The 72,089-nt window shown below is 38.9% G+C and overlaps 1 protein-coding gene across 2 annotated transcripts; it reads right to left on the bottom strand.

Annotated features, from left to right (window-relative positions):
- Positions 1-26,657: 26,657 nt before the first annotated feature.
- Positions 26,658-60,394, bottom strand: LOC150076924 (uncharacterized). Of its 2 annotated transcripts, none has more exons than XM_090386925.1 (6): positions 60,083-60,394; positions 47,649-48,521; positions 44,228-44,436; positions 32,182-32,307; positions 30,986-31,115; positions 26,658-27,107 (listed from the first exon to the last, which is right to left on the bottom strand). In XM_090386925.1, exons 2-6 carry the CDS (start codon positions 48,409-48,411, stop codon positions 26,797-26,799), a joined length of 1,539 nt encoding a protein of 512 aa, XP_090243051.1. In that variant the 5' UTR covers positions 48,412-48,521; positions 60,083-60,394; the 3' UTR covers positions 26,658-26,796. The 2 variants fall into 2 exon arrangements, with proteins under 2 accessions (XP_090243051.1, XP_090243052.1); XM_090386926.1 differs by having other exon boundaries at positions 44,255-44,436.
- Between the last annotated feature and the right edge of the window lie 11,695 nt (positions 60,395-72,089).

Raw genomic sequence — 72,089 nt, 5'->3', positions numbered from 1 at the left:
CTCGTGGCCAGGACAACTAACGCTAACATAATAGGGTAAGAGAAACGTGACCACCCGGAAATTGGGGATGACGACTTCCGCTATGGTATGTAGAGTGTATTTAGGAAAGATAGGGAAGGCAGAAGGGCTGATGGGGTCATGCTTCTTATCAAAAGCAGCCTAAGCGTCATAAGAGCTTTTGCTGAGTCAGAAGTTTCTTCTGCTAGCATAGAATCTGTGTGGTTTGAGTCAGATGGAAGCAAAAGAACAATGAGAGTAGGAGTAATCTACAGACCAGAAGATTGTGAAGAGTATGGTTATAGATTAAGATTATGGAACACTGCAGATTAAATGGGCAAGCAAGTGTGAATGTCTTATGGGTGACTTCAATCTGCCCTAACTGATTGGAATAAGTGGAAAGGAAAGTTGCTATGGGGAAGCAAATCGTTAAATCAACCAGATTTGTACCAGCATATTAGAGAAAATACTAGGGGTAAGAATATTCTTGACCTGAGTCAGTTGGAAGTTGGAGAACGATGTTGCAGTAGTTAAAGGTAAAGACACGGGTTTTAACTTCAGAAGAGGGGACTTTGACAGAAAGAGGCCGAATACATTAGAATTATGGAATACTTTCAAAGCAATAATCACGCAAACCATGAACGCGTACCATAAGAAAATAGAGCACGAGAAAGTATTAAAGCCTACAAATTGATCTGTAATAGTACCACAGATGAGGTTAAGGAGGCTAAGGTTGAGTATCAGAAAGCACTAACTAAGAGAGCAAAGAATGAGGTAAGGAATTTTTCATGTATGTGAATACAAAAAAGAAGAAAACGAATCGGTTCGGACTTGTGCACTGGATGTCCAAATACGGAGGTGCGAAAAAGTCAGGAAATGACCACCGCATATCCCCCGAGAAATATGGCCTTAGTTGCTAATGCTCCTAAAAACTAAATAACAACAACAACAACAACAACAACAACAACAGCACTGGATGTGAGAGAGGCCGCCAGAAAGTGTATTGAGCCTCTGATGTTAATTATGAGGACATCTTTGGACTCGGGAGAGGTTTCTTTGGATTGGAGAAGTGCCAATTTATCGCCAATAGATAAAAGCGGTTCTAAGAGTGAAGTTGATAACTATAGACCGGTAGTTTGACTTCAGTGGTAGGGAAAATCTTAGAAACAATGATTACGACTGCAATCCAGGGATATTTAGATAGATATGGCATTCTGAATAACACACAACATGGTTTTGTTAAGGGATGATCCTGTTTAACTAACTTAGTAAGCTATTTTAAGCAAAGTATTTGACTTGGTCCCTCACGAGACGTTACTGTATCAGCTTGAACAGGTTGGGATTACTGGTAAGATTCTAAGATGGACTGATGGGTGACTGCGCGGCAGAAGGCAGAGGGTTGTGATTAATGGTGTTCATCAGAATAGTATAACGTCAGAAGTGGGTCCTCCACGGATCGGTTCTTGGAACTCTTTTGTTTTATTATTATCATCTGTTTATTTCCATAAGGAAACCACCCCGGGACGACAAAGTGCCAGGAGGTTTTTGACTTTCATAAACGATATCGACGAAGGATTAAAGAGCGTGATGTCAAAATTTGCAGAAAATGTAAAGATTGGGAGAGTCGTTAATGATCAGTGCCAAGCATCGCTCATTTAGGATGAGTTGAACAGGCTCGAAGAATGGTCGGGAAAGTGGCAGCTATGCTTTAATGCAGCAAAATGCAAAGTAGAGGTGAATAGCAACCCCAAAATAACTTATAGATATGGTGGGGTCGAATTTAAAACAGCAGAGGAACGAAGGAATCTGGGAGTTACGATACGAGCAGATATGTTCACTTTTCTGAACAGTGTAAACAGGTGGCGAGGAATGCCCATGATGTTCTAGGGATGATTTATCGAACGATATTCTGTGGAGATAGAGAGCTCTTAATTGCACTGTACAAATCAATGGTAAGTACCGTGTTTGGAACACTATATCCAAGTATAGACCACATCAGAAAAAAAAAGACATTGAGCTTCTTGAAAGGGTCCAAAATGCAAACAACTCGCATAGTGAGACTGGCAAAAGGGTGATTGTACGAAGGAAGACTGATTATATGGGCTTGGCAGTCAGACACCTTAGAGGTGACTGATTGAGGTTTATAAAGCTCTGAGAGAGTTACTAAAATGAAGGTGGACTTTTCAGTAATAAAGAATTCCAGAATTAGGGTTACAGGTAAAGAGGTTTAAAGTAGATTATAGGAACTTTTCTTCTAGTCAGCGAGTTTTTGACTACTCCAACAAGTTGCCTCTGCAAGTAGTTGAAGCTGGCAATTTGAAGAAGTTCAAAGGTGAACCGGATTGTTACCTACGTGAGGAAGGAAGCGCGTAATTTATATTTTCCTATCTATTTTTTTGGTAAACGCAGCAAAAGCCTGTGGCTTCCTTGTGCTATATGGCTGATAATACTACTACTGGAGTTCCCTTACTATTAGTGGAGTCCCCCAGGGTTCAGTGTTGGGCCCATCGTTGTTTTCTGTATTTATCAATGATATCGATGAAAGTATATTAGGGTTAATGTCCAAGTTTGCGGAAGATGCGGAGGTTGGCAGGGTTCCTAATGACAGTAATGACAGTACACTACTGCAACAGGATCTAGAAACGTTCAGCAGACGGGCTGAGAGGTGACAACTGAAGTTGAACATTGACAAATGTAAAGTACTGCATATGGGAAGCAGTAACCCCAGAGTAACGTATCAACTGTGTGGTACTATACTCAGGGTAGTGGAGAATCAAAAGGACTTGGGGGTAATTGTGCAGGCAGATATGAAGTTTTCTGAGCAGTGCAGACGGGCAGCAAGAGTAGCTCATGGTGTCTTGTCAATGATATACAGGAATTTTTCTAGCAGGGATAAGGAGGTGATTATGCCCTTGTATAATGCAATGGTCAGGCCACACCTAGAGTACTGCGTACAGGTCTGGAGGCCTCATTTCAAGAAGGATGTAGAGCTGCTGGAACGAGTACAGAGAAGGGCAACAAGATTAGTGAATGGAACAAAGGGGTGCTCTTACGAAGAAAGGCTTAAGTTTTGCAAATTACAGAGTCTGGAGACTAGGCACCAGCGAGGTGATCTGATCGAGGTGTACAAAGCCTTGAATGGTTTAAGCATGCTTAATGCTGATGGAATTCTTCCTCTTGCTCAGAATAATCACCTGAGAGGGCACAAATTCAAATTGAGGAAAGACAGATGTAGGATAGATGTACGGACGTTTGCCTTTAGCCAGCGGGTGGTTAATTGCTGGAACAAACTTCCATCTGTCGTAGCGGAGGTCGACACCTTAAGTTCAAAGCAGAACTGGACAAGCATTTGGAGTGATCGACGGGTGAAATGGGAAGGTTGTTTTTTTTTAATTTTTTTTTTGGTTGATGCTATATAAGCTTTCTTTCTGCATCACATGCCTCTACTAATGCTAATACCAACATAAGTAAAAACTGCAGCCATTATCAACCCACTGCAGGATGGAAGCCTCCTCAACAATTCATGCTGAGGGAAATGGACCTTAATCAGCCACGCCGGTCTAATGCGGGTTGGCAGATTGACCGTATTTAGCAGTCAGGGGCTTGAACCCCGGTCTACTCAAAGAGCGTGTGCTACTGCACTCCCGCTCCTGACCACTCGGCTACGGAGGCGGTGCTAAGGATGTGCCTTTAAATCAAGCTTCGGATTTTGTACCCAGCATAAGGGTTGATCTTTTAAAACTTTTAACCAACTGGCTCCTAAATTTTTCAGAGCTCTAAGTGATTAAGGGATTCGAAAGCAAAGGGTAGTCATTGATATTCTAGTATTACTTTAGCAAAAATTGCTAGAGTAGAGACTAGAGCATGACGAGGCACCAAAAGAAGTTAAGTAATACTTCGCAACTGGGTTGTCATCATTGCAACACCAGGGTACCAGCCCACCCACTGATGAGGAGCCAATAAGCTCCGAAACGGTGCCGTATGGGTGATGGTATCCGCTGAGAATATGGTGAAGCATTACTTATTCGAGGTAGTGCAATACCATGGCAACTTGTTGTGAAGGTATTCACAATATGAGATATACTTAATGATGCCAATTTATGACCTTATGTAGTTGGCTATGTACAGAAATTATGCAAATGCACTAACTTGTACATTAGTAATACTGTATATATTTCAAAAAAAAGTTCAGGTGCGTTAGATTTTTTATCTCTTAAATGAATTGAATTTTTTCTTTTCTATGATTAATAGTAAAAAAAAAAATAAAAAACGAAAACTAAAAACTAAAAGCCAAAAGTGGTAATATCAGCCGAGAATAAGTAACATTAGTCTTCATCAGGTATGAAATATTTCATACCCTTGGGTCACTTTCCCTTCTAAGAAGTTCTAAACCTCCAGTCCCTTGAAAAACTTCTTATCCCGGTTCTACTGTATATAAAAGGGTTTCACTTCATTGCACATATCTTCCAACGCATTATTCACTCTACGTTTTGTAAAACTCTATAATTAACAGCGCGTGAAGTGCAAAACATATCCAGGCTCTGTGATTTAATAAATTAAACAATCATATCAATGCCCCAGTACTGCAATTTTATTTAATTTTTATGGGGTTTAATAACAATTTAAAATATAATCAGTATTTAGCCATTCTGAGATCATTAATGGTAATAAATCATGATTTATGTATGTGGAAAACTGATAAACTATACTCCCGACACCACACATATTTCATGCAGCAAATTGAATCCCTGCAGATGAAATTCATTCACTCTCTTTCCAGATGTGATATGTACGAAAAAAGAAAATAATAATTGCCGGATTTCTGTTGGTCCGCTTTTAATGAAATTTGGGACAACTCCACAAATCTTATTAACTCAAGTTAAATAATCAGGAAACAAACCCAGACAATAAACTAGTAATCTGTGGCATTCTTCATGTCGCTACTACATTTATTTCCTTCCAGACTACCTCAAGAAGTTCCTCACAAGATAGCCAAGACGATGAATACATCTCCCAGACTTCCACACCAGATTTCGGAACTTGTAACATCTCAAATTTGGCTTTGAGTTATGGTAAATCTTGTGAACCGACTCCTCATGGAACGTTGGCAACCAATACACAAATACGTCCTACGTCTCATGGAATTACAAAACACGCAGGCTTCCCAATTGTGTTGCCTTTATCATTTTAATTTCATCTTAAGAAATGTATTTAGTTGAAACTGTCAGAGATGCTTCTTTAAATTCCTTCGGTGGATTAAAATGCAACTTATTCGAGTATCTTGTGATGGAATGATAAATGTAACAGAAGTGATCAACTATATTTGGACAGGAGTACACTTCTATGACTCACGAGAATGTAGGATTTTCATCTGGCCTGCAGTTGAACAAAGATAAGTTGCCTCTCCTTTATCGGCTAAAGTTTATCTTTAATAATGGTAGTTGTTAAAAACTTTAATGATGAAATCATCTCCTTATTATTTGGCAGTGTTATATCCATGCATTCCGTGTGGTAGTCCTCCTTGGCATCTTTGTTGGCACGATACATCGCCGGCTGGCATTCGTTTCGAGAGATATAAGTTTGATTTCTGTTGAAGGTTGGTGGAATTTTAAAAATCCTCTTCAGTCTAAGACAGAGGGAATAGGGCTTTAATTTTTCAGGGTTGAAACAGCCCTTGAATGAACCCCATTGTTTGAAAAGGCCAGTGATACAAAATGCGTGTGTAGCAGGGGACTCTATGGCCGACCAAATCCTAACAGTAAATCGAACTTCTAGAAATCTAAATGAATTCTTTGAACAACCGTTCTCGGTTCAAAATCGAATCAAATCCCAAAAGCTTTGCGGGGGCCTAGAAAAAGTCGTACTCCACGCCCACCTAAGATCGTCTCACTACAACCCCGAATGAAGCGGCTAAGATTTCTACTCTCCCACAGAATTCCAACCCAAAACTCCCCACGTTCTGGGTTGGAATATTTAGGAAGTGTAAATATGAAGCCCAGGTGACAGGTATTCATTAAAATGAGCACAGTATGGTTGTTGAAGAGTATCGGAAACATCCAGAATTCTTCGGGGCGGCCAGAATTTGCAGTTACGCCTTTCAACTAGATGAAGATAAATGGCAGAAGATAACTACTGTACCCTGGAGGAGGAGGATGATAAACAATTATCATAAAAACTTGGACATTCGATGACTGGAATCGGTGATTCGGATGAACAGTTCCTAAGCTGAATGGTGATTCACTTAGTCATTCAATGAATAGAATCCTTTTTTTGTAATGACTCGATTGACAATGAGTCGAATCCAAATGATTCATTTCGCCCGTGATTAATGTCTAATACAGGGCAGTGGCCTGAGGTAAAAACTGGCAAGAGTTATTAAGTTAATTGATCATTAGTCGTATTGTAGACTGCAATAACTACATTTAATACAATGACTATATTCGTACGGGTTACAGAACCAGGGTAATTACATTTGCTTAAGGGAATTCATTCGAAGGGTGAAGAAAAAGTTCCAGCAGTGACTTGAAGACATTGAAGGAAAAGGATCCGATGTCTCTTTTGCTGTTAATAATTTGGAACCTTGAAAAATATACCATATTTCAGGTGATTATTATTTTTCCTGTTAAATATGGACTGGGTTTTCTTGTTTTTGGACAACCCCCAGATTTTATTGCCCACCTGTGGAGAAGGTTTCAAAATAATGAAGGAATGATATCGTTCACGAATGTACGAAGTCCCTCTGTGACCAGCAACGTGCAGTTTACGAGCATACAGAGAGACCCGATAAAGTTGCGTCATTAATATCTACCGGGTAAGTACACAGATGAGACTATTTTTATCTCATTATGGGTTTTAAAAATAGCGTGTGGCCACGATGAGGTCTCCATAGATTACAACGTGTCGTGAGTTTGTTTTAAGTTTTTCACGTGCTTGTATCGCACCCCACTTTCATCACAAGGAGTAAATTTTAATTTTAATCACAGATATTAATGGAGGAAACGCGTGGAAAGAATTTAAGGGAGTTAACGGATTGTTTTATTGCTCAAAGTATGTACCATACTCCAGCTTTAACAGAAAATTGCTCTTCTTGGCTGGATACCGATCTAATGGATTTAAATGATGTTGAACATTATAAACAGGTTGGGTTAAAAGTCATGTAATGGAAAAAGCCTGGGTTCGACTCTCTTCTCGAGTTGAGACACTTTTATGGGCTGTTTTAATACCGTGGTCGACTAATTTACTTTGGCGGATCAATTGAACAAGGCATTGCAACAAATTTCTTAAAGAATTGAAATCTCTTCTAATCTTTCAAGAAGAAGAATTAAAGAAGACTGTTTTGTCTCGGATCACTTCTAACTCCACTCCCTTCGGTTTGTAACTCCTGGATTTCTGTTCTTTAGTTGCAAAACCTTATGTTTAGAAGCCTTAATCTTTTAGACAGTCCAATGAAGGATCTTGTCTTTAATCCTGCTTTGCTCCAGTCTTTCACAAAGAACCGTATCAGAAACCTTAATGAAGTCAAGGTAAATAATGTCAAAGTTGTATCTTGCATTCAACTGCTTTATGACTTTGTCATAATACTTAACTAGACTGGCCAGACAAGATTTCCCCTTCATGAACCAGTACTGCGATCCTTTAAGGATACGATCCTATTGAGATGGTCATGTATCGTATCTTTAACCACAGACTTCATGATGTAATCCACTACTGGAATCAAACTCGATGGTCTGTAGTTGCCCTGCATGTCTTTCGCATCTCCTTTGTGGATTGGGGAACGATTCACAAAGGAAAAAAACACTTCTGCTGGCTCTCTATGACTTATGCACTTAGATTAGAGATTCTGTTTGAAGAAAAGATCTTCAACCAAATGACTGGATTCTGGATTCTGAATGGATTCTTCATTATTACAAGGGACCAGCTCACAACGTCCTTCGTGTACGATTTTTTATGTCCAAAAAATTGGACCAAACACTTTGATAATATTTCCTCAATAGACTCCTTTTCAGAGATTTCAAACTCCTAATAAAATTATTTTCCGCCTTTGACATTAAAAGTGAAGCGATAGATCAACAACATGCGCAACTGGTTCCGGTTAAGTCATCATTGAGCTTAGAAGCGACAGTATCCAGGTGCCATCTCTCAGGGGGGTGAACAAATTGACGATACCGCCCTCCACCACATGAAAAGGTCATCTTTCCATGCAGTGGAGGCGAAGGCAAAATGAACCCAGATTCTGTAACTGTGGTCAGTTGGATTTTTATCATCTGAATCTATGAATGGTAACTGTGTCTTAAATATGCGAAACTTATCTAGAAAAAGAAAGACAGAAATAGATAAGATAAGGGACAGTCTACACATGCATAAAAAAAGATAGATAATCACATACCTGCACCAAGATGGTGAGCCATGGCATCAGTTCCGTAGCCAGGATGCTGCACAGCTGATATGGCGGTGTCGTAGAAGCCCCAACTGGACATGTCGCGTCGTAGATAGGTGTGGGGACTAAACGAAGAGAAGCCGGTTGTGTGTCTCTGTAAATCAGCTGGGTCAACTGCGGAGGGTGTTGGCAGCGTGTTCATATTCATCGTCGCCTGGTTCACAGCGAGGCTGGGGGTCATGCTGGCCGGCGAAAGTCCGTAAGACGTAACGGGGGAGTGATGGTGGTGATGATCGGGCGCTGCGGACTGGCTGACGGCGTTCCACGCGGTCTGGTTGCCGTGCTGACCCGTGGTCGAATTCGGCGGAGGGCCGGACACGTACTGGAGCATGCTGAGGCCGCCGGCCGGAGGGTACACGGCGGTCGGCATCACGCTCGGGTGAGGAGGCGTCGGCGAATGTGTCACGGCGTCCACATGGTTATAGTTCGGACTGAGATTCGGCCCGTGTTTGCCGGCCACTGGAAATAATTCCCGGGTTGGATACGAATTCGGATTGCCGTAACTTGTGGCAACGCTATAGGCCACTGGAGCCATACTCGCGTATGTACTGACCATAGTGATTCCACTGGAACTATTGGCAACTATCCTGTATAGTGGATCGCGATCTTCGCCGCTAGATGGCGGTTCTACCTTGATGGTGCTGATGACTGATGCATGGGCGGAGAGTTCACCCTGAACTGGGCTGTCGTCCGTATAGCTGCGCTCCGACATGTGATTCTCGGTGGTGATGTCGGCGGAACTGGCAGGGGAGATGGATTCTAATTGGCTGGGAGGAGTAGGGGTGGGCTCGCTGTTTCTGATGCCCGTAATGATGGGCATCGTGCATGGGTGGTGCCTTTCTCTCCACGCTGCTGTGTAGTGCTCCTCCATCGACCTCTGAATCTATCAATCATAGGAAGAAAGAAAATTAGTCCACATTATTGGGCGGCATCTTTCAGAAGGGACACACAAACACTACAGCCAAAATTAAAGCTACGAGTTAGTATTAAAGGTTCCATTGAAAAGTATGGGGAACCATCACCAGTGAGTATCTTAATACAATTATTTAAGATGGAAGAGTAATTATATCGTATTAAAAGAAACGGCAACATAATTTTAATTTGCTATAATAATTTATCGAGGTTTAGAACCGAATCTCTTAAAGAACTGAACTTGGAAAGTAAAATAATTTTATTTTACACTGACAGCCGAATATTTCACTTATTCATAATCTGATAACACTTGAACCGAAATTATATATTCCAGCGCATAAAATAACAATAATTGTACTTCTCAAATAGCCACTTACCTGTACACGTAGTTTCAAAGCCCTAAGATCCATTCCTATCATCAAAACTAACGCGAAATGATTTTATTTTGCTATTTTGAACAGCTTCAGTATTTCACGAAATCATTTAACAACACTTATATGCATCTGCGCAGTCTCCTTGAGCATCGTCTGTTAAATAAACATTACTTCTCTCGAGATGCGAATTGTACATAAAAGCGCGTGTCGCGAGATACTTCGCAGAAGTCAAGTAGAATCCGTTATGCTTGTCTTCTGCTAAAAATGAATTAGCAGAAGACGAGCATTATTATTATTTTTTTTTTTTGCATTTCAGTCGATCTTATTGATTAATATTTTAAATATAATCTGTTTAAAATGAAAATAAACCATATTACTATTACTCTTATTTGAAGTGCTCAATCTTATTACAAATCTCACTACAAACGTAACCCACTGAGAGATTAGTTTGAAGTTCTTTTGGTAGAAGAGATAAGAAGTTGATAAATTTATCTCTTCAGTTAAACTGCTCAGAGTTATCTACATATTTAGTTCCTGCAGATAAATGAAAGATAGGGCCCCTTATCTGTAGCAGACAAATGTCAACTTTCACGCATTTTACCACAGACAGTATTCCTTCCAGTAATATTTGATAAACAAGGAGAAAACCTAACTAGAAGAACTATTATTATTGTTAATCTGCTGATTGAGAATTCTGCTTCTGTAGTCTGGTGGATTGGAGGGTTAAATAAAAGAATTTTGGCAAAATGTTTCTGACAAATTCAGAAATACAGTTCCAATGAACAGCGCCAATTTCAGCCTAGTGTCAATATTTGGAACTAAGGTTTATTATTGTATTTTTAATTATTTAAATTCCTCGCGGTATTGATATTGTCCATTCTAATTAGTTCTTTTTGATTAACCATTTTTTTTCCATCTTCAGGGCTCTTCCCAAGTGAAGTAGTTTAATTTTAATTACCACGTCTGCTCCATACTAAATTACTTTTGGATTATGGATTCATCAGTGTTAATCCACTATTGATCTCTTATTTTATGTAACTCATCATCGAACAAATTTGATGGATGATGGAAAAGTTTGGAACTCAAGAAGTTGTCCTCGACATTTCCAAGGCTTTTTTCGAGCTTCTAAACAACGTAACCGGCATCAAATGACACATATCAGATGGAATATATCTTGTACCATTTAAGACGGTGACTCAGCCCTCAACTTCCTTAGGATTTGTTAGGTCCTGCGTTACGATGGCACTATGGCACATACAAGACACAACTCTGTCGAAATCTGAAAAGGTCAGTACGTCATTTCACAAGAGCTACATGGTATGAAATTTAAAAATACAAAGGGCCGATATGTGTGGCTGTAATTTAAAGCATATCTCTCCATGGTAGTTTATATCTTAAATTAGAAGAGGTGGGGGACAGCTGCCCCTTTCAGGCGAAGGCCCATGGCTGTTATTAGATGTCAAGATAAAACAACGAACCTATCTATCTCATTCCGGTAATGAACTAAGAATTTAAATTAATATCACTAAGGATTGACAACACCGTGAAGACAGTTCCCCACTTAATGGGGACCTACATAGGGGGGGATGAATGGGCGAGATTACAGGGTCAACGGTTGACTTTAAATGACTTCTTAAAAGCGGAAAACGAACTGTCCAAAGAGTACGTGTGTTGAACGCTGACCAGAGCAATTTATCCACCCAACACCCATGCTACAAGCAATTTACCTTTGACCTGGAAACACCGCTAACATCAGACGGTGAACTGTGACCTTCTGCATGTCAGCTGTCACCGACGGAGTAGTATGAGTCATTAGCCCTAAATAATACAACTCTGTTTGGGGCGCTGTATGACGAAGTGGTTACTCATGTTCGTGAAGTTTGATGTAAGGGAAAGGGGTGGAGAAGGGGGTGGACAAGAAAAATTTCGAAAACATAATTTTACCTTAAACTTTGATAAGAAATAATTTAGAGCCAAAGTGCCAGTTCTTGTTCAACAAGAACTACGTAGGTGTTCTACTTAGAACTGCACGCGTTCGATTTGGGCAGGGGGTGGGGGGATTATAGAGCAAAATTTGAGAAGAATCAAACTTCTTCTATCAAACGTGAGAAAAGAAATTGTTTGACAAGTTCCAAAACTACAAATTCAGAAGCTGAAGAAGTTTTAGAGACAAAATTGCTGCCAAGTCCCAAACAAATATTGATTTATTGCGGTGGTTAGATGACGTCATTAGATTCCCTCTAAAAGATCAAACAAAATTTATCTTTCCAGATAAGCATACAAACTCTGACAACCCGCCAGGACAAAAATATGTACATTTTTATCTCTAGACAGGGTAGGGTTAAACAAGGGTGATTTAAAAGGAGGACACGAAAAGCGAAAATGGAATTAAACTGAGGCCATCACAAGAAAATGTGGATATAAGACGTTCAATTTATTACAGTAAACTTCAAGAAATGAATGATGAACTTGGTGAAATTACGCCTCAGAAGCCTGTTCAAGTAAACCATCATATTTTCCTAATCAAAAAGGATTGGATGACGTACTGAAAGATTTGGGTTTAATCAAATCAAGTACAAATCTCCTGACATCTAGCTTAAAAGAGTGGATGTCGGCTGCTTCACTCCACATACAGAAAAGGACCTTTTTTTTGTTGCAAAATCATAAACTTAATTGGTCTCTTCATGAAGAAATTGTATTAGGGACAATCCAGAAGGGTGGCATCTTATCATGGACAGGTCAAGTAAAAATTTGAAAGGTGTGTGGCTTTCTGATAAATGAAAATATACACACATCTATTTTTCTTGCCCATTCCGCTCTCATTAAAGAAGAAAATGTGAAGCATGTGCTAGAGAAGATCAATTATCACCACTATAAATGGGATGTCTGTGGGAACTACATGAAGATGGGAATCCTTCTGGTGTCCTAAATGTTCTACTACACTGTTGTATGCCTCGAACAACAGTGTAGTAGATTAGCACTATAAAAAATGGAACGATATACCTACCAGAAATGAGTCCCGTGGTTCCAAGTAACAAAGTCTTGTTTCCATATCAAGCTGGGACTGTCAAACAGTAAGTTCAAGCGTAGGACACACCTTGAAGCATGTACAATCTGTTCCTAAAATTGACTGAAGCAAAAGCGAAAGGCATGAATAAAACAGATGGCTTTACAAGAACTGGAAGACAAAATGTCTGATGCTGAGCAAAATGCCTGGCGGTCTTTCCACCTTGTAGTGAATGGCTTTCTTGATAACATTAAGAGTGAAAATTACAAAGAACTAGTTGACAAGTTGATTGAAAGTTACGACAAAACCAGATGCAGAATGTCAATCAAACTCCATTATATGCACTGCCACCTGTATTCCTTCAGACCAAATTTGGGCAATGGTAGCGAAGATCATGAGGAGAGATTCCACCAGGACATACATTCAATGGAATAGGGTTACCAAGGAAAGCGGGATGAAGCTACGATGGGTAACTATATCTGCTTCTTGGTTCTGGATGATCACAATGACCACAAAAGACTAACACTTCCATATGTACATTTTTACAAATTTTTCTTTATCAGCCCGAGGACGGTTTGTACTTTATAACTTTTTGCGATTTTTTAAAGGTTGATCATTACTTGCAAATCTATACTCTGTTGTGTACGGAAGATAAACATTGTTAATAAATCTGATATGGTATTATTGCATATTTACTTTTCTTTCATTTCTGGACAAATCATTGATGTTATGCAAAAACTAACGTCCTGTTCTGAATCGGCATGCCCAAATTCACAAAGAAACACCACAATTGTCGGTCCAGTCCTCACAACATCACAATTTTCACACAGTAAGCAAACATCCTGAACTAGCAGGATCCGTGTAATGTTGGTGGGAATTAGTAGAATCTCACCATCGCACATTATCGTGAATATTTAATACAAATACATTCATTGATTGAGAAGCGTAAAGGAAATTAATATTCAGTTGGAAGAAAGCGAAAAACAGGAAAATAGCAATACCTAAAATGCTTGCCGGATAGAGAACATCATGGGAACAAGGATTTTGTTCTTTTGCCGGATGTCAGTCATCCTTCGGTTGACTGACATCCGGCGAATCTGAGGAGCCGACTTAGCCTGAGGGTTAACCTTACCTCTCACTGTTTGATTTCATTATGCGTACATACCAAGATAGAACGTTTGAGGATCTGTTTTGTTGATGTTTCTTTTAATATCGGTGGATAAATCTCATCAGATCCCTTTCCAACTGTAGCATGAAGATTCCACTACCAATCTATTTGCAGTTATCGCAAAGTAGTCTAGTTCCCGATACCTGTTGTCTAAAGGATGACAAAAACATAGGCCCGACGTAGCCCAGTGGTCAGGAGCGAGAGTGCATAGCACACGTTCCTTGAGTGGACCGGGGTTCAAGCCCGTGATTACTAAATACGATAAATATTTTTGTATTGACGATTTATTGTAAACTCTACTGACTTGGTTGTCGTGCCGGAGTATAAACAGAAAATTTATTTTTATTTTATTTTGGATCACTACAAGTCTTGAAAAAATGGTTGGAAACAAATACACTTAATAATATTGGTATATTCAAATTCTAAGAACTGCGTTTGCCGTTTTTTCATGTTGATTATTTTCAATACAACAGACCTTTGTTGCATTAGATGGATGTCGTGTCTGCCCTTTAGCACAATGGTTATAATCATTGCCCTCTCCACTTCTAGTGTAAAAAGACCAGGGATCGAATCTCTTTAATGAAGCCAGTAACTTTTATGGGCCTTTTCAGTCTATGGCTGAATTAGTCAATCTCAGGCGTGGATAACAAGGTTTCTTACCTGCCCCCTCTCCTGAAACTCAGGTGGGTAGCATAATTGGTAGAATCAAATAGTAAATAAAGCCAAGACAAGACCCTTTGAATAACCCACACCATTCTAGCCATTGGCTAAAAGGGTGTGGGTTATTCAAAGGTGCGAAGCAGATACATGAGCACGAGGTCACATAGTCCATGGGGCTTTCACCCTGAAGGTTGTATACAAAATTTAAACAAACACGTGAAAAACTAATTTTCAAATTAGTATATTTCAAATTTGACAAGGATTGACATTTAGAAAAATGGGCAGATATAGTTAATAAGGATGTCAAAATTAAATGCAGTTTTTAGTCGAGAAGATGTCCTCTAAAGTTGTAGAAGACGACACGAGTCGGAAAAGACCTGCAACCTGTTGGTATTCAGCTTTTTCGATTCAATTCTTAGTTGATTAAAGAGCTCCATTGTGTTTGCTGGAAAAAAGCGAAAATAGCTGTCCAGGTTTTTTTAAGTTGCTATGGAGAGGAGGTCTTGCATGAGCATTCCTGGGGGCTTCTCGATGAGAGTGAAACAAACTGTCAATGCTGAGATTGTAATCTTCCTGTTACCGGTTGGGCTAACGTGAGAATGTTTCTTGTGTTTATTGTCTGTCTCCAAGGAGGAATACTGAGGTTGGAAAACAGATGGCTATAGAGATAGTAAATGGGTGATCCCTGTTCAAACATCTGAAGAGTCACTATTCAATGCTCAGAAAAGCTTTCAGATTGCTTGGTGGGGCAGAGGACCAAATCTGTGCAGCATAGAGTGGGATGGGAAGTATACTTTCAGGGCTTTCTACTGCTAATTAACTCTTGTTTGGCAGCCCATAGCACTGCATATGTTTTTGCTTTGACGTAATCAAAGTACTCAGAGAACGTTAGCCCCTCATCCCATTTTAGGCCAAGGTCAATGTACGATTTAACCTGTCGTTCTTCGCATCCACTTACCAGTACAGAGATACTGTCCTTCTCTTTTGTTTTGTAATTATCATCTGGGCCGATTTGCTTGGGTTTAAATGCAGTCCTGTATAGTCAAGGTAAATCTTCAGTTCATTTATTGTGTTATTAGCTTGGTGATTCGTTTGCTTAAGTTTTTGTCGATCTTTAGACGAACAATTTCTTCAGGATATCACATAAAGTCTTCAGAAGATTGCCTCGTATTTTAAAGTAGTAAGCTAGATTTTGTTGAAGAGCCTTAATCGAGATATTATCAAAGGCTGTGGATATATCTGAGAAGATAATATCGAGTTCTTCCTTATTGTTAAGAGCTTTCTGCATCCGGAAAAGGGTCTCAAGGACATGTGTAACAGTTGAATTTCGTTAAAACAGAATGCAGGTGTAGAGGACGATGTCTGAAGCAGTGTTGGGTGAAGGCTGAGAGAAGGGTCTTCTCAAAAATCTTTAAGAAGTTGCAACATGACAATAGGTCTGTGGTCTTTGAAGTTTTTAGGTTTCTTCATTTTGGGAATGGGCCTGACTATGTAGCTATTCCATAAACTAGGGTGAGTACCTTTTTGTATGATGCCATTTAAGGTGGGATGCAACACCTCAGTAATGTAAGGACTGCTGATTTTTCCCATGAAAAGAGGGAGGTTATCAGGACCTACAGTTGCTTTATTAGGAAGTTAATTCACGAGGCTTTCTTTGGTAATTGTGATGGCTGTTAACAGAGTCTTTCTTAATAAGTTTGAGATGGATTCTTCTTTTTCTACGATCAGGTGAAGGAGGTCAGTTATTCTCTCTTCCTATTTTCTTCGATTGCTAATTGGTTGGGAGCGGGAAGTTATTCAAATGTCGTCTTTGACCATTCACTGAAACCTCGGCAGTCATGAGACCCTCTTTCCCTTTTATCTCCAACAATCCTAATTCGTTGTTTAAGCTTTGAAAGAACAACTGCTTAATGTGCTTGTGTTTTGAGCTTTATAAAGTGAGCACTCTCTTTTTTGTGCTGAATGTGGTCGTTGGGATGGCCAGCCTTCTGCCACTTTCTGTAAGGTCTTTGCTTTTTAGGAAGGCATATTTCATCTGTGGATTAAACCAGTTTTTGGATTTCCTAGTTATTCTTATGACCCTTGAACTAAAAATTACAAATGTCTTTGACACTTCTTTAAGAAACATGATGGTAACGCAGATTTGATAGCGTCAAAGTTATAAAATTTCAGTTAGGTGGTATGTGGAAAGCTATCGAAAATCTCCGTAGCACATGCAGTTGTTGTTGTAGTAGGGTTTTAGGAGCATTAGCGACTAAGGCCATGTTTCTCCATGTATATTGTCTTCAAAGTGGGTGTGTTCTGAGGTCGATTTTTTGTTTGCTAGATCTAAAAACCGAGTTTCTGGAGAAGAAATATTGCTACTCTCGTCTGAGACCGATTAACTCGGCCACGTTGTGAAAAAGACCCATAAAAATTCCTCCTGTCATTAATTGAAGTCGAATCAGGTCTTTTCCACCCGGTGGGTGGACGGCGATCCTACCAACTGTGCTACCCACGAGGGCGATACATGCAGTGACTCAATATAACAGTGACTCAATAACTATGAATGAGGGAGTGTGAATCGATTTTAAATGATATAACTTTCTTATTATAGCGTCGTTGATCTAATTACTGTCTCGTGTTATTAAAATAAATCAACTGGGAAAAAAGTTGAAGCTCATTTACATAACGTCTTGGCTCTTCTTCGACAGTTTTATGTCTTGCACGATCAGTATTATTCAAATAGGTTTCAACTTGCATTAAAGGGATGGCACCAGTCTGCAGAATACAATAAATACAAGCATCACATTTTTTTGACGTTCAGAGGGAAGAGAATGAGTCGAGCAAAAAGATTATTAAAAAAAAAAAGAAAGAAGAAGACATTTGATTATGAAAATAGTGACGAGCATATATTCAAAAATTCAGAAGATCGTTTCTGAAATCGAATATTCAAAATTTCAAAGTTTTAAATTTCAATGATTATTGAAATAAAAGCAATTTGGAAAGTATTTTTTAAATTTTTATGGAAATCATCATCCACCACTCAGAACTAATATTTAAAAATAAAAACATTAAGTTTAAATTAAAATATCTGGGTAGGTTCAATTCCCGTGTGGACATTTTTATCAACCAAAAAAGAAAAAAGAAACTTGAATGGTGTCTCTTAAAATTAAATATTTAATCAAAGAGGTGGTTACTGATCATAAAGTTCTGATTACGTAATCACATTTAGAAGCAGATAACACAATAATGATCCTAGAGATGATCCACGAGGGACACCGAAAAGTACTGAAGGATTGATATCCAAATCTCGCTATTAATTTTCATCCAGCCAAGACAGTTGTATAATCAGCTGTAATCATTTTAATCTAGAGAAGGAATTTTGCAACCAGTTGAATAAAGTCTTTGAAGAAATCAAGTATCCGGATGTTAATTATCATCTTCTTCAAAAGTCAGGAATAGTAAAGCGCTAAGTGGACATCTTCAAAAATCCATAAATTCTACGTTAAACCAGCGCAATACTTTTCACTTGATTTTTGCTTTTATCATTTAAAAATAATGAAATTATAAAACTATCAAAGACGTATTACCATTTCCGGATTGTTAATTATGAATATTAAAAATTTTTGCTAGTTTATATACTGATTTTTACTCACGGAAGTTGATTGCTCTTAAGCAATTTAGGAAATTTATGGCAGCCTGCTTCCTTGAGCTGCCTTCCTTGGGTCAACTGACGCCATTTTGTATCAGTTCTTATCAAATACGAAAACAGAACTTTCTCTGTTTTATCTCGGATATACATTTCTTTATTGTAACCACCTTATAATATTGGATCACGTGTTTAAGAGTGGTTTCGTCCACGTAAAAATCATCAAGAGAATATTCAACTGCTTTAATCCTCAATATTTATAAGGGCCTCTAATTGTCACCAGATAAGTTTACAGCGTTTAACATTGGAGAGTGAAGATAAGATTCGGCTTTTACGATAGTGGTTTGATTAATATTTTGCTCTGATCCCCTCGCATACATGGATAGCGTTATTACCTTGTTTAATCTACAGTCTGATTAACGATATCAGGAAATGTTCTTACCTGAAGAAAAACCTACCGATGCTTGGATTTGAGTTTAGTCCCTCGGCGTCGGTAGGGACCTGATGGTCCACCTGGAATCAAAGGACACGTAATCGAAACACAGATCAATTCGATAAACTTTTAAACACAAAAATCTTTATGGCTTCTTAGAGGTTCCAGAGGCGGCAGGTATGGTAGGTAGATGTGTAAGAAAGGCAATGTGGCAGTATCTTATCGAAGATTTTCATTGGTTCAAGCTGTCGCAAATACATCTACTATCTCGGTGAACTCTGATCTGTGTACACACAGACGCACTGTGTCACGTGGACCTACACGCCTTTGATAATAAGTCGACAGGGGACAAAGTCACCTGATTTTTTTCTCAGTGCTTCAGGTAAGAGTGTGGGGAACCGCTGCACTGTTCGTATCCATCTAATTTGCAGAATTCATCGACAGAATTTTCGAAAATACAAGGTTGTCCAATTAAAATTAAACTGTAAATATAAACGTTGATCAACAAAATCGAAATCGTATTTTGAAAAATGTAAAATTAGTGGTAAGGAAATGCCTTTGCAGCCAGCGAATTTCGGTATTCTATCTGTTTTGGCCCTTGGTCAAAAAATGGTTAGATAATGCTACTGCTGAAACATTGGCGGAATTGGAACCTGGGCCGTTTTCGTCCAGTGTGGGATGGATGGTATAACCCTGTAAAACGTAGCCAAAAATAGTTTTAAGCATCGAACCCGGTTTCTTTTAAACTCGTCTAAATCGTATCGAAATTGAATACGAATTATATTAAAAATCATTAATGTAAATCGACGGTCTAATAAAATGGTCAGCAGTGTATATACCGAAATGGGCCATCGTTCATCCTCAACAAATTAATTTATTAAATCGAAAAGGATTCGCGCACCTTTCTCTTTGTGCTGGTGTAGGATTTATACATCTTGAAATTCAAAAAAAAAGCTGCCAAATTCTAGTATTCGCAACAGGGGCGCCTCCTGCCGACCTCTGCATGAAACTAAAGTGCCTGCTGACGTCCTCTTGACTGTGGTCGCTAATGCAGGGCGGGGTCTAAAGACATCTAACGGATCTAATGTAATCTTCTCCAGACCTCCTTCTCAATGTCGATGGTTCCACATTTTTGACTCTTCGTAGGCCGATAGTCGAGAAACTTTCTAAAGAGTTGACACCACTTCAGTTATTTATTTATTGTTGTTTATACAGGTTTTTCCATGCCGCCCAGCACAAGGCTCACCGCCGGACTGGCTGACACTAAGCAGACGCTCTGAGTATGGCACGTTGCCTCACTCTGCACACCTCACTACGAGTCTGCCTCCATTAGAGCTTAAATGAGGCCCATATATTCTCGCCGTCTGCTTTTGGCACCCAGGATCTCAGTTTGGCGTCTCGAAACGACGTACGACAGCCATCAGACACGAACATATTGGAACACAGCGTCACAGATTCCTCTGGGATCAACGAGAGCGAGTTAAAAAGAAAATGCCCAGTATCCAGTTAAACATCTATCATACTAAGGGCAGCCAGACGGTACTGCCATCTAGCGACTTAATGCTGAAATAGTACGATAAATTACAGGATCAGATTTGGAGTTCGATTGTAGATATTCGTGGAAGTCATCGTTGCAAGTGACCAACAATTCTAGCTGAAGAAATCCCAAAGCTTAGGTTCCAGAGTTTAGGAGGCCAGGCATTTGCAGATGAATCATCGTAGTAAGGTTTCAAGTTGAACAATCCCTAAGGGATGAAAAGCGATCTCTCGGATATAACTGTGTCAGCAGTGGTAGTTTACAGTGTCAAGATTGTGGACATTGAGACATTGGTTGTAAAATATTTAGAAGTATTTCGAAGATAAAAAAAAAGAGCAAATGTTCAGAAAAAGAATTTATTATGAAAATCATTCCCATGGCACACTATTGAAATTCCTTTTTGATGGAATTTTAAATATTTAAATCTTTTTAACTTCGGAAAGAGTTAGAAGCAAGCCGGAGCCAAATACGATGAACTGGGAGTTGATCTTAGTTCCCTTTTTTGCGAAAGACATCTTCAGACAATTAATGCAGAATGTGCAGACCCATTGTCCGTTTTCGTTTCTTGTCTGATCGTCAAATTCTTTGTAGCAATCGGATTTAGAAGCGATTGAAAGATTTTGTTGCGAAGAATCCGACAGGTCAAGCCAGACTTTCAAATAAGAACTCGTTTTTGTTGCAAGAAAATGCGCCTGCGCATTCCACATTAATTGCTCGAAGGTTTATTTTTTCTGACATCTACACACCATCTGTTCGCCGGATTTGGATCTGGCTCACTTCTTCCTCTTTTCTGAGGTCTAAGAAGTGTGTAGGATCCCATTAAGTCTGTTTTGAACGATTTTCATAGCCGATTCTTTTTTTTTTGAAATAATTGCTTTTTTATTTAATCTTAATCTTTAACTTTTTGACCTTGACAAACTGGTGTGGGCACACGAAGAAAAACCCGTATGTAGAGCGGTGGAATTATTATCGAAATGTTGGTAACAACTTGATAATCAATTTTAGAATGCTGGATTCATATCGGATGGTTATATCCATTAGAGGGAACATAAGTTGTGGTTCAGAAAGCCATAATTTGAAAACAACATTGAAAATCTCAACCTCCTAAGCAAGCAAATGAACCATGGCAAGACACCAATCATAAATCGTTCTCTTTCTTGATATAAAAGCAACCAATGATTGGAATTACCTAATTCACCATTTTAACATAGATGGGAAACTACTGGACATCATCGAGACTGTCATTAGGCCTGGGCACCTATTGGTCATCCATAAAAAGCGTCGTAAGCAATCAGTAAAGGAGGTTTGAGGTTGCACCATATTTCCACTCCGGACTACCATCAACAGTTTCATTTGTCTCAAAAACATGTTTCCATCCAACAAAATTAATTTTTATAATGTTCTCCCCATTGATCACTACAAATTTCGCAATGTCAACAGCTCATATCCTTGATATTCAATTGATATCCTTGATAAATAGCACAGCAACCAATTCGGAGGAGGAAGGTAAGTGCAATGATCAGTTTATCATAAAATTGTAGCATATTGCTGGTTAACTTCCTGTGTTATAGGCAAGGTGAAGCACTCATAAGGATAAATATACGAGGTATGACAGTAAAGTTCCCGGACTGGTGTTGTTGCGGTCATCTTCGATGAGTTTGAAATTAAATGGAAGTGACACGTTGCAGTTCAAACTTCCCCCAAGTTACTTGCAGGCTGACAGGCTGCTAGTAACAAATTGGTTCGTTTGTAGCGTTAACGTTCCGTATCACCATTTTGGAACGAAGCCGAGTGGTCAGCCGCGGGGGTGCATAAGTATACGTGCTTTGAGTGACTGGAATTCAAACCCGTGACAACTAAATACGGTGCTGTTTCTTGTATTTTCTCTGTCTTGTGAACTTCTCTAAACCCAAAAAGACTATGCACACTGATCATTTCGTTTACAGAAGTTCAGGTTTACTGATCATATTTTGACAAATGGGATGCGATTCACAAGAAATTTGTACCTGAAGGGGAAAGAGTCAATGCTGCATTCTATACAAAGGTGTTTCAAAAACTATTGAAGCATTTCCCGCGTGAGGTCGCAATTTCCAGAGAAAGACAGCTGGTTCTTGTTGCACGGCAATGCCCCTACCCATTCTGCACTTGTTATGAAGAGATGATGATATATACCATTATACAGATCAACTATCCATCCTATTTGTTCGATCTAGCACCCAGCGGACTTCTTCCCCTTTCCCAAGGTGAAAGCTATCCTTAAAGGAAAGAGGTTTCACAGGATATTGTAGACACAAAGGAAAGCATAACCACCAGACTGAACACCATCTCTTTGGAGGTCTTCGCTGACTCGTTTCAGAAACTTTTAGAACGCTGTAATAAGTAAATTCAATCAGATGGTGATTAACTTTGAATAAAAACAAAACCATTTGAGCTCTTTCACTTTGTGTTCTTTTTATTGCCCCCCAGTCCGGGAACATTATTGCCACACCTATGTAAGAGATAGAAAGAATATAAAATGACCTTATAGTCATTTTATGGTCTTTCTATAAAACTGTATTCAATCCTGAACTGAATTAATTATAAATATATAAATTGTTAATAAGTACTGACGTTATCCTGCCGATAGTCATAAGTACTGATTAATCTTAAAAAAAAAAAAGAATATGCGTTCATATGATCTATAACCATTCACCAAAATTTCTTTTCCCTTTTTTGGTCAAACCATGTTTGTTTTATTAAATACTTTCACTGTAAAATAATTTTGATACAAACATAATTTGGAACTTAAGGAAATGTAAATATACCGAATGATAAATTTAAGGTAGGCCCATAGATACACTACCCTACCAAAAGCTTTTGGACATCATCAGTTTTAATGAACGACCCCAAAATAGTCAGTGTGATTCAGGGCTTAATTCTGGGCTATTGGATTTGACCGTTTTACATTGTTCACTACATCAGATGAGCCATTATTATGCTAGAACATTGAGGAGACCATTTCCATCGAATTTCCACAGTGTGGGCACCATAGACTTGTTCACGATATCGGTGTATCACTCGGCATTGATGGTTTTTGGCTCTACAACCAAATCAGAGTCCAAATCATGAGAATCAGCCCTTAACCTATTTTAACTCTTCCGTGGTCTAAAAAAACCAACTAACGCCAATATCTGGCGTTCGTTGGTCTGATGTGGAAGTCGTGAGCTGCAGCTCCACCCTGAAAACCATTGCCATGCAGTTTCCAGGAAAGCACACTTACGAATATTCTGGTGGCCATTCGAGCTCCAACGTAACGTTTTCCAAGGACGTCACTCTGTGTACATCTATTCTGTGTCTTCACTACAAGGGGATGGATGTTTCATAAATTTGGTATGGCAGGGAACACCTATTTTTTGGTGTATTGTGTTGGTATTGGCAACTTTGATGCAGAGGTGAAACTAAAACTTCTGGTTCCCCGAATCTTCCTTCTTTCCCCGATGGGTGGTGGACTTGGTCGTTCTGGTAATTTCGCCATTGTTTGGTACTATTAAAACTGTAACTCTTGGAGTTTATTATTCAAGCAAAAACATATTCATTGTGATCTCTGTGCACTCAAGATCATTCGCTGACTTGAAGTTTATTTACCATAACTGCAACCAATGTTTTTTTCGGGATGCTCTCGTTCCATTTCTTCTACTGTATGTGTAGATATAATCAATAGGATTGAGATAAAGAGTACGTGGACTAGATCATAAGATCTATATCATCCAGGATGTCAATTGGTGATGACTTTGTCATTAAAATCTTCCTTCAGGAAATAAATAGCCACATTTGCTTTATGCGGTTTTGTTCACCTTGTTGGAAAATCCTTCTTTCATATTCATTTCCAAATATTGACGAAAAGAACCACAATAGGTGAATCGCCTCTCCTTTTAATATCGGTCAAGGAATATTGCATCTGCAATTTGTATGGAAAGAGTTTTAAGGCTGTTTGTCTTAAACATAGCTGTTGAGACAGGTTCGCAGATTTCCTTAGATTTCAAGCGTCCTCACAGATTTTGTATGGTCTTACTGGACCTTATCTACAACCCAGATCTTGCTTTAAACTCAACTGCTCAGTAAAAAACTTCCCACATTAAAAACATTTTGCAAAAAAGAGCTGTTAGGATGCACCTGCAACCAGTAAACAAAACTATTACATCTGAAAGTGTTTAAAGATGGTTTTGTTTATAATTATATGTATTATCTGATTATTTTAGTCTTACGAGGAACTTATTAGACAAGAATCATTATTCAGTTCTGTCCCTACTGGGCAGCGAAGTGGACAGGTTTATTTATGCTTCATCGTCTAACATGAAAAGTTTCAGGGGTTTAGGAATTATGGAAAGAAAAACTTCATCCAACTTTGCAATTCAATAACCAGAGACGTACATCAAAGAAAAACGTCCACAGATTCAAATCCCTTAACACGGTGGACATAACACGGGTCTAGTGAGGTCGATCTACTGCTGTCGAAAGTTCTCGCAGGCCTTGACTGGCCCTATCACAGCTGTACGGCCTGTGGACCTTAAATGTTTACAATCGCCTCTTCTTGTGATCATAGTTATGAAGTTAATATTGCTAACTTTCAAGAGATACCACCAGGGACATCGCAATATAATTTATTATACACCTTTCACTTCTTATCTATACTTCTACCGTCATAGGTTCTTGAGATTTTCCACAGACAGAGACTTCGCTTACCATTCTGCATATTTATACGCTTTATAAGGTCCATGAATCTGGATTTATACATGGAATTATAAATTTCAGATACTCGTCAGATTTCATGATAGATGGTTTGTTGATCGATCAATTTGTTCAATGAGGGTGGTAAAATCGACAAAGCAAAAATGAACAGGATGCCTCTAAATATACTTTCCACTATTTGGATGAGTATATATAAAAAAGGGATGAAAAACCTCCTGGCTTCCTTAAGACAGTCATAGACTCGTATCTTATCACTACCCAAGGCGCTGTCACCGGGCCTAATTTCCCTAATCTAATCAGTAGCCACTACTGGTTTTACTTATGCCACAGAGACAATATTAGCTTGTGTCTGCAGCATGAGACCACATACTCTTCGCTCCGTCTGAGCACGGGGTTCATGAATCATCTTCCGTCACTACGCGTAGCCTGCGACATGGTCTGCGGGTATACGGACTGGCGTCAGAGAAGGAACGCTTCTTTACCGCCCCATTCTTTATCTCTGGCGTCTTCGATGGTTTGGGTCATCTGTTAAATGTCCGGACATTTAGAGCAGCCACGAACAACTTTTTTCCTGATGGGTCCACATTGGAAAGCACTCCTGGTGCAATTTACAGAGATGGGGGAGGGGGACGTGAAGGGGGACTGTAATATGCAAGCGAACGTGGGAGCATTTATCAGTGACGATGTTTCACCTGCTGCTCTCTTACTGTGTCTGATATTAGCACCACCCACTGGCGAAAAGGGCGCGACATGCCATTAAGCGAAACAAAAAAATAAATAGAATAAAATAAGCCGCGATCTGTCACGTGTTTCATCAGTATATACTCTTCGCCAATTAGCTGGATGTTGAGCATGGAAATGGTTTATCTTTGCTTTATCTGCAGCTTTAAAGGATTCAGATAAGGGAGTATTTGAGCTTTAGAAATAGTCCTCTACTTCCTTAATTTCTGCAGGCGCTAACAAACAAATAGATATTTGTGTTCCCTTTTACTTTTTTTGTTGTAGTGTATATGCGTGTTCATTGTTGAGAGTCAATTACTGAAATCTATTTCTCAATATTTATTTATTGCACATACCCATTGTTGGTATAAACAAATATTGCACGTGTTGTCCATGGCAACAGTGATATTGTTGACAATCTAGGAACTTTTTCTTTTTTTTTTATTTGGTACAAACGGATTATTAAAAAAATTATGAAAAAAAAATGAAATTGGGTAATGCAAAAATTGAAATGAAAATGACTAGACAAGCACTAATATGACTTTATCCAAGCTCTACATTTTTTTTTTTAAAGTTTGTACAGTCGTTTTACACCAAAAATCAGAATAATAAATAAAGATGACGTTTGTACCAATAATTACAATAACAGCCAAACATTTATACGTTTTTCTGATTTATTTAAGGCACTCTGAGGATTTTTCATTCGAATATAAGAGTGGTGTTCAATTAATTCTTAATTTTTAATGATTTTGTTTTTAATGAGTCAATTCACAGGTGGCCCTGCCTTTTAAATAAAAGGACATCATTCTGATTTTCGAGCAAGAGACTATACAATCTACTTTTCGTTTTAACGATTTATTTTGCTTTAAATGTGACATTTTAAGCACTCATATTCCTCTTGGATCCAGTCATCAGTATATGCATTTGATAGCTTTCTAAAATATAATACATAAATGAGTATTAATGAGTATTATTCCATACAACCTTTACTGAAAAATATTCAGTAGGATTGATTTTAGGATTCAAGAGGAGATTTATCCCCTTAAGAATTCTATATGACCACATATGAACGTCCCATTATGGGACTTATATTTGAAATGAGTCCACGAATGTCCCCCAATTGTCCATTGAGTCAGCAAGCGAATCCGGATCCAGTTTCTGTTTACATTCACAATGTTCACAGGTGTGCGGATCAAGTGTTAAGAGTCATGATGGTTGAAGGGTGTGCAGTGGAATGACCGTTGGTAGCCTCTGTTTCTGCAATGGAAGGGGCCATGGTGATAACTTGATGGGGAGAGGATAGGGTGACTGGAGACATAGTTAATGTAGTGGATGGCGTAACTGGAAGTGGATGATGGAGCTGGAAAGCGTGAGTAATATGAGGTGACACCACGGTTGTAGAAATTGGGGTGTCTACAATGGAAGATGCTGTTGTAGCTTGATAGAATGGAACCTGGAAACTAGAATGGGCGCCCAGCTTCGGACTAGATGGAAACTCTGGAACTGTAAAAAATAACAATAAACACATTTTGTTTCTTTTAAAGAATAATTATAAGTTAAAAACTAAATTTGAGTATTAGGGTAGTTATGGATTCTCTTGTCCTTACTGCGCAACAATTATCGTATTTTCTCGAATACCCAAAAAAAAAAAAAAAAAAATATGCCAATTTATTTTCTACTAGCAATACGTATTTCAGTTTTTTTCTGGCCCTATAATTCTTTTCAGTTTTTTTCTGGATCTATAATTCTTTTCAGTTTTTTTCTGGATCTATAATTCTTTTCAGTTTTTTTCTGGATCTATAATTGTTTTCAGTTTTTGACTAACCGCGACAGATCGTATGTCTTTATTATTCATGTTTAGTTGAACATACACATAATAATTTACAGATTACATTCACCAACAAAGGACACCAAACTCAGAAATAATCTCGAGCTGCACGAAGTGAGCTAGCCTATTTTTGTTATGGGAAAGGGAAGGTGCTCCATTGGACACTGAGCTTATATATATATACACACTCATTGATCATTGCGTTCGCACGGATAACATCCGCTATTCTCCTGGGCATTGACTCCACTGGATATCTGAAGACTCAAGTAGGGATCTGCAGCCATGCTGTCTGCAACGCTTTCCACAATGTTGTCGGAATAAATGACAGTTGCGTGTCCATACGTCTCATTTGTCGTTCCAAAAAATCCTAAAGGTGTTCAATTGGATTGAGGCCAATCATGATGGGTGATATCTTCATTGCGTTCCTGGAATCACTTGTGTACAGTGATTCCAGGAAAAAACATGCCGTTTCCAATATGGAAGCACCCGACGCACGAATTGTCACAATCATGTCCTTTTGCAACTCCTTGATATCTTTATACTAGTCCCATAACTGCTACTTTATTTCTTTGACTCGCAAACCAGATGTAAATTACGTCTGACCTAGCATACGAAGCTCTTGGAGTTTTTATACTGCGAATTATGTAGCATAGTCCATTATATATATATCCTAAATATAAATTGAATTTATAAGAAATTAAATTTTTATATACACTGTAATATGGTTTGTGCACTAGGGACACTGCATTTTTGATGTGAAATATCCTTAGAGGTACCTACAACCAAGTAAATCTGATCGGTGAATAAAAATGCGTCACGAAAGTGACGTAATTCCGCGGCTTCCGCCAGAGGCGCTTCGCACGCTATCACCACTAGTCTGTGCCAAGCACTAGCTAATATTGTGATTAGAGCTAGTGACGCATTTTTCGTGACCAGTACGATATATCGAGTTCTAGTGAACCGATTTATAAAATTCAAATGTCATTCGTTTTAATTTTGAAAACTGCATTAAACAAATTGCATTAGAACTGCATTAGATTAGAATTAGAATTAAATTAGATTAGATTAGAATTGCATTAGAACTGCATTCTAATGCTATTTTGTAAACTGCATTAGCGAAACCCAAGCTAATAGCCTAATTATTCACCTGATTGTAGCCATTTGTTGAATAATATGACTTAGCAATTATTCTTCTTGCAATTACTATTGCACGAAGTATAATTGCAGCAATACAGCACTTACTCAACGACAAGCGCAGCGCAAGAGTATTCTTCCGTAATGAATTGGATGCCCATATGACAATGCAAGTATTTGTCATGTGACTACAACATTACAAATATTTGTATTGTTGGGCTGATTTGAAGCATTATTAATGCCTTGTCTCTCGACCACTATATTAGTGCCCAGGCATAAGACCAAAGTAAAATACGCCGCTCGCTATGAGAAGATGTGGCAAAATCTAGAGGATAAAGTTTATGCCGACATTGATGCCTTCTTCAGGCCGAACAATGTAAACTCTGACTATTACTTGGATGTGCTCGGAGCTGGCATAAATCGGCACAAGGTATTTCTCTAACATCAACCGAGTGAGAAGTGGCACAATCCGTTAAACCCGTTCGTCTGTATCATTTTGAAATCAAGCACGGGCATTCAATTCGTTACAGAGGAACACTCTTGAGCTGCATGTGTCGCTGAATATGTGAACAAGACAAACCGAGGAATCAGCAACTTACAGTGACAGATCATTACGACCATGAACGAGCACCCAGAGTTCGACATTGTCGAAATCATCAGAAAACTATCCATCAACATGCTCAACGGCGTCGAGATCACGAGTCAAGAAGCTGCCTGGTACTTGCTACGTCAGCCCATGTCGGAGAGTCCGCGTTGGCAGTTTACATTCCAACTGTTTGGCTGATAGAGCGACAGAGAGTGAGGAAGTCGAACGAAGAGATGAACGAGGAGAACCTTGGGAGGATTTGTGTGGTACATATGGAAAGAGAACTGGTTTGACAAATGAGAGAAGAGACCTGGATCGAGAAGAGACTTGGATCATGTTACTCTGTCATGCTTTGTCACAAATGACGCATACAGCGCTAACGGGATCTTCAAAAACGACAGTATCCATGCATAATACGCTATCGAAACTATGACATGGCTCAGGATCTCAACGAGATCATGGTTTATGTTACGCACAACTGACATCAATGGACTTTATATCGTCTCACCGATCGGCAACAAGAGACTCTGCCACTACCCGAGAAACCCAAATCCACCATCGATCTGCAAAATGAGTTTGACAGGCTTGCAACTAATCGGCTTCAAACAAGACAAGACAAAACAGCTTGCTCGAATTCATCCACGATAGGAAGGAGCTCTCAGTCCTCTCACTCCACTGCCAAAGCCTACGGGTGCACCACGCTGCCTCACCGACACTTACACAGCAATGCCAAATCTTGATGCTATCTGAGACATGGTTAGACAATAACGAGAGTGTCAGCGTCCCGAACTTCGGCTGCGTGGTTCAATTCAAGCGTGAAATCAAATGGACAGCGGGAGTCGCAATATATCACAACAAGATGGACGAGGAACACATTGTTATGCAATACTTAGATGTCATCAATCGACATAAAAGATATAATTGACTTCATTCATTTCGTTTTGTTGATGTACTCAATTCAAGGTGCAGCGTTGTTAAAGAAAGATTTACATAAAATGCTCATGATCATGAGCGGCGATTTCAACGTTAACTTCGAATTGGAAGAAACTAAACCATTAATTACTTTCCTACATGAATCGTTCGATCTAACTCTAAACACTAATCCTTCCATTTAAACTACAAGATCGGATACCTCAGTTGCTGTTTTCCAAAGACATTTAGATACGTTGATATCGCAAGTTTACGTCTCTAACTTTAGTTATCATAAATCCATTGTACCTTCTCTTCCAGCTGAAATTATGGAAATTTGTGAATGATCAATAAAATATTTACAATACAAAAGCTCTTTTATTTCGTAATCAATATATACAAATCAAAATACCTAAAAGGAACGCGAAGGATTTTTTACATAAAACCATCTACTGTGAGTGCTCGATACACGCCCAATTTTTTTAGCAGAAGGAATCCAAGGACCATAATGAATATATAAGTTAATTGAGAGGGTGAGAATAAAAATATGAGCTACAAACGGAGATTGGAACATCGGAAAACATGGAAAAAAATAAGAAAATACTTACTGCTGAATAACTCATGATTCAATGTCATCATCAGGGGTCAACCATCGAAATCACAAGAAAGACAGAAAGATATGGGCCTCGATTTTTGACATTGATTGACTCGTAAGAGTACACGCTTACAAATGGAAATATTTGTTTATCTGAAATAAATTCATGAAGCGCAAAGAAAATTGGAAATTATTATTAAAGTTTGAAAGTAGAAGATTAAAAATAGAGAGGTTATAAATGTGTGATGCACCCAAATTTTAGATTCCAGAGTTTTAGGGAAAAAAGCGCGCGGGGTATTAGACAACGCGGTAATAGTCCTCTTACGTACCTGTAGTGTCTGTATTTTTTGTACTAGTAAGAACAGATGAAGAGCTGTTGGAAGCCTTACTGGCACTTCCTTTGGGCTTTCTTTTCCTGGTTTGTATGTTGTCTTTCTTCATGGTCAGGGGCCGATTTACCTGAATTGAGAAAAGAAATCTGTTAGTCTATATTGTATAATTTTATATTTTAAACTTCTTGTGAGGTAATTCGGGGCAAGATGACTCAGAGGAACAGTTTAGCAATTTATTAGTCGAGGATAACGAAGGTTACAGAAATTGTTTAAGAACAACTGTTATTTTTTCAGTAATGGGCATGCATTTGAATCAAAAAGTAGAGCATGATTCCGCCGAAATACCACCTTTCAATTGAACAAATCTTACACCAATTACCAATCTCTTGCTTCATCAATGTTATTAAAATAATAAAAATAATATTATATTCTTATGGTGGTATTATTTTACTGAATTTGAAGGCCCTGATCTAGTAAATTTATCTGTTACAATCTGGAGTTGGTTATTTGATTAATGTATGGTTTAGCAACTAAGTGTGTACAGACCACTATATAGGATGTCCCTTAAGTCTTGCTGCAAACCTAACCTTATATTATTGAGTCTATGGTAGAAAATATACATCCCCAAATAATATAGTTCCATTAAAAGTTGGGATGCTGTTTTTGTCCACCATGCATACTGTACGTTTTTTTACATGAAAAAATAAAGTATTTTGTCTTAATTTCGCCATCTTTCTCCCACTATGAACAAAACTATTGTTTTTCTTATTTTGCAATAACTGAAATCAATCCGTAAATAAAGTGTTCAGTTATGGTGCATACTTTAGTTCTATTTCTAATAAAAATTTTGATTTTAATATTTTATAGTAGTTATTTTCTTTCATTGCCATTACTAACGGAATTTTCTATAAGATTTAAACCATATTTGAATGCATTTTAGAAAACATTAGATATAATTTATAGGAATATTTATTCTTGAAAAAATATTATAGATGGTGCTCTTCTTTTCAAGCCTTAGATACGTGATTATTTTTAAATAAGATTAGTTTTGTTAGTACACAGATTCTGGAAAAATATTATAGATGGCGCTTTTCCTTTCAAGCAAGAAAGCTCAGCCAAGCTTTTGCATTTCGTTTTAGAGAGAATGATTGTAGCCTTTTAAACATGAAATGCGTACCGGAATATATTCTTACCCTGTGAAGTTTGTAGTAGAGACCACATGCATTGCATACAGGTTCCCCGACACTATTTCTTCTCCAGAGGGACGTTGTTGACGTTCGACAATTCGAACAAGACAATCCAACTCTTCGGGATGCAGACTAAAATTAAAAATAAATAAATAAAAATAAATACAAGACGAGGGAAGTTAAGAATACAAATATAGTATAATTTCAAAAAGTACTAGGTTAGAAACTAAGAAAATATATTGTGAAATCTTCGCACACATATCCAGAAGAAAATTTTTTGTTTTGTTACTTTTGTTTCTTTTTGTTCAATATTATTATATTTTGGATATTAAAACCTTGACTTATTGACTATAAAGCCTTGACTTATTGACTAAATGGTTAAGAGAAAATAATAAAATCTGAATCCATTGCATATTTCCCAATTACGTTAGTTTGTCGTTTAAAATATTTCTGTGTAATAATAAATTCATAATATTTTTCAATTACTTTTAAGAATTTTTGAAAATCATAATTTATTTTAAAAGATATAACTAATAAACTCTAAAATTGCTTAAATATATATTATGGAGATTAAAAAGTTAAAAGATTGTTTTACGAGGTTTTATTGGGGTAGATCGAAGTATCAATGGTTGACAAAGAAGATAAACATAAACATTCATTGATCTTTGACACGTGACGCAGGATTCGAGAAAACTAGTATTTTTATTTAAAATATGATCCGTTCATTAAATGAAGATCGATAATCCATTATTTCTATTTAAATATTCTATTCAAAGAAGTTATATTCCATTTATTCCTTGTAAAATTATTTTCAGCCTTCAACTGAAAGGCATTGTGAAGGTTAAGAAACTTCTTTAAATACCCTTCTGGTAATTAAAACATATTCTACAGGCAATAATTTATTTTATTTATTTATTTTATTCAGTTACATATACGGGGCTTATTCTGAGGCAGCAAAATCCTAGTGGGATTGATATTTTCTTAAATTAGTGTTCATAAATTCAAACATAATTGTTTTATTATAGAATTATTTACAATAAAACAGTTTACAAATTACAACATAAAATTACTTCAATCAAAATCCACTTTCTGAATACAATAATAAATGTAAGTATTTATTATTATTATTATTATTATTATTTCTCCCTGATTGCGGGTCCACCTCGTGACGGGTATTGCTACCAAGTACACAGGGTGGTTGTTATGATTGGTGTTACTGTTGGTCGAGGAACTTGCTGACTATACTACAGGTGTTCAGGATTGTGACTTTTTGGAGTTCCTTGTAAGTGTTCTCTGGGAGACCTATTGCTGCTAGGCTGTTATGTAGGGTATTTGGCACCATACCGGTGGTTGACACGATGATAGGGATGGTTGTTATTTGTTGCAAATACCACATCTCTTTGATCTCCTGTCTTAGGTTCATGTACTTCCATGTTTTCTCGTGGGTTTTCCAGAAGTTTCCACTGTTGAGCACAGCTATGTCAATCAGATAGGTAGCCTTTTCCTTCTTTGTCGATAAAGGTTATGTCTGGTCTGTTGTGTGTGATTGTCTTGTCTGTTATTATGGCGCTGTCCCAGTATAGCTTGTGGGTTGGTATCTCTAGTACTGCCAGGGGTTCGTAACAGTAATACGGTACACTTTCTTTGATCAACTGGTATTTCCTTGCTATTTCGTCGATGACGGGAGGAAATTTTATGGGTCTTTTTCACAAAGTGGCTGAGTTAGACGGTCTCAGGCCAGGGTAGTATGATTTTTTTTCTGCCCGAAACTTGGGTTTTTCGTTCAGTAAACAGAAAATCGATCTCAGAATACCCAAATTTATAGACAATTTACACGGAGCAACATGGCCACTCTTTTCACCAACCAACCAACCAACCAACCATTTCCTTGCTAGCTTCTGATGTATTATCCTGGCTACATGGTCGTGTCTACGATTGTACTCGGTCTGGGTGATCACCTTCAATCCTGCGGTGATGTGTTGGATCGTTTCCGAGGATCGTTACAGATGACACATGTAGACGTTTCCATCGTCTACATGTGTCATCTGACACTCCGGGTTCTTTGGCGATGTATTTTCTATAGCTTCTAGTGTTGATTACCTGGTCTTGGATGGCGAGAATGAATCCTTAGTCTCGGAGAAGAGCGTTCCGCTCGTGAGCCATGCATTGGAAGCCATTTTATCCATGTGGTCTTGATGGAGGTCATTGTAGTGTCTGCCATGGAGTGTCTTCTTTGCCCATCTTTCAAGCTTCGTTTCTGCAGTCTTGTGGGGAGGGGACTCTTTGCTTAGATTCAGTGAGGTATGCCTTTGTCTATACTCCTTATGTGGCTTAGTGGAGTGCTGCTGTGTTGTTCTGGAAGTAATCCTTCAGGTTAGCTATCAATGTTTTCTGTTGCTCGATGAGATCTATCAGGCCTGTTCCTCCTTCTTTCCCAGCTATTGTCCGTCTCTTCAAGGCTGACTTCGAGTGGCGTTGGCGACACTTTGTCATCATTGCCCTTGTCTTTCTCATGATATCGTACAGCTCGGTGTTAGTCCAATCTATGATCCCGAAGGAGTATGTTAGCACTGGGACTACATAGGTGTTTATGGCTTTAACTGTGTTTCCTCCATGCAGCTTGTTTTGAGCAGACTTCTAAGTTTCTGATGGTATTTTGCAGCCAGGCAGGCCTTGATTTCCTTGTGCTCTAACTGCTGAGCCTGTATCATCCCCAGCTATTTGTAGGCCTCTCCCTCTGTCATGGCTTTGATCTCTTTACCAGTCTGCAGCTGGTAGTTTCGGTTGACTAATTTTCCCTGCTGCAATCCGTGGGTCTTTCATTTGTCCAGACCAAATTCTATCTTGATATAATTGATGAATTCTTCAGTGATCAGGAGTAGTTGCTGGAGCTGCTTCTTCGTTGGCGCGTAGAGCTTGATGTCATCCACGTACATCAGGTGGAGGATGCACAGATTTTCCCTTCCTTCTTGGAGGTTAGATTCATACTTGCTGCTGTTGAGTATGCTGGATAGCAGGTTGAGTTGTAGACAGAGCCATAGTGGGCTCAGGGTATATTCCAGAGAGATTCCTCTCCTGATGGGCATCAATCTGGTTGTGATGTTCTCGACCTTACTAGGAAATTTGTCACTGTCGTATTGACTTTGTATTTCTTCAGAGTCTCTATTAGTCAGATATTACCCACGGAGTTGAAGGCCATGCGGTAATCGATGTAGGCCGGATACCGGTTGCGGCGCTCTTTAGGCTTGCTCTATAACTGCGGCATCTATGGGTAATTGCTCCTTGCATCCTCTCTGCTGTTCGGCCATTTTTCTGAATTGAATTGAACGAACTGTGGTGTTCCTAGTCAGTGACATTAATTAGTGCCTCCTCTAGAATATTAATTAGAAACTGTGCATTTGTGACATGCATCTTATGAGTGCCACTACGGTAACGTTGTGAACCAACACGTTTAAGCAATTTAAAATTGCTGTACAGCCCAACCTCAGCCAACGATGGGTGGATGTAAGGTGCTGCCTTACATCCACACTGATTCATCACTGACGCCCTGGTGTCAACATTTCGTCCCATAACGGCACATACAAAAATTTATTATATTAGGGTCACCGCTAATTGGTTACAGGTTTACTGAGACTCAATAATTCAGTCCTGGAGTGAAAAAAGCCCATCTTCTGTCACGTCTCTGTCAGATGCCAAAAGCTCAGTCCAGGCTCTTACCCTAACAGCCCTGACAAGCACTATTGCCTGGAGATTCAAGTCCTCCCTTATACTGGGAATACTTCCACCTTCCAGCAACCCTGATGGTGGGACCAATACAGAGCCAATATCCGTACCTCAGACGATTTCCTGACTTCACAGGCATTTAGTTACATTTTTAAACAAGGACTCGAATCGATTTGCCAAGATGGCTGGAAATTACGTGCAATAATTGTGGTCCAGTCTTCAGTCGATCACCAAGGAGCTTCTCATTGACAATAAGAAACTAAAAGCTGTGAATGAGGAGCTACAATCCAAGACCACAGAGCTGGAAAAGTTGTGATGCTTTTGCCAAACTTCCAACACCAGCTGGAGCTGATCCCATCCCTACTGCACTTACTTGGCTCACCACAACCTCATCTGGAGTGATAACATATGCTGGAGCCGTTAAGTCTGCTCAGGACACTATCTCCACTGGTCAAGTGCGCTCCTTGCAAGCCCCCTACCGACTAGTGAAGAAGCCGCAACACCTTCTCCTTCTGAGGGCTAAAGATAGTTCAGACCTCCAGACAAGCAAAGAAGTTAAAGAACTCGTCCAGAGTACCATTAACGCAGATTATAAAAACATAAAATTAAAGTCATCGAAGGCCATTAGAAATGGGGGAGTTCTGCTGGAGACTGCAACACAGGAGGACCTATCTAGTATTTCTGTCTGCAACTCCCTATCCACTGCTGGCATGGTCATGGTTCCCCAAAACGATGAATCCATCTTTCCTAATACGATACTCCAAGAGAGTCTACCAATGAAGATCTTTTGGAGGACCTAAATCATAAAAACTTGGTGGACTTTGACTTCTCCTGGGAAGACATCAAAACAGAAATCAACTTCAGATTCGCCACGAAATCTAAGTCCAGTTCTCTTGAGCATGGCGCGGTTAGCTTCTCCCAACGACTGTACAGGTTCATCCTCTCTGCTGAGAAAATATTTTTATATTTTCTCAGCAGAGGCTACAACGCATATCGCTTCCGAACATTTACCATCGTGACTAAGTGTTTCCCCTGCCTTGGCTACGGCATATATCACAGAGCTACTCTCACAACTCACCATCCTGTGGGCACTGTGCCTGTAGCGGCCATGTTCATGCAGAATGCTCTCATTTGGACGAGGAGCCCTCCTGTCTAAACTGCAAGAGGTGGCGACGAGCGCATAACCACTCAGTCTGGGATGTTGCATGCCCGGAGTATTAAAGAGCTCACGATGAAGTACGACAAAGGACCGCCAATGCCTAAACCAATCAGCAGCACCACCAGTGACTTTCCTCATCAGTCACCATCCTTCCAGAAGTACTGCATTGGTCCAGGTTTCGCAACTCAGGTTCCTCCGACTGATGCAGATCAATCGACAGAGGTCCCGTGCGATGGCAGACAAGATCCGCCTTGCTGCGGGAAAGCATCCTTTAGGATAGTGCTAATCCAGGAACCGTATGCAGCAAAAACGCAACCCTACCCATCCTCCAAAATAACTGGCTTCTCTATACATACCCACTAATTCAACCTGTTCCAGTGGACCCAAAGACCTGTATTGACGTTCTGTAAAAGAACCTGGACTCGTGGTTGTCCAGGGCCTACGTAACTAACTGTCCACCTGCATCCAGATAACATACTATACACAGTCCTATTTAATGTCCCTTTACAGTCCTTTCTCAAGAAACATAAATGAAACCCCCAACTTTCTGGAATTCACCCTGGATTTACTTGGCTCCAAACAGCTTCTCATTGCCTCAGACACGAATGCAAAGTCTCCCTTTTGATACAGTACACCGGCAGATGGCCGCGGACATCTAGAAGACTTCATCAAAAGTCACAACTTAACCATCCATAACCAAGCAAGCTCATACACTCCTTATTGTAGCTCGACAGGAGAGACAAATATTGACCGCATAATCTCCACCAGAGACCTCTGCTCATTACCCAACTCCTGGGAGGTCATCCCTGATTCGACAGTTAGTGATCACAGGGTAATACTGTATCACTTCAATCTTGAACAACCCAAAAGTGATAACATAAGTAGGCCACCGGACTTGCCAAGTTCTCCACCAGGAATGCTGACTGGAATGCATGTGAAAACTCTATCGCAGCGTATTTCCTGATGCAAGACCCAGCGCATCATATCTCTCTTAGTGCAGAGGACCTTGCAGCAACCTTCCAGCGTTCCTTCCTCAAGGCCTCGTACAGATCTGCCAGCAAGAAAACATTCCGCCCGGATGCGTGTTCCTGGTGAACTCATGACCTTATCATGTTGGTATCGACCTCATCACCATTACCAACGACACCGAGACTGGCCAGCACCCGATGTGGTAAGGAAAAAAATAACTTGCACCACAAAAGTGGTCCAAGTTATTTTCTTATCAGCAGATCCAACCCTTGGGGACTTGTATATAAAATTATGAGGGATAAGACCCATTCTTCTGACATCTACAACACAGCTCCAGAGAGACACTGACCTGGCAAGCCTCAGCCAATCATATACTGGATAAACTATTTCCAACAGATGATGCTTCAGAACCTCTGAAATCACTCATTGATACGACTTGCCAACCAAAACCACACCCCAGCAGAAAGTAATGGACTCTTCTCCTTGGAAGAGCTAGCCATGGTTCTAAAGAAATTTAAGGTCAAGAAATACTAAACAAAATTAAGGTCAAGAAATACTCTAGCCTCGACATGATTGAATACATCTTTATTCTCCGTATGTACCAACTTAGGCCATAGTATCTTCTCTTATTTAATAAATTCCTGGAGCAGTGCTCTTTCCAAAAATCTTGAAGTCAGCCCTGCTTCGATTAATAAAGAAACCCCAGAAGGCACTCACTGATCCGAACTCATTCCGTCCAATTGCGCTCAGGGCCTTCTTTCTCCCTGCCAGTATAGTTTCACCCCTGGAAGACCTTGTAAGGGGGGGGGGACCCTCTTCGACCTGGTACTGCATATTGAGAATTCCGAGGCGAAGTTCGAACTTGTTGTTTGCTCGACTTCGAGGGGCCTTTGATGCTGTCTGATGGGACAGTGCTATGGCGTCCCTGCGTTCAGCCCCTTGCTTCTGGCAGCTGTACAGCCTCTTTTGGAGCTGTTCCTCTGAGAGGGAAATAATCCTCAGATCAAAACATAATCAAATCTCCAAAAACAACAACCGAGAGTGTCCTCAGGGTTCAGTCCTGGGGCTCCTTATATGGAATATAATACCGCAGAGCTGGCTTTCACACAACTTCAGGAACACAAAACTCATTGCCTTTGCTGATGACCTCACAATTGTTGTATCGGGTCTTTCCCGTAAAGCTATTGAGGAACATTCAAACTACATACTTATGGATTTAGCAACTTGAGCTGTGCTCAACAAACTCAGAATTAACCCGAAAAGACGAAGACGATGCGCTTCAAGAACAAACTAGACCTCAGGCGACACCGCAGGTCAAGCATTCTGATATGCGACTACGATTGTTACATAAACTAATCTACTCGGCGTAATCATTGACCATAAACTAAGTTTTCTACACCATCTAATCCGTCTTAGTGAAAAGATCAAGAAGTTCTCAATTGCAATAATCCGAATAACCAGGAATGAATGGGGACTCTCAAAAAACTCCCTGCTTCTGCAGTACAAAGCAGTTTTCCTACCAATTGCGACCTACGCAGCTAGTGCCTGGTTCCATTCGGTAAACCTGGCCAAGATAAGCAACAAATTGGGTTCTATCAATGCTGCTGGAAATCTGCAGGGTCTGCAGAATTATTTCATTCCCTGCCATCCATGGCACGGGTTGAAACAGACACATAGGTAAGTGGTAGGGTTCTAGCAATGACTTGGAAGTCATTGTTGGAACCCTACCACTTGACCCACGTGTCACATTCCGGGAGCTGACATTTAGGATAAAGAAAACATCCCTACAAAGTTCCTTGGCATTGAGCTCAACCCCAATGCGTATTCCAAAGCGGAGAAGTCAAGATGTTACAATGAGCACCTAAACATCTGGCAGACCCTATGGGACAATTCCACTCTTGGAGCAGTCACATGCAGATTATTGCATCTGCTCCCAGACGTTGCTTATCCCGCCTCCAAATTTGTGCAGAAATGGTTTGTGTAATTGTATCAACTGGGCTTGCATCCTACTGACCTCTGCACTTGTGGTTCCAGTGAAACTTGGTGGCACATCCTCTTTGAACGTGCTCTGTACGACGATTGCCATCGAAACTTAGTCATCTGCACACGAATTTCTGATGAACACCTCGTGTTCCTAATACAGAAACCTGACAATTTCTCAGCATTGAAGGACTTTGCCTTCAAACGTAGACGAATGATGGACAGAACCCCACCGGTTGCCAATGAAGGCATGGCATCTACTTGATAAGGGCTTTTTTCTTTTTTTTTTTTTTTGTTGATGCTGATACCACCTTTCTGTGCTCTGCACTTGTGCAGCACATAAAAAAAAATATTTTCCCGCTGTGGGATGAAATTTATTTTATTTTTTGATTTTAATTTTTATTTATTATTATTTATTTTTTTAATTTTTATTTATTTATTTATTTATTTATTTATTTATTTGTTTTATTATTTATTTATTATTATTTATTTTTTTAATTTTTATTTATTTATTTATTTATTTATTTATTTGTTTTATTATTTATTTATTTATTTTATTTTTATTTATTATTATTTATTTATTTATTTATTTATTTCATTTTTATTATTTATTTTTATTTATTTATTTATTTTATGTTATTTTTAAAATTTATTATTTATTTAATTTTTATTATTTATTTTTTTATATTAATTATTATTATTTTTTCTTTCTTCTTGTTTTTCTTTCTCTCTTTTTCATCTCTCTCTCTTTTATTTCCTCTCTCTCTCTCTCTCTCTCTCTCTCTCTCTCTCTCTCTCTCTATCTCTCTCTCTCTCTTTTATTCCCTCTCTTTCTCTCTCTTTTATTCCCTTTCTCTCTATTTTCCTTCCTTTTCTCCTTTCTGACGTGTCCCTATTTCTTTTTTTAAATACACCACGGGATTTTTTTAAAATCTTCTGAAATGGGCCCCCAGAGGAATATGGCCCACCTCTCTCTCTCTCTTTGAAGCGCTTAGACTGAAGTACAGTTAAAATACAATCCACAAGTTTATTAAAATGAATTGCACACGTTACCGCATCTTCATTAATTAATCTCTCCTTTTCCATAAAATGAAGAGCTTCTGCACGCTCGTCAGGGACATCCAAACCGTGGTGTTTCAACTTGTACAGTATAACATTTTTAGCAATTTAGGCCAACCGATTTCGTTTGCACTCAAAGCTAAGAAGAACGTAGGTTTGCCCAATTGTCTGATCATCTCAAACAGATCTCTTTTACGTTGGGTCCAGTAATAAGTTGAATTACGAATCGATTTCAAAAACGCCAAATTGTTTTCAACGCAGTTATTGACGTATTCTCGAGATTGGATTTGTTCTTTTGTGAGTTAGTGTCTTTTCAGACGTATTTAAAAGCAAGTGTTAAGGAATCTCGAGTTCTTAGTCTCATTATTTCCACGGCCATAGAAAGAAGATGATAAGGCGTCACTCCACGCCGATCTGAACAACGAAGTTCACTGGATGACATCATAAACGCTGTAACTTTTAAATTGTCTGTAAACGCTCCATACTGACCAAGGTTAATGCTAGGAAAGGACAATTCTTCTTCATGTTCTCCAAAGAGCAAACTTTGTGGAACATTTCGTTCACCAGGAGCTATTCGTAAATATTGCGCCTGTAGGAGCATCATCGTGTTCCACGTCTTCATCGAAGAATGCCCAGCTGGAGTTTCAGACATCTTCGAAATACTCTTATAGGTTGTTAACTGAAATTAGATTTGGTATTTTCACAATTCAGTAGTTAACGAAATCCATTTGTAGAGTGGTATGAGGTCATAACCAAGCACTACTCCAAGAAGTGATTGCTGTTTGTTGAAGTGATTGTCTTATTGTTGCGTTCTTGAATCAAACCCGTATAAATTTTTAAACGGTTTAATCGAACAGCAAGTAAAATCTAAGAGCCACCGAAGATGTTCCGATCAAAATCTTGAGAAGCAGATTTTATTAAACTCTATATTTATTTTCCTTCTCTATGTTTTTGAACTTGTTCTTCTGTCGACACGAGAGGCTTCTTCGGTGGAGTTGAAGCTTTTATTCTTGCATAATGTTATGCCTTACTTCACTGCTCCAAACGTTGCCCCATAACTACTCGATCGTCTTCTGCTCGGGTAGTTCTTTTCCGTCTTTCTCGTCTTCTCGCAGACTTCTGCAGAAGGCTCTTTGGTCTTCATCGAAGATTCGGTTGTTTATTTTTCTCTGGAAGCTCTCTTTGTATCAGCGTTGTTTCTTACTGAGTGCGAGGAGGTTCTGCTTAAATGAGTCCCAGTATGTATTCTCCTTTTCTCTGATTTTTGGTCTCGTGTTTGCTGTGGATGTTGTCCCTCTTGAGGATGTTCATCACATTTCCAGTCAATATCTTACTCTTATTGCCGTTTTGGTACTGAGTCAATTGGCCTACCTTGATTCTTAATTCTTCCATCTCCTGCTGAAGTTTTCGTTCCCAAGCTGGCGATTCCTTCTGTTTTCGTTTCTTCTGCTGCTGGTCTCTCGTTTTTCTTCCATTAATCCTAGTGGCTGCTATTGCAGCAGAGTATGCGGCTGTGTGGATGGCCTCCTGTGTTGCACCATTGTTGTCGAGGTAATGTGGTATCATTTGCCGATCCAGGTGGTCTGTGATTCTATTGGGTCTATGCTTACGTATCACTTCCATTTCTTTGAATTCTGTTAGGACCTTCTTTCCCTCGTCTTCTATTCTGAATATCATGACCTCGTCTCTTTTCACTTCAGCTGCTCTGGATTATATTTTTTCTTGCTCTTCTCCCCTGATTCCATGTTGTCCATATTCCTTGTTCTTTGTAGTTGATCGCTGAAGTCCTGCTTGATTTTTTCCAGGTTTGCAGGAGCTATCAGGTTCTTCTATCCGCTGTTCAGTGACTTGAATATCCAGCCACTTGGTATGTAGTCTCCACCTGTACATTGTCATATCAGTCTCCAGCTTGGTTATTTTGTTGTAAGAGTGCATTTTGCTGCTTCGCTTCATGCGTTGGCGTTTTCTTCTTGCCTGGGTGGTCACAGTGCAGTTGCACAGGAAGCACTTCTAGTTGGTTGGTCTGGGTGGTCTTGCCCTTCTCTTGTGGCCAGTGGCGCGTTATCCTATAGGCAAAAAAGACATATGCCTAAGGCCCCGATCAGAGGGGCGGGCCCCAAAAATCACTGTTTCAAAAACTCATTGCTGTTTTTTACTGATTAGTACCAGGATGGCAGATGTTTAAGGTCCAGACTTAAGATCTGTTTTTTTCCTAATCTTTTTAAGTGATTTTTATTGGAAACTAAACTTTCTACCTGCCAAGGTCAATGAACTTTACTTTAAGATCAATTTGAAAATTACGTTTTTTTTTTTTTTTAAATGGTTTTACCGATTTTGATGAAATTTTATATTTATTTCTTATGTCTGTTTGTTTTGTTGTCACAATAAAATAAAACTGAAAATGTTCTTTATTAGTTTTTTCTTTAGATGGGACCCGAAAATTCCATTTTTCCATGGGCCCCATGAAGGTATAACGTGCCACTGCTTGCGGCAGCCATACCACATGCTCCACCGTCTTCCTCAGGAGACTGTCTCCAACTTTTCGAACCGACCCCTCTGCTTGAACGCGAGTGACTATCCTGCGCCACAATCGGTGTAGTATGATTATTGTTTCTCTTCGCAATCATTTATGGAGGTGGACCTGTTTAGCTCCCACTGGACATAAGCAGTGTTAGTTCCCTAGAGTGGCAACAGATGGCGCCACGATCCACAACTTCGATCATGGGGAAGGTAGATCCGCTGAAGCAACTTTCGCGATGTTTATATTATTATTATAAGCTTCAGAACCAAGTTGTTTTTTTTTTTTTTTTCTTTGGAAAGAAAAACCTAAAATATTTTTTTGTAATTCTGTAGTTCTTTCATGTGGGACACAGATAACCTTTCACAACGAGTTGCCTCAGTATTTCACTACTTTTAATATTATATATTTTTATTTACTTTTAATAGTACACTCAATACCCTCAAGGCCTACTTCTCCTTGTTGTCCTTTTCCCCCTAACGCTAATTCTAATGCCGGATTATGTTATAATGAAAGAAAAGAGAGAAACGTTCTACAGTTAGGGAATATGACTAGGCAGTAAATAATGTTTACTATAACGTGTATGAATACATAATGAGGAAATACACCAAATCAATAAAGTAAGTGCGATCATTTCAACTCACTTTTCTAGCAAAACAATCTTCACCTACCAGCCTTTTCTGGTTCTTGATGAGAGGTCTGTTCATGCCATTCATTCTGTGATAAAGCCCACAGGCATTGCATAAATAATGACCTGTGTCATCCCTCCGCCACAGGGGCGTAGATATGGCACCGCAATTAACACATTCGCGACCTTCCTCTAAGGCCATCGTGGCACTGATGTATTCGCCTTCTGAAAACAGACAGAAAAGGAAATAATTAGCCAGTCATTAAGGAAAATTAAAGATACATAATCAATAAATAAATCAACAAGCGTATAAAGTGATATTAGTTATAGTTATGGATAGTTCCGTTAGATGGCAGCACAGGGAATGCATATTTATATTGGTAAAAACGAAATACTCAGAGGCAGTTTTGACTCTTAAAAAAATGTTTTAAAGAGTGGTATTAAGATATTAATCTTATCTGAGGCCAAGCATCATATGATCTTTCGTTGGAAGATACTCTTTTCCTAAGAATAGGCTATTTTAATAACAGAATGCAAGGGAATAAATTAATCACCGATTTTGATTAATTAATCGATTTATTTATGTTCGTTTGCATCGAGATGTTTGATAACTACTGTACTACAGTTATAGTTGTGAACAGTTCCGTCAGATGGCAGCACAGTTGAATGCTTAATAAAATATGTATAGACATTTTGGAGCCTTGACATCCTGGTGTGGTACACATAACTACAGTTTGGCTGGTATCTCAGTTTGTCAACTGAAAGATGAAAAACAAAATGGTAAAGCAGAATGGCAATTATCTAGGGCGGTGGAGTTGGATTAACCATGATCCCAGATATATTTTTTAAACCTTTTTTAAGCACAAATAATGGAGCGTATTAAAGACTTTCTTTTTTGAAAAATATTTACCTTTTTGAATGTGACGATTATTTATTTATACGTGGTACTATTTTGTTTTAAATAATAGGATTAAACCTACACCTTCGACCATCTCTTTCACAAGCTACACCAAGTTGTGTCACTGCTTAGTATTCTCACTAAAATCCTATTAACCATCTTTAGTGAAGACATACCGGACAGAGTCCTTTTCTCTATTTGTCTGAGTATATACACAAACAAGCCAAGTTCCCATAACAGACTTACAGTTTATATTCTCTGAAGGGATCCAAGTCATGAAGTTTTTCACTGGTCCTCTGACATTATAAACATCTCCAAAGCTAGAAGCTCTACATATAAACACGCTATTAAGTAAATAACATATTGGAAGTCTGCCAGATAGTTTTAAACTCATGAGGTCTTCTCTAAAAGGGGGAAAAAAGTTAATATTTATTGGTAGTAAATATTTTTATTGAGTGAATGATGAAATAAGAATAAGCCTTTCGTGGAAGAATTGAAAAACAACTGTTATTTTCCAATAACGGTTGTTTCTTCGCATGATTTTGCAGGGATCTTTTGAAGATCAAAGGGGTCTCTTTATATTGTAGAGGGACAGATGGACAGATGCAATCGGCTCATTGATAAAGAGCGTCCATTGAAGAGAGCAAAAAAAGGTGGCTAATGGACCAACTAGTTTTTAATATTAATACTTAACTAAACCCTATTTTGGGTCTTCATTTTGGGGTGCATTTTGTACTCTCTTTCTCTCTCTCCCTTCTCTCAGTATAAACTGAAAATTGGCACATATCATATTTCCGCCTGACCAAGTTACTACATCACTCACTTATCCCATCACAGCCCTTGACCTCCGCCACTACAGGAGGTCATTCGACCCTTCATAAAGTAGCGTTTTTTTGACAGGTACATCCCTAGTCCGTACTTCCATAACAGCAATTCAGTTCAACCGAGAAGATTTTTTTTTTTCTGCTTCTTTTTTTTCTCTCCCCTTTTCGCCTGTGTCTGACATGGTTACGATTATAGACGCGGATGACCTAAGGTAGTCTAGCCGTCCGTAGTTTACGGCTCTGGCCCAGGAAGCGAAGCAGGGCTCGTAATGTTGGAAGGATATTTTTTTCTAACAGTGTAGTATTTATATTGTGCAAGATGACAGCAGTCAGAACAAGAAATCCCAGTGGGTGTGGAAATATTTAAGTGCTGCTGAAGACGTTGCCCAGATGCCATGGAAACATATGTCATCTCGAGGATATTGACATCTTTCGTGCAAACACACCAGTTCCACATCTTTATTATGGATATATATTCACCATCTGTCCATCTTCGATATCTAACCATACAACTCAATACAATAAAATGAACGAATGAAAAATAAAAGAAATTCTTGTGGTAAATCTTTAAAGTCAACCACGATTGGCTGATTTGGGGTTTATTGGACAATCGACTACTTTCAAATCCACCAGAGACTTGAATACAAGCCACATTGTATGAGTAGAAGCAAAAGAGTGGAAAAACTTAGCGCATGCGTTGCCTCATTTGCTGACGTCATCTTTAAGCAGACGATGTACAGGTTGAGGACTCCTTAATCATGAGAGAGCAGATTCAGTTTGATCTCTTCGCTTGATTAGAAGTGACTTTCCAATAGTGGTTCTCTCAGTTGACAGAAAAGGTGAAAATCACCCTAATGGGGACGTCGAAGATTGTGTGAATAAATAACTTTTTTTTTTTAAACCCGCTATTATAAAGCCAATTTCTTTTTAAAATTATTTAATAAATTTCATAATTATTTAGCGTGCTCTTATGTGGATTCTTCTTGTCTGAAGAATGAGTGTTTAAAGTAAATGCAATTTATCTGGGGGAACTCATTGACGTTCTTAAGTTTCTCATCTGACAGACCGTAGCCTTCATTCTTTATCACCAGGGCCACTGCCTGTGCTTTGACATTGATGGACTGGCATTTGATGTACGACGAGCCGTGTACACTGTTCAGGAGATAAAACTAGAAACTTTATCCTGGTGATATCGTATCGAAGAATTGATGGAAAAGATGGGATTTGTTTCGATGATTATGATGGCATTTTTTATTTGGAATCATACCTATCTCTGGTGGCTGTTTGATGTGAGATCAAGAAATAAAAACGTAACTGATTGTTAGCCTTTTGTGACGATATCTCTCTCAACTTCCAGTGTTTAAGTTTCGCTTTTGGTTTCGCGTTTATCTTTAAGGTTCCTGTTAGAAATTGATCGATCCTTTGAGAAAGAGAAAGCGAAAAAGAGAGTGGGAAAGAGAGATTTTATGGAATGAACAATTTCAGGACCAGTTTTAAGAGTTCATAAAATGAGCAACTAATGATCAATACAAGATGTCATGAAATTGCTCATCCATCTATTTCTTGCTTGTTATTCAATTAATTATGGTTCATGAAACTTTGATACTTAACTGAACAGTTGGGTGACGCCTTACCAAGAGCTTCCCGGAAGTGCGTTTGGCAAACTCTTTGTCAGGCCTTTTATTACCGCTTGTATGCACAAGACTGGCACTCACCTGGTCTGCCAATGAAAGGTTGGCCTTGTACGCTGTACGAAAGAGTTCCGGATGGAGACTCGTAAGTTGTCCACGAGTTGTTGATCTCTGACGTCAGGAACGGGGTGAAGTGTCCTAGGCCATTCTGTCTGTTTGGAGAAGGCGGATGCAGGAGGGAGGGTCCCGTTTGAAGTGTGGCCAGCCTTTGCCCCAAGGATGGAAGCGTTTTGTATTCTTCGATGCTCTGGGTCCAGGGACCGGCAGAAGGAGGTCCCTGAGGAGCTACAGACAACTCCTGAGGCCCGCCACTCGGGTACTGCATGGGAAACATCTTGCCGTGGGTTGGCGGAGTTCCGGAAACGTACAGCGGGGGACTGATGCTGTAGGTGTCCGCCGTAGAGGGTATGTGATGGTACGAATCGAGCTGAAGCAGGTCACGTGAGCTGGAAACCGGGTAGTAGCTCGCCACGGACGGGAGAGGGCTGTGATGATCATCAGGCGATCCCGGCAGAGGTTCGCTGCCGTACTCCGACAGTGGACGGTAGACCGACTGCGCGGGATCGGGCGGGAAGGGATCGTGAGGAGAGAGGCTTGGCGGCTCTGGAACGGACTTGGGTTCCGATTTCACTTCGTGCAGTTCTGGAGACAATTGCCCCGACGGGTCAACGACATGGTCTTGTTTCTCTACTTCGGTGCTGCTAAACGGAGGATGATTCGATCCCGCATCGTGCGTTTCCGTAGGTGCTGCAGGGTCTAACCAGCCAACGGCGTCCCTGTCGGTCATAATAGTTTCGGATTTCGGGTCTTCGCTAACGTTGCAACGGGGTCACAGGTCACAGTCGTGCACACCTCAGAAAGCAGAAGGGCTTGCAGAGAAGCGGAGAGTTGGGTGACCTGGAAAGAGAGAATCGTAATTAATAAAACAGTCTGGGCGTGCGTGCGTGCAAATTTGGTAAGAACAGAAACGAAGAGGAGGACCAGTTACGCTGGAAGGTAGCCAACATTGAAATGAGTTTTTTTACCATTGTTATCACAACGAAGTATGTTGGGTATAGCAGAAAAGAGGTATTTTTTTAGCAAGTATCCCTTCGTGTCAGTATAGTGAGACCTCAGCTGGAATCCCGTTGGAGAGTGGTGAAATTTTCAAATATCTCTTCAAGTCATCTGACTTCAAACAAAAGGAGTAAGGTTGTACCCCCGTGAGTTATTACAGCCCTCACAACTTGCATATTGACCCGTGAACACACTTGTACAGACGTAATACTCGATATAAACATTGCATATCGAGTATTATGTCTCCATAAGTGTCTGTACTGAGTAATAACTCAATGTGAACTGGTGTACTTGACCAAAGTATTCGCAACATCAGAAGAGTTCCCAAAACAACAACAGTATTAGCATGTAATTAATATCACAGAAGCGCAGTGTTCTTCCTCAACCAGTTCAAGCGAACATCACGATAGAAACAGCAGGTGGGGGGAAGAAGAGTTTGCGGGGTAGGATTGTTTAATAGGTCAGCCCAACTATCTGCTCACAGACTGTCAGCAGGGTAATTAAGTGACAGTAGATAATCCGCGATAAATTCAATTACTAGCTTGGCTTCCTCTTCGTTGATTTATGAGTTTTCCTGGGTGCCTTCACGTGATGGATTGACCACCCTAGCAACCACATTTAAACATTAACTTCCCCCTTCCCCACGCAATCCCGGGCGGTGTAGTGTTGCTTTTTCGGCACTACCGCAGACCCATCTTGTTTACTGATATCTAAGTGCAATTCAGAAGTTAAATTCGTCCTCCAACGCACCTACGTTAGCGGATCTCAAAGTTACATCAAAGCGAGTTGATTTTGGTAGTGATCTAGAGGCCCTGCCCCTTTTTTATTTTGCTGTGAATGATTTACATCAACAAACAACTTTGGATAATGTTGGGTTTAATGAATAAAGTTACAAATAGTTCAAATTCTGGTTCCAAAATATATAAAACAAGTTCTTTCTTCTGCTCAATGATACCACATCCTCTAAAAATTGCTCAATAACGATCTCTTTCTGAGGAAAAGTGTGGGAAATTTTCCAGTTAATTTTCGAGGGATTTGGTGGCGTGCAATAGACTGCTACAGGATCCGTAAACATCCTTGAACCCTTGTATTTTTGCATACGACCCAAAACTGGTGTCTAAGAAGTGCTCTGTCATCAGCTAAATAGTGCATTACTGTACATGTAGTTGTTGGCATGCACGGACTAAAGGACACGAAGTTTGATACTACGTCTATCCTCCTTTGATTCGCACGTTGGCCAACGATTGGCGAGCAGAACTGAACAGGGCGGACAAAGGTTAAGGCCATTGGCTGCACTGTGAAGGTCAAGTAGTGTACACCAGAGAATATAACCAAGTGGTTATATCCTTCATGAATGGATGATGTCGAAATCGTTTGCAAATTCAGCATTAAATCTTTCCTTTCAATAACATCTCAGTACTGTTTTTATAGAAATCATTTTTGGACGGTTAATTTTTCCATTTTTATTATAGAAAGTTTCCATATTCTGTCTTACACTTTAATTACTTTCAAAACGTCAGTTTTTACTTAGCTCTAGGAAGTGATCCGGGTGTATTACGTAAATACCGGCGTCTCATACGTAAGGGACGCATGTTTGTTAAGTTGGTAGCGGAAACAGGGGAAGGGCCTCGAGAACCGCTTCCTCTCTGCTCCGGGTTGGAAGGAAATGGCCAACTTGGTGCGTGCCTTTGAATATATACATCTTTCGCCTGCTAAGAAACTTGCACTGTTTCTCTATAATGCCACTTTCCTAGAAATAATCCCAGGATCGAACAATTTAGGATGAGCACGCGAGCAATGCAGCAACCGTCCTCAAACTAGGTTTAAATAATTCACAACTGGAACGTCCTCTTGCGATTGGCTGGCTGGCTCTTCCAGGATATAAAACAAAAACTATTCTGAGATTTATTTCGAAATAAAATCTCCAAAATATTCTTCACTCACATTAAATACTTGTTAATGATTTGGGATCAATAAATATTGTAATTCTGTTTTGAAATGATCGAAATAAATTAAATATTTTACGTGGATTGCATGTCCCATTACTAGTACTCAAACGTATTCCAATATAAGTACCCAGCGCAACAGGACCTCCAACTTTTCAATCTAGTCATGTAAATGCTGATTACAATTCTATAAATTTCCAAGGATAGAACTTATCTAAAAGTGGATTAAGCGACAAAGACAGTTTGTGCAAGGTTCCAGTACTCTATTCAACTTTTATAGAATTTAGAACGGAAGTAAATTTAGGGCAAATGCCTTGCTCTAAGAGAGTTATAAAACATTATTTTACATGTAGGACATAGCCTCATAAAATAACGTTTGAAATATTACAACTAAAATAATTTTCTATGGTAAATGTCTTCTTTTTGGGATGAAAAATCGAAGTTCATCAAAGTTTGTGTTTTTTTTTAGGTGGGACATAAGAGGACCAGCAAAGGAGAATTGTTCTGTTTGCAGATATCTCAGAAATGGTATGTACAAGAACACGAATGATCTTGGGGAAGGGAAATCATCCCCAGTTAGATCCATGCAAAAAACTCAGTGAAACTGGAGATAAAATGTCTGTTGAACTAAGGAGTCTAAAACAGTTTTTCTGTATAACTTGTTTTGAAGCCAGACAACTAGATTAAGATCAAAACAGGTGGCTAGCTTAACAGAAACATTCTGGTAGTCCTGGGTGGAAATCGCCACTGAAGAAGGCTCCAGATGTTGAGAAATCACTTTGGCCAATGATCAGAGGTGCAAAATATTGGATAGCTTTTTATTGCTAGCGAGGAATAACAGGCACGATTTCAATTTAACCAATGATGAGAAATTATTTGACTTACATGGTAGACTAAAGGGTGGATTTAGACATGGAAAACCACATTTGTGAAGCCTAGAGGAAGCGAGGTAGAATATGTAAGAGATTAGGAAGTGATATTGGTCAAAGTAACACCCGCACATACCTCAACAGTTTTTGTTTGTTACCTCAACCGAACATATTAGCAACATGTTCTGAGGGCAGAAACGTTTCAAAAGAGCAGTCGGTTAACGCCAGGGAAGCGAGCTAAAATAACTTTAAGGGGTGTGTCAGGGTAGTTAACTATACGTGAACATTAAGTCTTAATTGTTTATACAGTAATGTCAGTAAAATGAGTGAATTCGAACTGCTGGTTAGGACAAGTAACGCTGACTTAATAGGGCTCACAGAAACATGGAGTCACCGGAAATAGGGGATGATAAGTTTCAGTGTGGTATGTATAATGTATTCAGGAAAGATAGGGCAGATAGAAGGGGTCGTGGGGCCATGCATGATCTTTTCAAAAGCAGGCTTAGCGCTACGAAAGCCTTCCAGGATTCAGACGTTTCGTATGCTAGTGTAGATATGGTTGGAAGCAAAAGTATGATGAGAGTGGGAGTAATCTACAGGCCAGGTGATTGTGAAGATTATGATGAGAGCCTCTACATGCAAGTGGAATGGGCAAGTAAGCGTGAATGTCTTATTATGGGTGATTTTAATTTGCCTCTAATTGATTGGAGCAAATGGGAAGAAACTCCACATGGGGAATAAAATTTTTAAATCAACTAGATCATTGCTATTTGTATCAACATGTCAGGGAAAGTACTAGGGAAAAGAACACTTCAGACTTCATCATCACCCATGAACCAGAGGTAGTTAAAGGCAAAGGAATGGGTTATAATTTCAGGAGAGGAAATTCCGACTGCTTAAGGTGCTACATGGCCTCTGTTAAGTGGGTAGATATCTCACAGAAAGCAAATACAATTGAACTATGGTATACCTTTAAAACATTAATCACAGAAGCCTTGAATGCGTATTTACCATTAAAAATACTCCATGAGGATTCCAAGTTGGATGAATAATGAAGTTGCCACATTACTTGACCAGAAAAAGACAGCATGGAAAAGTTACAGACCAATGAAAAGAACTGAATCCTATAACAGCTACAAGATGATCTGTAATAGGTCCACAGGAAAGGTTAGGCTGGCAAATGCAGATTATGAGAAATCGCTGGCAAACAGAGCAAAGAAGGGGTGGATAAGGAATTCTTCATATATATAAACGCAAAGAAAAGAAGGACAAACGAGATCGAACCCTTCTGTAATGGACGTGGGATGGTATTAGATACCCCAGCTGAAGTTGCAGATGAATTTAACAATTATTTTGCATCGATATTTACAGAAGAAAAACCCTTTATGTTAATTAGAAATTATGGGAGTGAAGTTTATTTAATGAAAAAAACTTTCGCGCCTACAGGCCAGTAAGGCTCCTGGGGTTGATGGAATATACCCGATAATCTTAAGGGAGGCGGCAAGTGAGTGCATTGAAACAGTGATTTATTTGGATCTCAGCACAGCTTTTGACTCAGTCTCACATGAGCGGTTACTTTATAAGCTGGAACAGGTTGGAATCACTGGGAAAATCCTTGGATGGATAGAAGGATGACTTCAGAGCAGGAGGCAGAGGGTTGTGATAAATAGTTATTCCTCAGATTTGGTTGATGTAAAAAGTGGGGTTCCCCAAGGATCAGTATTAGGACCATCGTTGTTTTTGATTTTCATAAATGACATCGATGAAGGGATAGACGGCGTGATGTCTAAATTTCAAGATGATGTAAAGATTGGTAGAGTAGTTAATGATTACCGCCAAGCAGAACTTCATCAGAATGACCTAGATACAGTTCAGGAATGGTCAGAAAAATAGCAGCTATGCTTTATTCCAGCAAAGTGTAAGGTATTGCACCTGGGGAACAGTAACCCCAAAATAACTTATACACTTGGCGGAGTTGAACTAAAGTCGGTAGTGGAGGAAAGTGGGTGTTACGATACGAACAGACATGAAGTTCTTCGAGCATTGTAGATTGGTTGCAAGGAAAGCCCATGGTGTCCTAGCGATGATTTATTGAACAATTGCTAGTAGAGATAAGGACGTCAAAATCCCATTGTATAACGCTATTGTTAGACCACACTTGGAACACTGTGTTCAAGTATGGATACCGCACCTAAAGAAAGACACAGAGCTTCTTGAAAGGGTCCAAAGACGGGTAACTCGGCTGGTGAGATCGGAAAAATGGAGTCCATATGAGGAAAGACCTCGATTATGTGGGTTGCACCTTAAAAGAACTTGATTGAGGTGTTTAAGACTCTAATAGGCATAAGCAAAATGAATGAGGATGAAATTTTCACGGTTATAAATGATTCTAGAACAAGGGGCCATAATTTCAAGTTACGGGGGGGGGAGATGTTTAGACTGGATTGCAACAAGATTGCAGGAAGGCTGTTAGAAATGTAGAGCGAAGATTGGTGCACTGTACTGATAAGTTTGGAATCCAGATGTACTCCTAAAAATTTAATCTAATTTGCAGAGGAAAACTAAATTCCAAATAGCAAATGCTTAATGTACGGTACTCACCTTGCACATCTGCAATAGTTTAGGGTGGAATGATGGCTAAAATTTTGGGTTGAATGATTTGATTAGTAAATTAAAAATTAAAATTAAAAAACGAGATAAAAATAATTTAAATTGACGGAATTTAAAATAAGCGCAAGGAGGCAGAAGTGCACAACTCCGTCCCTGGTTGTCACGAGGAAAGTTAATTAAAAAACTCTGAATAATACGAAGCTGATAAGGCCAAAAGTCATAACGATGGACTTCCGTTTAGTTAAAAAACGTCTTCAGTTGGCAAAGTTGAGCAGAGAGTGAGCGCGTGCTGTATTTAAAAGAAAATATTATACTCCCACGATGCTCTTTGGGACACGTGGGAATCTCAAATGTGAGAGATTCCAGACCTGGGAAAGATTGAAGGGGAGTTTTGCGTTTATGATGTTAAGTTTGGAGTGGTGACGGAACCATTCAATAATGAGAGCCTCATATTGGAGAATTTTGTTTTTAGTTTAACTATAGTAATGGCGGAATAGACTGGGAGGGTGTGGTTGTGAGTGTGTGCATGTATTGTGAGCTCGGTGCTAGATTGTCCTGTCCTAAAAATGTTATAGTGATAGTATGCACGTGTATTAGAGGTTTTTGTGGAACCGAACTTTGTGGTAGTGCTTCTAATATAGCAAGCATTACAGTTTGGTTAGCATCTGATTAGGTATATTATGTTGTTCATATCGCCTGTTGGGTACTTGTCTTGCGAGTTCACTGTGATAGGGAAGGATAATACGTGTATTTTTCTTAGTAATATGTTTGGTTGAGTTGTTAATATTACTTTTTGCAATGAAAATTAGTTGGAGTGGATAGTTCCAAGCTATAAACTTTTTTGTGAGATATAGGAGTTCGTTGGATAAGTCATCTTGTGAGGAGGTATATTTTATGGCGTTATGAATTTGGTTATATAGAATTGCTTTTTTGTGCTAAGTGGGTGGTGCGATGCGAAGTGTAAATATTTCCCTGTGTGTGTGTTTTTTCTAAAAATCTTGGTGCCCAGTTTGGTGTCAGTTTTGTAAATGGTAAGATCGAGGAAATTGATTTGATTGTCCTCTTCAATTTCAAGTGTGAATCTTGAAATTGAATCTATCATGTATTGAGTTGAATTTTGAAAAAAGACAACAATTTCTGATTGAGACATCTTAGCGTCTTTCGACCTAGTATTTTTATACACAAACGTGCATATACCATTCCCATTACAAGCCTTACGAAAGTTCTAAATGACAGACGACACCTTAACCAAACGCACCCCTCTTTCCATCAACAATATCCTAGAACTCCCATCATTATTACTAGATGCCAGATATTTCAGGTTCCACAACAAAATTTTTCAGCAAATATTTGGCCTACCCATGGGTCTAGGTATTTCTGCCCCTTTGTCCGAAATTTATTTAGCTACAATAGAAAACCAAATTTTACACCCTTTCTCTTCAGAGATAAAATTATACACACGTTACGCAGATGATAAACTTATAATATGTAATAAATCCACAATAGACAATGTTTTTTCAAAATTCAACTCAATACATGATGGATTGAAATTCACACTTGAAATTGAAGCGGACAATCAAATCAATTTCCTCAATCTTACCATTTACAAAGCAGGCACCAAAACTGGGCACCAAGATTTTTAGAAAAAACATACACACACAGGGAAAAGTTCGGTTCCACAAGAACCTCTAATACACGTGCATAGCATACTACCACTATAATAGTTTTAGGACAGGACAATCTAGCACCGAGCTCGCAATACATGCACACACTCACAACCACACCCCCCTAGTCTGTTCCGCCATTACTATAGTTAAACTAAAAACAAAATTCCCCAATATGAGGCTCTCATTATTGAATGGTTCCGTCACCACTCCAAACTTAACATCATAAACGCAAAACTCCCCTTCAATCTTTCCCAGGTCTGGAATCGCTCACATTTGAGATTCCCACGTGTCCCAAAGAGCATCGTGGGAGTATAGATATTTTCTTTTATATACAGCACGCGCTCACTCTCTACTCAACTTTGCCAACTGAAGACGTTTTTTAACTAAACGAAAGTCCATCGTTATGACTATTGGCCTTATCAGCTTCATATTATTCAGAGTTTTTTAATTAACTTTCCTCGTGACAACCAGGGACGGAGTTGTGCACTTCTGCCTCCTTGCGCTTATTTTAAATTCCGTCAATATAACTTATTTTTATCTCGTTTTTTAATTTTAATTTTTAATTTACTAATCAAATCATTCAACCCAAAATTTTAGCCATCATTCCACCCAAAATTTTAGCCATCATTCTACCCTAAACTATTGCAGATTGTATAATGTGAGTACCGTAAATGAAGCATTTGCTATTTGGAATTTAGTCTAACAATCATGGTATTTTAAGAACTCTATAATTTCCCATACTGTCAATTTGCAGAGGAAAGTAATTTGGATTAGATTGTAATATGTAGGAAAGAGGAGATGAAGGAAGGAGAAAATGGTAAGTATTGGATCTTCTACTGGGAAACCTAGAAATCTTATTATAATCCAGGAAGTCGTCAGAAGTTGTTGAGCCATACACAATGGAATGAGAAGGCTGATATTATCGCAAGGGTTATTATCGCAAGGGGTTTGTAAAACCAGGAAAATGTCATCCGCAGTCTGGAGGTACACAAGATCGAGTGAGAATTTGATTGTAAAGATTTGCCAAGATATCTTGGAAGAAAAGCTATCCATTTTGAGGAAGCAATATCCTGTGTTGTGTAAGTCTTTTCGGCCTCCTTTGGTTCCTTGCATCAATAAGCCTCCTACCAGAGGATCGCCGTTGGTTGTGCGTTATTTGGTTATCGGACCAATCTCTATACATTCCAGACAGAGTCATACATGTAAGCCCTAACAGTATTGCTCGTTGTTGTACGGTTTTTTTGTAGGCGCGTCATCAACTTAGGCCATATTGAGCAGACGTATATGTTTGTAAATTGCGTGCGTTCTCTGGTCGATTTGTTTACTAGACAAAATACCAAAGTTTTAGTGAGAAAAGAGCTGATAACCCTCGCCTAAGACCGAATAACTCAACCACAATGTGAAACAGGCCCATAAAAATTCCTCGCGTCCTTGACGGGACTCGAACTCAGGTCTTTTCCACCTGGGAGGACGGCAATTCTACCAACTGTGCTTAAAACCAGATATACCGTTCCAAAGCAGTCTTGCTTTAGGTAAGAGTCAAACTCCATTTTGATGCTTGCGCATTATAATACTTTCAAGAAAAATTGTAATGGAGGCTGCTAATTATCCAATAATTGATTCAGTCACTGCAGGCACACCTGAATATTACACTACAGTCTCACGTGCTAATTTTTATTTAGAAAAGGGATTGTAGATGTTATTACACAAAAATCACCAAGAAATAGGATTACATGTTGTCTTCTTTGCAGATGTCATGTGGTTGGTGAGGATGAGGCGTTTTAATGACATGTCCATGGTCGATTACAGCCACCATTAGATATTCGTATCATTTATTTTTATACAGGGAGAAATTATTAATTTCAACGATTGCTTCCATCTGAAGATAGCACTTTTATGTTAAGACACTGGAGTATATTACTCCAGTATCGTGAACTATGTTAGGGTTGAGTAGTTTAACTTGTTGTCATTGGATTCAGTTTCTGTACACAGTAGTTTTTAGGAAGTACTTATGCATATGGAGGAACTGTTTCAAAAAACAGTAATAGAAGGGATAAATGAAGAAGAGGAAACATTAGGTGAATTTGAAATTGAACTATAAGTGGAAGTTGATTGGTGCAGCATTTTGGACCTCGTTTTCTTTTGTGATGAAGTTGATTCCATTTTGGTTCCTTTGAATGGTTACGTCAATATTCAAACAAACAGCATATGGAGCAATAAAAATCCTCTTTTCTTCCATGGAAAGAAAGAGTGTCAATGCCTGGAGACGTTTATGGTTGTTGTCTTCTTTAACTTCGCAGGATTATTATTTGCGGGCTTGATGAAAGGCACTAAAAAAGTCCAACGTGCAGAATGATATTGTGAGCACAGACATTTAACACAACAAAAGGTTTCATCGAATATGATCAAAAGATTGCGTGCATATATTCAAGAAGGTGAACAGTTCCAACTTATATATTTTTTTGTGGTATGTTTGAGCCAAGAGACGCTAGAAGCAAGGATCATCCTCTGAATCTGTGTTCTTTCTTCAACTTTCTCCAACTTTCTTCTCTCCAACTAGAAAATTACTCGGAGATCAGCATTTAAATAACTGGATATTCGTTGATGCAGAGTGAAGTTTCTCAAACTGGAAGATTGATGTAATGTACTATCATCAACAAGAAAGAACAACATCTTGGGTACACTGTAATATTAGTTGAGAAGAAGATAGAAGAATTTACCATTACATGTAAGAGGAAACTAGCTACCCAGGCACAAGGGCCGTTATACCAAATCCGATCGAAAACCTAAGAAAGGTCGAGAGAAACTGTTTGAGTTTTTACAAACTTTTCCGTGAATTTTGTCAGCGAATAAGTAACATAAGCCAAGACATCACCCCTAGATCGGGACTAATGGAATCCATAGCAATCATTAATAAACACGGAAGGTTTAAGATAGTATAAGATTTGGCGGATGTTTGATTTCTCTATATTGAAGTAACAGATTTTTCATCCTTCTTTGAAATCGGAGGAATTTAGAAATTTGAGGTGAAATTTAAGGTCCTATTTAGTGAAAAAGAGGATGAAAAACAGGAGTAGACTCTTTCACAGGCTTTAAGAACAAGTGGAGAAATGTTATCAATACCTTGAGACTTCTTGACATCAAAGTTGTTCAAGATTTTTCTTTTGTTGGAAGACCAAGAGAAACATCGAACAATTTGATCTCATCCAAAATCATAAATACAGTTCCATTTAAAATCATAATTGTCATAAATGTGATATTTTTTGAATATTTTTATCACTTCGGCAAGAAGTTACAATACAGTTAAAAGAAATAGAATTAGATAATAAACCTTTTTTAATAACAGAATGAAGAAATAAAAATATACAACTACTTATAAATTATTTTAAGAAATAAATTTATAATGGTATGACTGAAAGCTGCTTTTATATCACCCGCCAGTTTGAATGTGTGGGACGCAAGCTAATCGGGTTCTGTAAACCACCTAATAGTTGAAAATAGTTTAGCTTTTTTAAAAAAAAGTTTTTAAAACAGGAAAAAGAAAACCCACAAAACTCCAGACAAGCAATATTCAAACCTCACGAGCGTTAATGGCTTTTATTTGAATATTAAGAATATTGCGTTATAGATTCAGTAGAAGGGAAATGAAGAATGAAAACTGAACTCAACTAAACTGAAAAACCATATACAGAAAACCGAAGAGTTACCACAACAAAGATTGGCTTCTTTTTTGTTTTATGGACTAAAATTAGGAATTCCCCCTTTTGAACATCCTACTAACCAAGAATCTCGTTAAAAATTCCCATGGAAACGGTTCTGTTATCAGCAGTATTCCAGCCCACACCGGATTCAATACAGTTGAAGGCAAAGTCGAATGAAGCCACGAATACTGCTCATAACTGAAACACCTGCATGAAAAGTGGAACTCAAATGAAATGCAGAGTCGATTGTGTTCACACCCAACATATATCTTGGTCTGTTTAAGATCGAATAAAAGCCATGCACCGTTGTAATCGTGGATGGGTCCATCTTCACAATACCCCCTAGAAACGGGGCACAACAGAACGGACTCGCTGATAACACTGATAATCCCGACCAATAATAACTTATCAGCTCAGGTTATCGCATTTAAGCTTCCCAGACTTCCAAAGACAGGAACTTGCTTTAATCACACACACAGATATATGTACATACACACACACACACACGCGCGCGCGCGGGCGAACTGCTTGATAAAAATGACACGGAGTGCAGGAATACTTATCTAATGTTCCAGCAAGAGGGAGGGGAAAAAAAGTGTTCGTACTTACATGGCTCCGAAGATATATGTGCGTCGCATGGAAGGGATCACCGAGTGTGCCACTTGCAGGAGAGATCTCGTGCAGTTTAGCTGTATCCCCAGCCACCACTGGATGTGGGAAGCGGAGGTCACTTACGGAACTAGCTGACCACCTTCCTCAAGGGGTCGCTTCCTTTTTCCTCAGTTGAGATTCCTTGGGCCGGACTTGCCAGTAAACAGGAGGGGTAATCGGAAGCAACTGGTTACAGACACGTGCATGGACGCCGCACCATTACAGTTGCAGGGGAAATGTTGACTCTTCGTGCGAAGCTCTCTCGCTCGCTGTGCTTTCTTTTTCCCCCCGGTTCATCCCCTCCCCACTCCCCTTACTGGCACCAACAGCTCTGGACCGTACGGCCAAAGGTCAGGTGCTCTCTGGAGAGAGTGAGTGTACCCGTGAAACTGCGCTCGACCCACAATTGCAGGCGAGGAGGTGGTTTTGGTTTACGTCGGCATGTGATCCATGACTAAACATGACAAAGTATGAGCAATGATCTCCCATCAGTAGCAACCCTTTGCTACGTATTCATCGTACACGGATTAACGGTAGCTTGAAGTTAGTTGAGGCGGACGTGGTAAAAAGATAAGTTTTGAAAGTGTCTGTTCAGTCATCGTTTACTTTTTCGTGTTCTAAAATACTTTTAGAAAAAATTACCATAATTAATTACGCTAATTATTATTTTAATTAGTATTCTAAATGTTTTTTTAAGGGAAGAAGTAACGTTTATTTTCTTACATTACAGAAAATTTATAAAATTTTTAATGTTTTTTATTACTCTGATTTCCACCGATATTATTATTCCACATTACCGAGAAGAGCAGGTTTGAAAAATAGAAAAAATTGTAATAATTGCTTTTTAACAATGGACATGAAAAATATTATAATAATGAGAGCAGATTTTTACGTTTGCATTTGAGCAGTTTGACAATGAAAAGTTTTCTAACAATTATTCAACGAAAATTATTCATGACGACAATTACTGTAACTATAGCAACAGAAGAAATATCAATTATGATCGCTGTAACAATTGTCTCGTAACAATTGCTTTTTAACAATGGACATGAAAAATATTATAACAATGAGAACAGATTTTTACGTTTGCATTTGAGCGGTTTGACAATGAAAAGTTTTCTAACAATATTCAACGATGATTTTCATGACAACAATAATTGTAACTATAGCAACAGCAGAAATATCAACTATGATAAAAAGCATCAACTAAAGCATTGTTTGCTTTTCAACAATGGTCATGAAATGGTTATAACAATGAGAGTAGATTTTACGTTGCATTTGAGCAGTTTTACAATTAAAATTTTTCTAACAATTATTCAACAATGCTTTAGTTGTCACGACAATTTACTGTAACTATAGCACCAAAAGAAATGTTATGATCGCTGATTAATGTTTTTAGTTTTATTATAGAATACAGATTAATTTTCTCAACTATTTCCCCCACCCACATCAAGTCATATACATCGGTTTATTGTACCTTATTTTATTTATCTCTGCACAGAATAATTAATGCCCATTAGAATTCTTCTTAGTTTTTTACTTCTGGCTTTCCTAGATAATTTTATAATTTTGTTTTAGTTCCTGTTCAGTAGGCACTGGATTTTCTTATTTATTTTCATTATTGTATCAGTTAGGATCAGTCCGAGAGTTCATGGGATCTAGATGCAAGAATTTGGGAAAAAAGAACAAGTAAAAAGGAATTCTCTTTGCTTGGTCTGAGGAGGGGAGGCTTTGCAGTCTGTGACCCGCGTACAGCACCTCGCCCCTAAGGGTCGGCGCTGGTATATCAGTAATACGTTGCCTATATTATTATCCATCACTGGTTCTCTTTTTACTGTTTATAACGTATTTAATTATAATTAAATAATTAACAATTTAATAATTTTGATAAAAATATTTTTTTATTTAAAATTAAATTATTTTTATCTTATTTTATTTTATTTACTTAAATTATTTAAAATTTACGTTATAATTATTATATATAATTAAAACTAGGCGTTATAATTTTTTTATACGCTGTGTTACTCTAATTATAAATTATTAATTTATATATATATAATACAGTTTAATATTTTGATTTTTATTAGTTGATGGAAGTATAATAAAACAAGGGTTCCATAGATGGAGCCACCTGTTGAAAGACGTCCTTTTTATTTTGTGGTTTAATTGCATAATGAGAAGATATCATCTAGGGTGGTTAATTTTAAATGGGGGATTAATTAGCCAGAGTATTTGCGTGTCTGGGGAAGGGATGGGCAATTGTTATTGGGAAAGATACCAGTGTTCCTCTTGGTTTCCATTCTCCATTTGTTTGCCACTTGTTGCCCGGAGGTGGTCGTATAAAAAGGAAATGAAATGCTCGAACTGCTTTCGCTCTCTTCCCCTTCCTCAACCCGCCCCTCGACCACCAAGATGTCGGAAGGGTAGTTTATTTAAAAGGTTCTCGGGAAGCCAGAATAGCCTTGTCTGTGTAGCCGTTTCTCTAGCAATCCACTTCATAGGACAATCTTCGTGTTTGGCGGAGCACTGGAAGGCGAAGGTCATGTTTAAATAATCCGGGACTAACGTTGTCATCACTCTACCCAACACCCATCTGCGGATCAAGTGTCAACGGTGCTGTTACTATGGAAACCCAATACCGGCGCCCATCAGAACGCCTCCTAGTCTAAGCATAGGGGGAAAGAGAAATGGACGACTCTTTCGTCCCGACAAGCGCATCTCTCTACGCTGACCTATGAACGATGACGTCACGCCAGTGTGGTCTAGATTTGGTGCTGACATCAATTTGGAAACGGATGACCTCCAGGTTTATTGAAAGTAAAAACAGCGAAGTTAGGGCTAAAATACGCAATTCGCATTTGTCGATTTTAAACGAGGTAACCTTTTCTCTGACATTGGGGGTGTCCTGGATTGGGGTAACTCTTGGATGGGTTGCCTCTTTTGTGTTTTGGGAATAGCTCCATATCTCTTGAAATCGTTTCCGAAAGGTCATCGCTATCCATCTTGGCATATTCAGATATACTCGATTCCACCATAGAGAGTCATCAAATGGTAACTTACGGGTGAAGGATTGGTTGGCAGTCGCCATTTTAGAGATCTGAATGGTTTCCTGTATTGCAATACGTAGTAGATCAATTTCAATTAAATATTTGGAATTTACACGCAATATTACACACATTAACACATTTCCCCTCCTAATTACCAGTGCGCTAGCAATCTTAATGTTATCAGCCCGTATCGTTTTGTTATCTTCGTAACAGATTTTACGAAAAAGGTTTCCCTTAGCGCAACTTTTCAGGGAATTGGGCTTATCAGTCTGTTTACAAGTACGAATCATCTTGTTTGATAGATGGAAGCGGGGACTGATATGTTTGGTGAAAGCTCATCGGCTTCGTTAGAAGTTCCGTGTCCTATTGGCTTCCCCCGGCGTCTTCCTTCTCCTTAGGTTGGTTGTACCTGTCTTATTGCGCATGTCATCAAGTGGATGAACTCCGTGCTGACATCATTAACTTCTTGTGGCATCGATGTTCCATTCCAGTATTACACCAATTAAATGAAATTTATTAATCTATGTTTGGTCCTCCTTGAGATATCCTTCAATCGGTTTGACTGAAAAAAAAATGCTGATATATTCCGCTCTTTGAAACGGATCCGAACCTAGGCCTTTTTTATACAGCATGGAATAATGACGTGTATATTTTATATATAGAATTATTAAAATTATTGGGACACTAAGAGGATAAAGTTTTACAGATCCGAGCCCAAACGCACATTTTCTAGATCGTCCGGTGTTGGTTATTGGGTCTGATTGGTGTTCGGAGAGGTTCAGTGCCATCACGCCCACATTTGCTGTCCCGATACATTTGGGACAGCAAATGTATTGGGATTTCAGTATCAGTGTTATCAGTAGCAAATGATAAGAAAGCAAATTTATAATAGAGTATTAGCCAAAAAAATGTACCCATATCATCTGTCCATCCCCTTCAATAATTTGTCTAATCTATCCTTAAATTTATTTAAACTGTCCACCTCCACAACATCAAACAATCAATTACTCTTGACTGAAAGCAACTTTTAATCCCCTTGTAATGTTCAGTTTTTAACTTTTAAGTTTATGTCCCCTTGTGTGCTGTCCGAGATAGAGTAAAATATACCACCATCATTTAGTTTACTCAATCCATTTAAAGTCTTAAACACTTAAATCAGCTTTCCTCGCAAGTCCTAGTTTCCAAGACAGAAATCCTTCTTGGTGAGAGTAAATTTGAGAGAGAGAGATGGCTCTTCTTGTTGATCTTCTCTGTACCAATTCCAACAAATCCACATTCTTCCTAAAATGAGGCTACCATACCTCTATCCATCTGTCCATCACCTCAGAAGCCTATGGCAGATATAAGCTAGTCTGTAATCAGGTCACAAAGGAGGTTAGGCAGGCGAAGGCAGATTATGAGAAATCCTTGCCAAAAGATGCTAAGAAAAACAGCAAGGATTTCTTTACTTATATAAACTCTAAAAGGAAGGGGATGAATCTGATTGGTCCACTTCACATCGATGGTTCGACTGTTGATGATCCTGCTCAGATAGCAAACAAACTGAATGAGTATTTTGCATCTACATTCACACGTGAGGAATTATTACAGTTTGAAAATGGCAGAAGGTTATCAAATTGTAGCAGGATACTTAATGATTTTGTAGTAACTGAAAGCAAAGTGAAGGAGAAATTGTTGAAGTTAAACATAAGAAAAGCACCTGGGGTGGATGGGATCTATTAAAGGAGGCGGCAAAGTAACTAAGCAAACCCTTAGCCATAATTATGAGAGCATCCTTGGACTCAGGGGAGATCCCCACGGACTGGAGATGTGCAAATGTATCCCCGATTCACAAAGGGGATCGAAGGGTGACACGAGTAATTACAGACCAGTTAGTTTAACTTCTGTTCAGGGTAAAATAATGGAGTCACTGGTTAAAGATGCATTGCAGGATCATCTAGACAAGACTGCAGCAATAATTCAGACACAGCATGGGTTTGTTAAGGGAAAGTCTTGTCTGACAAATTTGATAGGATATTATGGTGTGGTTACAAAGGAACTGGATGCAAAAAATAATTTTGAAATCATATATTTGGATTTCAGGAGAGCTTTGACACTGTTGCGCATGGAAGACTACTGTACAAATTGGAGTAGAATGGTATTAAGGGTAAGTTGCTACAATAGATAAAAGGATGGTTAAGTGGGAGAAGACAGAGGGTGGTAATCAATGGGTGCTGCTCTTCGTGGACTAATGTTATTAGTGCAGTCCCACAGGGTTCGGTGTTAGGTCCACTGTTGTTTTGTATATTTATCAATGATATTGAAGAAGGTATATCAGGCTTAGTGCCGAAGTTTGTAGATGATACAAAGGTTGGCAGGGTTGTTAATGACAGCAATGGCAGTGTGCTACTGCAACAGGATCTAGATAATTTGGGCAGATGGGCTAAGAAGTGGCAACTGAAGTTTAACCTTCCAAATGCAAAGTACTGCATATGGGTAGAACTAACCCTAGAGAAACGTACCAACTGTGTGGAACTACACTTAAGGTGGTAGAAAATGAAAAAGACCTGGGAGTAATTGTGTGCAAACAGATATGAAGTTTTCTAAGCAATGCAGACAGGCTGCCAGGGCAGGTCAATGATATATAGGAATTTTGCTAGCAGGGAAAAGGAGGTGATTGTCCCTCTGTATAAGGCAATGGTCAGGCCACGCCTTGAGTACTGCGTGCAGGTATGGAGGCCTCATTTTAGGAAGGATGTAGATTTACTTGAGCGTGTACAGAGAAGGGCAACAAGATTCGTGAGGGGAATGAAGGGATCCTCTTACCAAGAGAGGCTTAAGTTCTGCAAATTGCAGCAGCTGGAGACTACGCACCTGCGCGGTGATCTGATTGAGGTATATAAGGTCTTGAATGGGTTGAGCACGCTGAAATCTGATGGGATCCTTCCACTTGTTCAGATTACGAACCTAAGGGGGCATAAATTCAAATTAAGAAAGGACAGATGTAGAATAGATGTGCGGAAATTTGCCTTTAGCCAGCGGGTGGTTAATTGCTGGAACAAACTTCCATCTGTCGTTATGGAAGTTGATAGGTTGAATAAATTTAAGGAGGAACTGGACAGGCATTTGGAGGGAATGGTGTGTTTTTTTTCTTTTTTGGCTGATGCTGCATGAGCTCATACACTTGCTTTCTTGCATCACATGTCACTACTACTACTACTACTATGCAGTATTCAAGATATGGCCAAACCACTGCCTTATACAACGGGACAATCACCTCCTTATCCCTGCTGGCAATATTCCTGTATATCATTGACAAAACCCCACGTGCTCTTTTTGCAGCCCGTCTGCACTACTCAGAGAACTTTACATAAATCTTACCAGTTCTGTTGTCTTTTCAAGAACCAAAGAAGTGGTAAAGAAGAGTCACGAAACGTCTGAGAATAATCTGTAATTCTTTAAGAAATTAAAGATAGGTTGCACTGCTTGCAGGTTTAAGTGCTCATTATTTCACCAATTTCCAGTTCTTGATATAACTGCGCACCATGCTGCTAAAAAAAAAAATTAAGCTAGTAAAACTAGTTATTATCGTTAATCGTATTGTCATTAATAATAACTAGTTGTCATTAATCGTTATTTAGCGGTCACGTGAGTTGACTCTAACGCTGTTTGTTCCATCAATCAATCACCCTTTGGCTAAAGGCAAATTTCCACACAATCTATCCTACAACTGTCTTTCCTCAATTTGAATTTATGCCCCCCTCAAGTGCGTAATCTGAGCAAGAGGAAGAATTCCATCAGCACTGAGCTTGCTCAAACCATTCAAGGCCTTAAACTCTTCAATAAAATCGCCTTGCAAGTGTGTAATCTTCGGACGTTGCAGTTTGCAGAACTTAAGCCTTTCTTGGTAAGAGCAATCCTCTGTTCTCCTCACCAATTCCTTTGTCTTTTTCTGTACCTCTTTCAGAAGCTCCACATTCTTCTTAAAATGAGGCTTCTAGACCTTACGCACTACTCAAGATGTGGCCTGACCATTGCCTTATACAAGGGGATAATCGTCTCCTTATCTCTGCTAGTAAAATTCCTGTATATCATTGACAAGACCAGCCTGTCTGCACTGTCAGAAAACTTCATATCTGACTGCACAATTACCCCAGGATTCTTTTCATTCTCCACTGTCCTGAGTGTACTCCTACAGAGTTGATACGTTTCTCTGGGATTACTGCTATCCATTTGCATTTATCAATGTTAAACTTCAGTTTCCACCACTCAGCCCATCAGCCTAATTTTTCTAGATCTTGTTGCAGCAGCATACCTTGATTACTGTCATTAACCACCCTGCCAACCTTTACATCATCTGCAAATTTAGACATTAACCCTGATATACTCTCATCATTATCATTAATGAATTCAGAAAATAACGATGCGCCCTGCACCGAGCCCTGTTAGACTCCACTAATAACATTAGTCCACGAAGAGCAGTGTCCATTGATTATCACCCTCTGTCTTCTCCCACTCAACCATCCCTTTATCCACAGCAGTAACTTTCCCATAATTCCACACTGCTCCAATTTGTACAGCAGTCTTTTATGTGCAACAGTATCAAAATCTTTCCTAAAATCCAAGTCGAAGTATATGATATCAAATTATTTTTTGCATCCAGTTCTTTGTCAATGCATCATGGTATCCTATCATATTGGTCAGACAAGATCTTCCCTTGACAAACCACTGCCATGACTGAAGTATAACTGCATTCTTGTCTAGATGGTCCTGCATTACTCCTTGAACCAGTGACTGGAATATTTTCCCCGGAACAGGAGTTAAACCAACAGGTCTGTAATGAGTTATATCATCCTTTGATCTCCCTTTGTGAATTGGGGATTATTCGCACATTCCCAGTCCTCAGGGACTTCCCCTGAATCCAAAGATGCTCTTATAATTATGGCTAAGGGTTTCCTTATCTCCTTTGCTCTCACCTTTAATATAATTGGATAGATCCCATCCATCCCAGGTGCCTTTTTTATGTCTAACTTCAACAATTTTCCTCCACTTTCTTCTCGGTTATCACAAAAATCGTTTATCTCCCTCTTAGAGCTTGATAAACTTCTGGCATCCCCTTCCCTAAGAATTTCTCATGTGTGAAAGGAGATGCAAAATACTTATTCAGCCACCAGCAACCTGAGCAAGATCATCACCAGTTAAACCATCGATATCAAGTGGACTAATGTGATTTAGACCTTTCCTTCTACTGTAAAGATACATAAAGAAGTCTTTGCTGCTTTTCTTAGTTTTCTTCGCCCGAGACTTCTCGTAATCTGCCTTGCTGACCTCCTTTGTGATTTGATTGTAGACTAGTTGGTATCTACTATAAGCTTCTCTTTCACCTGATGCATCGATTGCATATAAATTATCACCTGACAATCTGTATGCATCCCATGAATTTTTATTCTATGCCACGTATCTCAAAAGTTCATCTGATACCATTTAGGTCTAATCCTTGATCTGTATTTCTTAGTTGGTATGAAAAGACTAGTGGCTTCTATGATTATTTCCCTGAATTCTTCCCATTTAAAATTTGTTGTTGGTAACAACATTGGTCAGTCTCAATGTTGCTGGGACTAACCAATGTTGTTAGTCTGGGACACTGGGACCCACGGCATAGAAAAATTCTACCCTATGAGCCTTGCAGAATCTCTCCAGCGCCGAATTGATTGACGTCTCATAATGTACTCCCTCCTATTGTGTGTTTGGGCAGAATTGCAGATAGTTTCAAATTTAAACCTACTTCGACAGTTTTCCTCAACATTGTCCTGTACTTGTTAAGTCAGCAGATCTCTTACTCTTAATTCTACTGGTGTCAATGTGTACAACAATATCACATTTTGTTCCCTTGAAGGATGACATCTGCTCTACAACGTCATCAACGTTTGCCCCTGGCAGACATACCCTGGTCATTTTCACCTATCCTTTTTGCACAATATATTCCCATTTCCCTGACAATAGAGTCATCGACAATAATCACCTCCTTTGGGACAAGCACATTCTGCCCTGGTGGTTGCCTGATGCGCAAATGAAAGCTCTGGCATTGAGGTGATTAGCTGAGAGCTTGATGGTCCCCCAACTTAATTCCTTTGAGTGCATCCACCCTGGTCTTCAAGGTCTCATAAATGCCTATCATAACGCTCAGTTTACGCCTAAATCACACTGACATCCTCACTCTTGGCTGTGTCATGACGATCCGCAAACATCAAACTAGCCGTACATTTTGTGAGGCCGTGATTCAGAGAACAACTGTCCTCTACAGTTCTCTCCACGAGCCACAGCAATTTCAGCCCATTTCTTTGCTTTGCTTTTCTGATTTAGAGAGTACAGTTTAATATGTTAATTAGGTCAATAAAACCAAAATTTTCAAAAACTTCTCCGTTCCCAGCATCTCAAAATTCTTCAACTAGTACGTGATACTCTCGAACTAAAATGGATTTACATCAATTCGAACGGTCAGTTCAAACGTGTGCTGTAGCGCTCTCTAAGACTCACACGATCGTATGCTCTCCCTAGAAGGCTACAAACACTTTTTCTTCATTTTTCAGACACCTGCAGCACGCACTTACACTTTTCTGTCAACCAAAACAACTTTTCCATACACGAACACTTAAAAATTTGATTTTTCGAAAATGTAAATGTCCGTAATCTTATTCATACACAGGTCAAGGTTAATAGCGCCATCTAGCGTGTTAAAATTAAACTAATACTACCTTAAGCGAATTTATTTAAAAATTCAATTTATTTTAATCAGATTCTTAAAAATTGACCAAAATGTTCATAAATCTGAGTGCGAACAGAACCATGACGAACTCTGGATTTCTGATTAATTAAATAATTGCCTTTGTTACGTACAGAAATAGTATTTGTTATTAATTAATAGTAGTAAAAAAAAATAGTAGGAAATAATAGTTACAACATTAATTGTTGTTTTAATTCGACATTATTAATTGTTGCTTTAATTCGAAATGATTAATTGTTGCTTTAATTCGATATTATTAATTGTTGTTTTAATTCGAAATTATTAATTGTTGTTTTAATTCGATATTATTAATTGTTGCTTTAATTCGAAATGATTAATTGTTGCTTTAATTCGATATCATTAATTGTTTTAATTCGAAATTATTAATTGTTGTTTTAATTCGATATTATTAATTGTTGCTTTAATTCGAAATTATTAATTGTTGTTTTAATTCGATATATTAATTATTGTTTTAATTCGAAATTATTAATTGTTGCTTTAATTCGAAATTATTAATTGTTGTTTTAATTCGACATTATTAATTGTTGTTTTAATTCGACATTATTCTGTTCTATTACAGGAAGAAGAGGTTGTTGGTAGACATTCTACCGAGAGCTAGAATGGCAAGAAGGCATGGAACACATAACTGGAATAGAGAATTATAAAATAATGGAAAGAACTGTTTATAACCCAATTTTCTGATGTCTGCCCAAACAATTGGTGGCAGACTGGACTTGCCCAGTATCAAACACGTCTGAAAGGTTCCAGCTGTTAGAACGAGTATAATAATATCTCAATATGCAGAAAATTTCTAATCACGTTTAGAAAAATAAAAGAAGGATCGTATAAATAAATATATGAAATAAAACATTTACTAACTTTCTTTTATCCAAATCAATTCATATATGGACAATCTAAAGCAATTTGTGACTACGGATCGCTCAAAGGCCACAGTTATCCTACACACACTGGTCAAAAAAATAAGAACCTTTGTGATAAGTCAGCCACAGACAGAAGAAAGGCAAATAAGTGCAAATAGTTGAATTAACTGCAAATGAGTTGAATACGTTGCTCAAATAGTTGCGAAGGAAACTGTGACTTGTGGTATTAACGAGTTGCCTCGTTGAGTATGAAGACCGCACAGGTTGTTTGACTGCAGTAATTTGAATCCAAAATGGGGGCAAATGTATGAACTATCAGACTTTGAAAAAAGATCTTATCGTAGGTGCACATTTAGGGGAAGCCATAATTCAAGAAACGAAAGATATAACTGGTTTCTCAAAATGAGGCCTCCAGACTTGTATTCAGTACTGAAGATGCGGTCTAACCATGGCCTCGTACAAATGGATATCACCTCCTTATTCCTGCTAACAACGTTTCTGTATATCATTGACAAAACCACGTGAGCTGGTTTTGTTCTGTTAGCCTGTCTGCACTGTGCAGATCGTTTTCGGCCATCTCAGATGCCTTTTCTGTTCAAGCTCTGGATGTTAGAACCTTACATGCTTTCAGAAACCCCGGTATACAGAAAGTGAATTGTCAGTCAAATTTCTAATCGAGCAGGTCTTCCCTAATTGCAAGTCAAGCTCAGATATGGAGTGTGGTAATAAAGTTCTCGGAGTGGTGCTATTGCTGTCATGTTCGATGAGCTTGAAAATAAACGGAGGTGGTATGTTATAGTTCACACGTCCTCCAATACATAGTGGTGGTACAGAGATTGTCCAGTAGGCTGACAGGTTGAAAGTAACAACCAGATTCATTCGTCAATAGGATGTTCGCGATAACCCAAGAAGCGCCCATCAGCTTCTGAAAATGAGGACAGAGTTCGGAAAATTACGGAAAGAGATCATCGTTTGCCTTCAGAACGATGGCTGATGGGTTGGATTTGAATAAGGAGACGATTAGTCAAATTCTGCATCAAGATTTAGGGAAAAGGAACGTCTGTGCAAAATTTGTGCCGCATAGCTTCACGGGTGAGCAGAAACAACGAAGAGTGTCATCATGCGAAGACGTCATCCTGAGTTGTTAAGATAATCCTAATTTCCTCGACTGTATTGTCACTAGAGATGAGTGTTGGGTGTTTCAGTACGACACAGAGACGAAGCGTCAGAACATGCAGTGTATTTCAAAATCATCGCAATGGCTCAAAAAGTTT

This window comes from Mastigoproctus giganteus, chromosome 12, assembly GCF_048544385.1.
Source record: "Mastigoproctus giganteus isolate SK-2022 chromosome 12, ASM4854438v1, whole genome shotgun sequence".
Classification (NCBI taxonomy): Eukaryota; Metazoa; Arthropoda; class Arachnida; order Uropygi; family Thelyphonidae; genus Mastigoproctus; species Mastigoproctus giganteus.
Note: the sequence above shows the minus strand (reverse complement) of the source record. Positions and strands in the feature narration are given on the sequence as shown.

Excerpts from the sequence above, each read along its gene's own strand:
- LOC150076924 (XM_090386925.1), bottom strand. The coding sequence starts at position 48,411 with ATGACCGACAGGGACGCCGTTGGCTGGTTAGACCCTGCAGCACCTACG. Across the intron at positions 32,308-44,227 it reads AAGATTGTTTTGCTAGAAAA|TCTGCATCCCGAAGAGTTGG; the intron begins GTGAGTTGAAAT and ends TTTTAATTTTAG. Across the intron at positions 27,108-30,985 it reads AAAAAATACAGACACTACAG|TTCCAGAGTTTCCATCTAGT; the intron begins GTACGTAAGAGG and ends TATTTTTTACAG.